This window comes from Urocampus carinirostris, chromosome 9 (assembly GCF_059441175.1).
Source record: "Urocampus carinirostris isolate Australia breed hairy pipefish chromosome 9, RoL_Ucar_1.0, whole genome shotgun sequence".
In the NCBI taxonomy this organism is placed as follows: Eukaryota; Metazoa; Chordata; class Actinopteri; order Syngnathiformes; family Syngnathidae; genus Urocampus; species Urocampus carinirostris.
Window position 1 is genome coordinate 20669106 of NC_142357.1, and position 72089 is coordinate 20741194.

The window sequence follows — 72089 nt, forward strand, 5'->3', positions numbered from 1 at the left end:
ACCGAATTTTCACATTATAATGTAAATATAATTTATACAATTAGTATGTAACGGAACACTCTGCTGAGCGTTGACATATGCAGAATTAGGTACGTAATTTTCTTGCCTCATGGCAGGGGGCAATAGTGAGATCAAAGATTCTAATTTGGCGCGCAAATTGGCTCCAAACAAAAAATTGTGTGATAGTTTTAGCAAGCTAACAGTAAAACAGGTCATCCAGTATTTGTTTTTTTTCCTTTGTTGCATGGACGTTTTTCATAAGTGAAAATTAACTATCTTTGATGCTTTTATTCCAAAGGGGCCGCCACTTGACTTAAACATAGTGTGTGTCATTTGAGGTGTCCTTAAAAAGATGAAAGTAGAATATTTTCTGTATCCATTCTTCTCATCCAACAAGATGTAGTTATATATGTTTGTAAATCTGATTTTGCCTCACTAGACTTGAACCTCACTGCACGTCGCTTTTTGGATTACTGTGCTAGCAAGTAGCAAATTAAGCTTAATAGGACTCTTAACCAAACATGTATTAGTTGATGTTCTTTGACAAACGGCAAAGAATAAGAAAAATAGCAATATTACATTTTGTGCTTGCATTGATTAATTATAAGACTGTATTTATTTTGGTTAATCGCCACTGTCATTTGAAAAAAAAAGTATATATTTTTTGACAAATCATAATATGAAATAAATACAGAAAATGAAACGAATACATGTTAAAATTAGATTACTCCACAATAAACATAAAACGAGATACAACTAGTGATAAAAAAAAAGAATAAAGGAAATAATACAAATTTTCACTCACCTTTTAACTGTTCACAAAGCCGGAAGGGGACACGAAGAGCATGCCCGGTTGTTTTAAAAGAGTTGGAATTCCCATCTCTACAATGGACAAATCTAGTTAGTTTTGATTTATTGAACTTACCTTATATTGTTTACACCTGCTTGTTTTTACATGATATTGTTTACTGTTATTTTTGTTGCACTGTGCCTGAGTAACTATATCAAATTACTTTTTCAAGGTAACACTGCTTATTATCTGAATCTAGGGCTCAAACATGGTGACCACAAGCATCAAGTAGCCCCCCACATCCCACCTGAGTAGCTGGTGGAATGGTCCTGAATATATATCAAGAATCATTGTTATTTTTCAGGAAATTTGATTTCTAACTGGCATAATGTTAGATTGTTGACTAGGCCTTGTTTAATGTCTATCAATTGCAACATGGTAATAACATAGAAATAACATAGTAACAATATAGTGGTTACATACTATTTTAGAAATGCATATTTAACTAAAAAGTAGCTCTCAGCCCCAAATAGGTTGGAGATGCCTGATCTAAATGATAAAATGATTTATTGAATAATGAATGGGTGTTTTCTTTCAAAATCAGTAAAATGTATATATTGTTGATTTAACTTAAAACAAATATTTCCACAAAATTATTTTTGCCGGGGGAACAAAATTGTTAACTTTGGATATACGTTTTTATCACATGACAGCGACATTATTTGTATAATGCCATGATTCACATTAGTAACTTATAAGTTTGGGGCATTGTTCAAAGTGTTCTTAAAATTTGGAAGGTTTGGTATTTTATCTGTAAAGTGCCCAACTGAGTTTAATGAGCCTATTAAACCAACCATGCCTATCCGCTCTTATCTTACTTTTAGCAGCCCTGTTCTGGAACGGGCTACACATTGGTTAGAAAGAAAAGGGGTGACGGGTAGGAGGTTGGGGAGTGACTTTATGCTTGTCATCAGCGTTTTCTATAGTGTAGCATTAAAATGGTAAAAATAGGAAAAGGCCTGTTTCAAACACAGTCCAAACCTCAATCTAAAACTCCAAAAAGATTACAAAAGAAAAGTTTATTCGAGCGTGTCTAAGAAATCCATGTACTATGAATAATCTGACTGAGGCTGTGATCAGGACTTTAAACCAGGAGATGGCGGAAGAGAGTAACAACGTTTCAAATTCCGGACAGCACCTTTAAAGTTTACTGGCTGAAGTTTCAAGTGAAAATGAAGACTTCATTCATGTGAAACCTAGTTTTTTTTTCTAAGGGTAATAATCTACAGAGCTGCCGGGTTTCATCTGTTTCCCTGCAGCTTATCGTCACGGGAATGGGACCTTTTGGAGGTGGGTTGTCACAAGAGAGACACTCTTCTCACTCACGGATTCTTGAGGCGCAACCGGCAGTGTCATGATTGCCAAAAAGCGAGTGCCCGGCGGCGCTTGGTGGTGCGGTTCCATGATTACCAATTACGCTTTGCCTCCTTTGGAGTGTAGCACCACACCTTATCAGCCGCCATCCTTATTGTTTATTATTACTCCATTATCATAGTGGCTGTTGGAATATTGATTTTTTTTTTCTTCTTTTTTTTTTTTTTTCGCTGTCATCCAGCAGAAGTCATTCTAAAATGTGACATGGACTCCTCTGGGATGCTTGTTTTCTCCCTAACTAAAAAAACTGTACATATTATGCACAATTTACGCACACACGATCTTAGACTTATTCTCATTCTTTGACTTGTTGTCCTTGATCTTCCCTCTTCCACTTTGTTGGTAAGGGGAAGGCAAAGGTTTCTCTAGACTTCAGGAATATACTCTCCTCTTATCACATAATCACCTAAAGATTTTTTATAAAATGTTTATGTTTGCATTTTCGTCTATCAAAATCATACCTGTCAACTTCAGCCATTTTTTTTCCCTTATTCATGTTTGCAGTTTCCCGTACTAATGTAAAATAAACCTTACAAACACAACGAGGAATCTATTTGTGCACGCCAAAACAGACTTTGTAAAAAAAAAAAAAGAATTTGGCAAAAAAATACGCGCAAAAAAATAAATGCTTGATCGACGATAACATTTCCTAGTGTAGTGCAACAATGCTGTATTGGCAATGAAGGGGGAGGAGGGTTGTGTACCTTACGCCAACCCTGACAGCAGGGGAACGTTTTTTCGAGAGCCAGACCATATATCTAAAAACAAAAGTCAACAAAACCACCAAACCCACTCTCCAGACAAAAGCTTATTATTCAGTACGTTTTATTTCATTGTGTGACATCTGATAATTTGATAAAATCTATGAAATATAAATATGTTTTCGAAGCCTGTATCAGCATATGTTCCACGTAAAATTTGTTTTTTTCAACAGTTATTCAAGCTTGAGGTTAGTTTGGCATTAATAATAATTTCAAAACAAGGTGCAAGCATTCTTATTTTGTTAAAATGTCAAAAAATATTCCAACTGAGAAAGATACGGGTGTATTTAGGGCAGTCCTCTATGTGTGCTGAGATCCACCCACCACTATCGCTCACCAGATAAAATTGCTCAGGGTGTTTGGCTGGCCTTTGTGTTTACAGATTATTCTGTGGGTTTTTATCATAAGGTGTCCCAACAGTGAATATAGTTTGGTTATGAGAGTCCTAATAAAGGATTCCTAAAAGATGTACAGTCAAAACAGGATCCGTTGGTGTAACAACACGGGTAAAAACTGTAGTTTAAATGTTGCCCTATATATTCTGGACTAAACAAGCAGCATAGTATGTCGCTTTGGCCTCCTAAACACTAAAATTGGAAGTCCCACAAAATTTTGCAATGTCCCTTATTTCACAGTATATCCAAACCAGATAACCTCATAAAAAGAACCATATCTGACTCGCGAGCCATACATTTCCAACTACTGCACCACAACATGTGGAGGAATGGGACAGTCTTTGCCTCCTTTTGTACACACATTGGGAGCAAAAAGCAGGAGAATGGGGACTAATGGGATTGCACCTAGTCAGCAAAATAGTCATTTATGAGTTGAGTCCATCAATAGAAACTCGATTTAAAACCTTTATTGAAAAACTGCTAAACAGTGGAAGACTGCTACCCATAAACAGTGAACAAAACGGCACTATAATTGTCTCATTAAATGTTAGGGCTTTGATATACTTTCCCTGAGTGGCATCTGTAGATTTTGCACAAGAACAAACATTGCAGCCATCACGAGAAAGACAAATTAGCAGCGATTATGTGGATTGCGCAAATTGTATACGCACACGGTGCACAGTGTGAAAACGTCAGAATAAGCAGCAATCTGCGTCCCTGCTCTGCTCCCGCAGGGAGGAATGCGCTCGTAAGTCGGCCCGTGCTGACAGACAAGCGGCGGGGCAGTACACAGAGAACCCACGATGTGCTGAGTATGCTACCAATAGGCAAGAGAATATGTGCTAAAATGTAACCCCCGACGGCTGGATAGTGCGAGAATGTATTTACATGAGCCCCGCCCGCAGGAGGGCACATGAAAAATAAAGTCAGTTAAAGTTTTTTTGAGTACAGGATATTACTGTAGTGCTCCTTTCTGCCGCTACCAGCGTGTAGCGTTGAGAGAGGTCATCCAGCACTCACTCAAAAGAAGAAATCTGGCTTTTACTTCCTAGTACGTGTGTGAAGATACAGTCCTACATGTACTGTGTTCCTAGCACGCTAAGAACGTTTTTATTGTTTAATATCTCGTGCATCCATTCAAAACGGTTGGTTTGAAGTGTTAAGAAGAGGCGAGACGTTTCTTTTGAAACGAAAGTGGAATAAGAAAGCTTGATGCGGTTGAGAAAATGGTCGGAACGCTTTTTTTCTGCCACTTTTTACCAGGGAGGAGGATCTCTTGAAGCCCATCTTCCAAAAGTAAGTTAAATTCAACCTTATTTATCTTTAAATAGCATTTTAATTGATCAAATGTTTATTTTTTAGTACAAAATAATACAGCTTACTTATACAAGCCTCAAACTTACTTATTTTAACCTTAAACATACAAAATATAGCACTGAAGCAACTTACGAACAAATTCAACTTACGAACGATCGTCCGTAAGTTGAGCAGTTTGTGTTATAACCAGTAATACGGAACACATGACTCAAGTATTGTAAAACAAGCATTTGAAAAAATAAAAACATTATTGCTGAGGTCACCAACGTGGTGTCTGCGTACACCAGGTAGCTCTAAAGGGACAGCTGACTTGCCCACAGACCGGTTCTGAAAATAGCTAACCAGTAATAAGACATTGGGATTTTCCAGGAAATGTGATTTTTAACTGCGACAGGAACATTGACACGATCAGTGTCTTTAACGAGACACTACGTTTTCACTAGATGTTTCCGTATTGTCATGCAACCAACAAACAAACAAGCGCCAAAAAGAACAAGGAAGACTGCAAACTACTGGCACTTATATATCTTTGCTCATAATTTAAGTCAACATTGTTTTTTGGGGGTGGCACTAAATAATACACACCGTCCCTTTTAATAATAATCAATTTTTTAAAATTTGCATACACTTTATATGTTCATTATACAATGCAAATGTTTTAGTGGTCAAATAATACACGCTATCAATTTGAAACAGTGGTCCCCAACTTACCGCCCGTGGGGTGTATAAGGCCTGCCCCTACATTTGGTCAGGCCCCCTGAACAACACCAGAGAGCATTGTGCTGTTTTTATTCATGTATAACGTGCATTTTTCTTTTTTTTTACCTAAAAATAAACTCAAACTCTGGGTGCGCATTTTTGGTGGTAAAGCGTTACTCAACTCAAAATACTTAAAACCAAATAGAAGAATAGAATAGAAATTATTGTCATTCAGACATGTAAAAAAGAAAACAAAATTAACATTTGTCTCTGGTACCGTGGATTGAAATAGTGTGATAACAAGTTGAAATCTACTGCCTGTTTGCAAGTCCTGTATCGCACTCGTGGTCCAGTACTATGACAACTAAGCTAAACCTAGACCTGTTTAGACTGTGTACGGCACAACAGAAAATGTATGTTCCATGGACCTCTTTTCTGTGAAGAACACACAGAGTGTTATTTGTTTATCATTTATATCATGAATAGAGTTATAATTTATTTTCTGACTTTTTTTGTGTGAATTTTCCCAGAGGGCTAATCGATGGTGGCTTCCTAGAAAACAATACATCTTTTACATTTGGGCATTCCTGGAACCGTAACATTTTTTTGTTACAAACTGACCTCGAGTCTTCGTCAAAGAAGGGAAGGGTCTTGTGGTCCTCAAAGGAAATGATTTGGGACCCCTGCTTTACACAACAACTTAAATAAGGTGACATTAACGGACTGTGCATTAAATATATGTTTTTTGGGTAAAATATATGTCTGCATGTACTTATCGTAGCAATGTTCTTTGCTAATTTGGATAGCATACTATTTATATGGGGTCTCCAGCGAGGGCGATTTTAGGTTCAGAGCTTTGGTCAGCACTGCTCAGGAGTTTCACTTCCCATCTGTGGACAATAAATTACACTGCGCTGACAACCATATGCCATTAAATTAGGGTGTGTGTGTGTCTGTTTGTCTATTTAATCATAGTTATTGTGGATAGTAGACTCACACTTGAATATCGTGTTTTTATTAAAGAAAAAAATGCAAATGTCAATTTTGGTGCTGGGAGGATGACCACACTAGCATAGTCGAGTCAAGTCAAGTCATGGTTATTTGTATAGCCCTTATTCACAAGGAGTCTCACAGGGCTGCACAGGCTTCAGATTACTATAACACAATACCCTGATCTAAAACCTACATGAGGGCAAGGACATACTCAAAAACCTCAGCATGAGGTTACATAGCTTACACAAACGCAACAATTAAGCTAGGCTGATCGTTGTTGCATTAAATTCAATGCAGCAAAAATGGGAATAATATCTGTTGATCAAAACAAAGTATTGGGTGGTAAAATAGTTTTTCAACATAATCAATACACGGGAGACTCTACAGACTTTGCCGCTATGCCGCAAGCACCACTGGCCGAGCGGGTAGAGCAGGGTTGGCGAACACGTGGCTCTAGAGCCGCTTGGCCAATAAGAATGCGGCTCTTTGCCTCATCATATTTTCTATATACTGTGGCTCTTTGCCTTGTTACATGTTTAGTTTTTTTTTGTTTGTATTGAGGGTGAACACTTTCCTTGGAATCAAAACAAGAACAATACTTGTTGTATTGTAAGGAGAGGAGTGTGTTATGGGAAATAATGTTTTTAATTGTGTGTGTTTGTGTGTGTCAGTGCGTGGTGTGGTTCTTTGACTCTCACAGTTAAAAAATTTTGCCTCTTTGTGTCAAACTTGTTCGCCACCCCTGGGATAGAGGGACAGGAGCGGTGCAAGAAATTAAATGGACAGAACCATTTTAGGGCAGTGAAGTATTTCCAACACTATTTTGTTCACATTTTTGTTTTGTTTTTGGGTAGCATTTTTCATTATATTTAAACCTATAGTGTCCTTTTTTAAGGAAAATTACGTTTTTAAAATGCTATAATTTTAGGGGGTGCTTGTGTTGAATTTGTTTAAGCACCCCTAAAAATGGGCTGGTTATGCTGATGGCATACATGTCCACCTGTACGTTTTTGCCGTACAAAGTACGTTTATTATGCATTTTAAGACGTGTACGACATACAAGAAAAATCTGTATGGAAAAACGCAAATTTGTCAATTATGGGTACCATCTGGTATACACCGACTACTGTATCACGAAACGGCAAATCAATCAAGTCAAACGAATTCGCCTCTATCTCAGTATCGTTTTTTTTTCTGTTGCAAACGAAGCAAGCGGTTTGATGCTACTGTGCGCATGCGTCTGCCACCTCGGATTTCATGTGGAGTTTGTGTAGTGAAAGGAAGTCCGTCTCTTTTTACAGAACTGGCTTTTTTGGCTCAACTCATTAAAGAGATCCGGCTCTCAAACGGCTCACATTTTAAGAATTATTAAGTTGTATAAAGTTAAGAAAAAAAGGAAGTATAAAAGGATAAAATTAAAAAAGGTTTGTGGTCATCCCTTTAATCAGTATATTACCAACAATAATGTTATGCAGAAAATGAATTAATAATTTGTATAAGAAAATATATTATTCTACTTTATTATATTTGCATGTACTTTTTCCTTCTACAGTGAACGTCCAAGCTACTTCATTTTTGAACTTTTTTTATAATATACCTCATTCATGTCAAGCAACTCGGGATCTCACAACAAAATATTAATTGACAATATATATGATATAACTAAACACATGTACAATATAACATGTTAAACTACATAAATAAACACGTTTGAAAAAAAATATGGTGTAAGATTATTTTGTATTTTGTAAGGGAAAATACAACATTTTGTAAGGGCATGGAGCCGTGGAGGTTGACAGGTATGTGATGGACACCAATTAATATAATGGCTAATAATCACTCATTGAAGCTTAAACTCTTTAACATTTTCACATTGAACATTGAACTATCTTTATTTGTATTTTATTGTCTTTTTGGGGTTTCTCTTACTCAATTCTAATCAGGGACACACACAAAAAATAGCTATCAGCTTCAAAACGCGAAGTGACCCATACCCTTCAACCTTTACGTTTTTGCCGTACAAAGTACGTTTATTACGCATTTTAAGACGTTTACGACGTACGAGAATATTTGTATGGAAAAACACAATGTGTTAATGATCGGTACCATCCGGTATACACAGACTATCACGAAACGGCAAATCAATAAAGTCAAACGAGTTAGCTGCGGTAGCCTCTATCTCGGTATCGTTTATTTCGTTACAAACGAAGCGAGCATTTGATGCTACTGGGCGCATGCGTCTGCCGCTGGAGTGCCTAATTTTGACTCCCTTGCAAAATCCTCCCCCCCTCGCGTGAACGCGTATTCTGCTGCTCTTCCAACATTAGCAATCGTATTCTATATAATAAGCTTATTAAAACAATAAAACATTATTTTGTTGTTGAGTTATTGTTTTTGTTCTGTTTTTATTTTAATGTTCAAAATAAAGTATTCATTCATTCATTCAAATTTAAAATACAAGCATCAATGGTTGATAATGTGGTTTGGTTTACAAAATAGAAATGCCTACTAATTTTTTCCTCCAAAAAACATCTTTATTTACAAATTGAAATTTAAAGTGTATTAAAGAATATTTTAGTTACGCTGATAACAATTGTTCCCGATTTTTATATTTAATTGTTAAGAATATGTACAGAATGATATAACGAAACACATGTACAATATAACATGTTAAACTACATAAATAAACACGTTTGGAAAAAAATATGGTGTAAGATTTATTTTGTATTTTGTAAGGGAAACTACGACAGTTTGTAAGGGCATGGAGCCGTGGAGGTTGACAGGTATGGTGACCCCTGCGGTTACTGCAGTAAAGACTTCATCTCCCAGCATGCCCGGTGTTCATTCAACGTGCGGCGGACTGCAAAGCGTTCAAGTGTGTTTGGTAGGTTGAGAGTCGCGCAGTGGGCTCGGCTGGCGGAGCGAAGCTTCTCGCTTGTGAGTGTGTCGACCGGGCAGCAGGAGGAGCCCGCACCGACCAGAGACTTATCGAGGAAGGACAACACGACGACCAGAAGAAAAGAGACCAAGGGAAAAGAAAAAAAAAGAACCCACTGAAAGAAAAACGCTAAGGCTGCGCGGATGAAGAAGCCGGAGGAGCGGCGACGGTGGAAAGGCTCGCTACAAGTTTGCCGCTTGGGATACGCACAAACGCGGTGTTGACTAGGGACAAAAACACGGCGGAGAGACCGAAATAGAGAGACTGACGCCGAGAGGTGAGCCACCGTTTCTGGGTTGAAAGAGCAGCCGGGTGGACGTAGGCGTAAAGCTCACATCTGGCTTTGTTGAAGTTTGCACGACGGCTATAGTATCGAACATCTGCACACAATGTTTCTGTTTTTTTCGTTTTTCGGTGACTTGCAAATGGTAGCTCGTTGCTCTGAAAAATAGCTGCAAATAACGCACGAATGGCTATTTTGTTAAATTTTATCTGACGCCCTCTTGATAAATCTTACCATTTGATCTTCAATGCATTCGTCTTTAAAATGATTGGGAACCTAAAGCTCGTGGGCTGTATATAGTCGAGAAGGGCTACTGTCGATCAAAATGCATCCACCCGTGTCCATAAAATAGAATTCATCAATTTACCATCAAATAAAGTGACCCTCAAGGGGCAGTGCATTGTTGGTCCATTAAGTGTCGCTGTATGGTGTACTGTAGGGGTCGTCCACCTTTTTTGAACCTAGGTCCTACTTTATTGTTACTGATTAGTGCCAAGGGTTTGAGATGTACAGTATTTCCAAAGTAGTAATTCATGTTATTACTATGTTGTTACAATCGTATTATGTTATTGGGTAGGTGGGTGTATCCCTTAACCATTAGGGTCGTATGGGGCACAATTACCTGTGGTGGTTCTTGGGCAAGTACAGCCTGGTGGCGCCAATGTCTCTCCAGGCCAAAAAAATGTTTCCAGCCTGTTTTGAACTAGAGACCATTCGCGTGTTAGGCACATGTGCTAACCACAGCATGACAGAAACACTCTGGGTTGTAAAAATTGAAAATAGAGTTGAAATAAGAACAGTCGACCACTAAAATTGTTTTTTAAATACACTGATCATGTCAATAATTTATTATGCCAGTTAGAAATACAATTTTCAAAATAATCACTATGATTCATCACTGTTGAACTATTTTCAGAACCGGTCCGCGGCTATTTAAGTGCTCTAAGTGGGCTACCTGGTGCCCTTTGGCACCATGTTGGAGACCCCTCAAACAAATGTTTGAAAGCACAGGGAAGAATACAAACTACTGAGACTCAAAGGGACCAAAACAAACAATTTTACTTCTCATCTATTTGCACAGCCTTTGGGGTTTTTTGGGTTCCCTACAAGCAGCAAGATGTCATCTTCCTTTTAGAGGAGGCTCATGTTATGTAAAATGAATGCAAGTTTCTTGACCTGAGGGTATTTTTAAAATGCATGGCTTTTTGATAGCTTGTGAATATTTTGCTTTTTATTTAAATCAATATTGTGTTTCTTCAACAAATTACGTGTTTTTACCACTAAGAAGCACTGAATAATGCACACTGTCCTTTTAACATAACTTAATGTGTAATTTTTTTATTTTCGAGAAATGTTGTACAAGGGACTGTGTGCTTTATTTAGCACCGCCTCGTGGGAAAAAAACAATGTTGATTTCAATAGGCAGAAAAATTCTTAAACCAAACATAAATCATATTAAGCTGCATTTTTAAATACTTGGAAGCCGAGAAATTTGCATTCATTTTACGTAATATGAGCCTCACCCATCTTTCTGCTAAAAGTAACCCCCCAAAGAAAAGGCTTTGCAAAAAATAGGAAGTAATTTGGTCCCCTTGAGTCCCGTAGTTTGTATCCTTTCCTGTGCTTTTTAATACTTGTTTTTGGTTGTACCACACAATACAGTCAAATTCTATGCGGTGTCCCTTTAAAGAAATAATAATCTCATGTGGGTGAACTGTCAGCTTGTTCAAATCATTTCAGGATATTAAACTGCCTGTTAAGAACATTTAAAAATATTTTGTTTAACTTTTCATAGCCCACGAGTCTCTTTAGAAATGTTAGGTATTTTGGCAGGTCAAATTCCCTGAATAAAAGTTCGATTAACATCAAGCAGTTTTATGTTTACAAAGTGCACTTTCACATTGGAAAATGATAGATGTCATAGCTGGTGGAAGAACTATATTTGAAATATATGTACATGGGTTTTTCCAGATGTACGAGGTGTCAGTAGTTTCAACATCTGAATTTAAATGCAGGAAATAATGACATAAAATAAAATTTGCTAATACAGTATTTACAATAAAATCCATCTTTTCTGTTGAAGATTAACATATTTGTCGCTAGCAATTAAGCATGTTATCACAACAGTATTTAGAATTATCCAAACCATGCCTGATCATATCAAAGGAAAAAGCAGGTAGCTGAAACTAAAAGATACATTAAGGCATTAGAAATAAAAGTGACTTTAAAATTAGCTTTTAGCAGATGCTTGAAGTTTCAACTTGCTGGAATTGCAACTTTCTGGTGAGGAGGTTCAATCAAGATAATTTCATACCTAACAAGAACATGTGTGTAGGTGTAAGTACCCTAACAGATTTTCCCCATCTTGGACTCTGCAGCTGAATGCGGATGTGAGCTGTTTGGGATTTAAAGACGCATAGGAAGGAAGAAAAAGGGGGGTGGCGGGGGATCACAGTGGACGTGGACGAGAAAAACTGCAAAAGGTGCTTGCCAAGAATTGAGTTTGTTGTGAGCCAAGCATGGATGTTTGCAGTAGAACCGGGTGGAGGTTGGGTGGGGGCAGTAAAAGACACTCACAGCAAGCTTCACACTCAGTCATGTTTAAACTGCTGTGTTGTCTTGTGGCCATATAATACACTAGGATCAATGCCCCATGTCATTTTTATCTTGGAGTGGACTGGTACTACCAAGGTTCGCTTTTCACAATGGCTGTTTCGCTCAAGACGCGGTAGGAGTCATGTCCAAAGCCCTTAACAGCCGGGATTAAGTGTGACTTTGGTTATTCTGTAACAGGTTTTGTCTATTTGCCTGTGTTTGTTTGTGCAGCTATGCAAGAAGCACAGCAGAGTCGATGACTGAACTTGTCTGACATAGGTAAAACCAGCATTTTGTGACAGGAAGATTCATTTGGATATTTCTTGGAAGATTTAAATTAATTTGTGGTGTTTTACATGAAGTAGAGATTTCCTGATCTAGCCACAAATAAGTTTTACTGTGAACTCGTAGTAAAATCTTTTTTCTTTACTTTTTAAAAAAGTTTTTGTGTAGGAGCCAACAATAGACTTATTTTGCCAGGAGTTGTGCTGTGCAGATGAACGAGTAGGTGTGATGGATTTATAAATTAGAAGTTGCATTTTGATGGGTTTGTACTTTATTCCTGTTTGTTTGATCACACGCTTTCATACAAACAAAAACATTTGTTTGGATCTTCTCTGACAGCTGTTGTGCTTTTCTGAATTTTCAGTGGGACAAAAAAAGCTGTTAGCTTTACTTGCTAGCCAGGGGAATTAACTGTGTTTTAGCTGGTCAATTTATACGTTTTGGTAAGCCAGGGAAGTAAATACAGACTTTTGTGTAAGCTTGCTGTCTAGCTATTTAGTAATTTGGCTTAATACGATCTCTATTTAACCTGGTGTAGCGGAGCTGCTGTTTAAAAAGCAGCACTGAGTATGACAGTAAAAGTGAGTTGAGGTGTTTTTACTGGCTGTAAGATGAGAGCTGCTGGCACTATGTTTGTCTGCAGTTTGTTCAGTGATTCGATTGCTGTTATTGGAAGAAGGCACTGATTTGGATCACGTGTGACACAATGTTGCACGATCCAATGACAGTATTGACTGCTGCTTCTCATACTTCTTCAACTATTTGCCCCCACGGACTGATTAACAGCCACGTGCTCCATGTAACATGTGCGCCTATTAAAAAAAAATGTTTTAAGACACTCACAAATCTTATTCTTTGTTTTTTTTTCCAGGCACTGTGTAAGAAATGCGCCGGCAGACTGTTCCATGTTCGTAAAATAATGGAAACACTACGTTTGACGACCATTGTCACGCATTTGTGGAAATACACAAGTGGCTCGCACAGCTAATCGTGTCGAGCCTGTCAATCGATACGCACAGGAGCGCCATGCTCAAGCGGCCCCAGAATAACAACCAGGAGCGCTGTGCTCACGCAAAGGGAAAACGCTGGAAAAAGTTGGTGGAAAATCTTACTTTTTTGCCTCATTTTTGAGTCCCTGCTTTTCTTCCCTGATTATTATTTTGACCTAGATACTTTCTGTGAGGCACTTACATTTTTGGACATTCACGTCTAAATCCAAACAACTTTTTTTTGTGAATAATGATGGATGGAACTCACTGCCCTGCATAGTGAGGATGTAAGTGGCTGAAGGATGGGAGCCAGATGAAGAGAAGGAGGAAGAGCTGGAACCAGCAAAGCACAATGGCCCACTCAAGTTTGCTGCAGGGGAAGCGCTTTTACTGCCGGGAATGGGTCTTCCACAAGATCCAGCACTGCCTTCAGGAAAAAAGCAGCAACCTGAGCGGCACAACCGGCACCCCCAGTAAGCAGCCTGCAGGGGAGGGCTCAGCCAACACAAGCAGCTTGACTTCAGGCCCAGTAAAAAGTGGTACCTCCTGGGGGGTTTTGCTAGTTGGCGGCCCAGGGAGTGGGAAAACGGCGCTTTGTACGGAACTGCTGTGGCCTACCTCGACACAGGGCAGCCAGCGGGGCCTGCATCAGCAAAGCTTGGCCTTCCACTTCTGCCGGGCGGATGACTCGGACACGATGTGTGTCGCCGGCTTCATTCGTGGATTGGTGGCGCAGATCTGCCGCAGTGGGCTCGTCCCAGGATATGAGGAGAAGGTCCGCGACCCGACCTTGCAAAGCGCTCTGCAGCCTGGCGAATGCGAGAGGAACCCCACTGAAGCGTTCAAAAGGTAACAACACACATTATTCACATGGTTGTATTTCACTGTTTTTGGATTTAAAACATTCACTATAATAAAGGCAGTTTAACATTATTTATGAATGAATACAAAAGTTTATTTTACAGAGAATATAAAACTTAAATTTTGATAACTGCACCTCAGGGGGTTCAAGCTTAATGTATTTGGGGCCCACCGGAGCTAAGGTCTGGTTGAGGTTGGGCCAAATGGGGTTTTCCACTTAAAAAGCTCTGAAAAAAACAGTGCAATGTTTTCAAATCACTTGTATAATATAAAAGATTCTACACAAAATAAGAGCATTATACAACAAAACATTAAGATTGAATGTGAAAATAAATCAAACAATCAGTAAAAAAAGAATCAATAGTTTGCGTGGGCTTACATTAGAAGCACAGTGTGGATTAATTGACCACTAATTATAGCTATACTGTATAGTGAAACCAAAACAATCACAAAGAAAAATACAACAGAGACTCAAAGTGACCAAAGCGCACTATTGTTTTTAAATTATTTTTGTCGAGCGTTTCAAGATCTATTTGTTCTTTAGGGTACCTTTTAAGATGGCGGTCATTTATTTTCAGCTGCCTCTAGGTGAGGCTCGTGAATGTTAAATAAATACAAATTTCTTGATCTACGAGAATTTGGAATTATTTCGTTTTTATCATAGTTCAGGTATTTGTGCTTATTTTAAAATATATATTGTTTTTCGTTATTTTTTTCTTACAAGGAGGTGCTAAATTATTCACACTGAAAGGTGGGGGCCTCAAACTATCATCCTGCAGTTCCAGTTTACAAACCGCACATATGTTTTCAAAAGTACATTTAGGTTTAAGTAAATCATAAACCTGATTAGGTTGTACCTCTTCCAGGCACTACATTTCTTCAAAGCTGAGTGATGTCTGTTCTTTCATTCATTCCAAAGTGGTACTGCGGTATAATTAATTACATTTTTGTAGAAATACGGGCACAATAAATTGCTTTGTCCTCCCTGTGAGCCTTTTCTGGTGCTTTTTCTTGACGTTTGGAATTCCCTTTTGCCTAAAGATGTTGCAAGTGCAATTGAAACCCCTTACTCCTGCAGGCTACTGACCCCTCCCCCATTATTATTGTTTTTACTGCCGGTCACACCTATCTCATGGCCCCACCTCAGCCGCATTGCATTTCATAGTTAAGGTTTCCCCCTGGTAGGCATTCTGGATGGGACATGTCCATATTTCGGTAACTTTTGTGTGAGCCTCTGCTAACAGACTGACCCTGGTGACAACTTGATCATAACGACTGCAGGTTAGGACAAGTCTCACACGAGATTGCTACATGAGTTTGTGGACAGCTTTGTCATACTGTAGGTCAGGCAGTGTGTATGCACGCGGTGAGCACTCACATTTCTCGTCTAGCCATCTGCTGACGCTTGTTGCACTCTCGGAACATCTCTCACACACCCGCACAATGCACACAGTGGAAAAGTAGGTCACGGCAAGGTAAACCATTATTTAAACGCTCACCAGAATCAACATACATACTCTCCCCCTATTCCTACCTGACACGCTTGTTCCCAGGGAAGCAATTGCCATCTGGTCATAATAACGAGGCCTCATTTTACCTAGGACTGTGACTGTCGTTTGACCCTTGCACTACAGTAAAAGCATGTTGCCTGAGGGGCTAAAATAGTTTGAACCCGAGCAGGGCACACAACTTAGCGCATGCCAACTGACAAAAAGCCTTATTAAGCCAGCATTCTTTCACATAAATGTACAAAGACTAGGGAGCTGTTTTAACTGAGAAAAGACTTTTACTTAAGTAGTGCATTTTGTCAAACATGATTACATCCATTTCTAAGTGCTGTTTAGGCATATGAGACAAGTAATAAAACATTTAGCCATTTGAAAATAATTTACACAAGTAGCAACAGTGTTTTGGTTGCATACTAGTCTATTTTCAAAACTTTATATCAAACAATATATATATTTTTGAGCCAATCAAGTATCTTATTGATTCATGTCAAGTTGAAAGACATTAGGAATGATATACTTGGCTTCATCAGAGCTCGACAGCCTGACAACAGTAGCTGAGAGACGGGCACTGAAAAAGCTGCGGTCAATCATGGACAATTCATCACATCCACTACACAGCATTATATCCAGACAGAAGAGCAGCTTCAGTGACAGACTGCTGTCACTGTCTTGTACCACGGACAGATTGAAGAGATCTTTTCTTCCCCGTGCCATGAGGCTCTTTAACTCCACCCGGCGGAGTAAAGGCCCACATTAAACCACACCCCCTACATTGCATATTACTGTACTTTTATTGCAGTGTGTATTTTATGTAGCACTATTTGAATACTCTATACAACACGCTACAGTGGGTATTAGCACGTCACATTGGGTATTTGTATATTGTATTCCTCTTGCCTTATTATTGAATTGTTCTCAGCGAAGGGATGCTGCTGGAAATGTGAATTTCCCTGCGGGGATGAATAAAGTATCTCTCTCTCTTTCTCTCTCTTTCTCTCTCTTTCTCTCTCTTTCTCTCTTTTTCTCTCTCTTTCTCTCTCTCTCATATACATTTATTCATTTTAAGGTCCTGGTTTGAGGGTGTTCATATCAGTGCTTTGACTTCATCATAGTTCTGAGTTCATCTACAAAAGTTAAGAATAATTCCTATGATTGCATATCTACAGCGTCCTGCGTTACTTGCCGTCCGTCCGCCTTTTCAAAAACGATGACATTCAACTAAGTCATATAAAATGCAACTTTTTAAGAACTTGTCTGTATTTCGTTTGACATTTTTTAACTTTTTGGAATCTCAGGTGGTAATATCCATAACTCATTTTTTTTAATTATCAGAGAAAATTATTAAAGAAAGCCATTTATTACATCGCAGTATCTTGGTGTTAATGTCGTTTAAAAATAAATGAAACATATCTATGTGTTTTCCGTTTTAAGATTATGTGTTTGTGGACATTACGTGTTATTGATAAAATCAGCATTTTGTCAAAATAAAAGTGCACTATCGCTGTAATTGTGATTTCACTACTCACAATCGCATGTTTCATAACACAAACTGTACTTACATCACCACCAAAAGAACATTATGAGGCTCTCCCACAAGCACGTGGCGTATTTATTCGTGTATAACTCGCATTCGTGTATAGAATTCTGTACAAAATTCAGTTTTACTTTTTCTTAGCTTAATATAAGCATCTTAAGTGACAAGCGTTGTAGAATACATAGATATGTGATTAAAATTCAAGCCATTAACACAATACCAACATACAATTTACAATATATTTATGTAATGTCATTCAGTATGAGTACGATTTTTCATCACATACACCAAAGTTGTTTTCATTGTTGTTCTTTTTAATTAATACATATTTATATATTCAGGACTACTTTTTCTCCATACCGTAACACTCATCTCTGGTAACGTTAATAAAGAAGTGTGCTAATGAGATAAAAATGAATGCATTTTTGTCTTCTATATCACGTGGAGGTGTAGTGGTTAGGATTAGGCGCTTTCACCACCGTGACCCAGGTTTGATTCATGTTGCATCCAATGTATTGCGATTGTGGTCAGCAATGTTTTCAACTAATCAATCATTGCACATACACGAAAATATACTACCGTAAATGTAAATTATCATGTGTAATGTGCACCTAAAATTGAATTATTTTTTAGGTTAAAAAAAAACAGCATTATACATGGATAAATTCATCCATCCATCCATTATCTGCAACGCTTATCCTCAGTAGGGTCGTGGAGGTGAGGGAGCCCATCCCAGCTATCGTCAGGCAGTGGGCAGGGGACACCCTAAAATTGGTTGCGGATAAATACAGAAATTGAATATTATCCAACGTAAACGAACTCAGGATCTTCATGCATAAACTATCTGATGGTTCTCCCTGCTGTCATATACCTGTAAACTCATTTTTCAGGGTGCCAGTGTTGTTGGTTCTATTTGATAAATGTATGGAACAAAAAATAAAATAAATTAGAGTGAAAATGAATCGTTACTCCAAGCACGACAAGCCTTGGGATAAAAATTCACAAGGGGGTGTGCTTGTTTTGACTAGTTTCAAGGCCACTCCATAAAATGCTATACAGGTTGCATTAAGTTAAGGGTGTTGTTAAACTTTTTTTTCGTTTGAGGACCATTTAGCCTCCACTGACCCCCGTCCAGCTGTGATTTTCAGTGCATGCAAGAGGCCCCCGCCAAATTCTTGGGCCTAGTCAAAGGCAAACAAGTCGGTTTGTTGATAATAATCGCCAGTTGTATGTTAATGCAGCGAAACCGGTTCAGACACGGTTTGACGTCCGTGCCGTACAAGCCAATTGCTGCTTTTCCCACCATGTGCGCCCGTTGGCAAGCGAGACTTGAGGCATTTTGAGTGCACATTTGAACGGTTTGTTTGTCCATTCTGTACTCATTTGCAAAGTACCTGCACATTTCTCTTGTAAATGTCGTATTCTAGCTATGTGTTTTTCGCTTGAACACTCGTTCCAAAGACGCTGGCGGTTAGCTGCTTCTGGTAACAGTTGGGGACTTACTGACTCGCATGCAATCAAACATTAGAAAAACTAGATTCATAAGTAGTCTCAATCTTGTTATTTTTAAGTAATAAATAACGAATGACAGATAAGAATGGAAACAATGTGGTAACCCTGACAAGGTAATTGCTGTTTCAAAGCCTATTTACCCCCATTTTGCATTCAAAGAATGACATGTGTAAAAATGGCATGCTACAGAACTAAACAAAGTCAGTCAATCATTGAGGGTAACAGGGATTCTTCAAAAATCTTTACTTTTACTTTGCGAAAGGTTGTAATTAGTTGTAAACTTTACTTAAAGTGAATCTGTGTAATATTTGACCACTAGGTGTCGCTGTATTCTGTAGTGCAACGACAACAAGTGCTATCAATCAGTGGTCGGCAACCTGTACCGGTTTAATGTTCAATCAACAACATTAGTAATAATAACAACTATAACAATGAGCTGTAGTCCACTGCATAAACGCCTGGGCACTAAGGATGTAGATGACCTAGGAAAAGGCATTAGATTTTATTTCCTCATCAAACTATTTTTACTCAAAATACGATGTTGCTTTGGCTGAACTCCTTCCCGTAATACTCCATTACAATGTTGTACAACGTGACACCGCTAGGAAAAATATTGTGATGCTCAGATAAAATCTGATGCATTTTCCTTTGTCAACCACAATTCAAGGGGGCCTGCGGCTAGAATTTGGTGCTCTCAGCATAGCAGTTTAGGTTCGATTCCCGCTGCATCCAATTCTAAGCAAATGAGGTAATCAATATTTGTCAACGGATTAATCATTGCCTAATAACAGTGATATACTACTGTAAAACCTCAGTTTAACACACACTCAAACTTTGAGTTTATTTTTGGCTGAATAAAATGCATGTATACACAAATGAATACAGTCTAAGCAAAAACTAAGGCCTTTTTTTTCTTGTTTTACTTTCAGTACCAAACAACCCGCGGTCCAGTACAGGTCCGCAACCCGGTGATTGCCCACCACTACTATAAATAAAAAGGAAAATACAAACAACAGAGACTCAAAATTATCAAACCGTAATAGTTTTATTTTATTTTTTTGCCGAGCCTTTCACAAGGTTTTGGGTTTTGGTGGTACCCATGACCGCAAGATGGTGGCCAATGCTATGTAAAATAATACAAATGTATTTACCTACGAGGATTTGCACATTTATATAATAGTTCATTTATTTTTGTGTATTAATCAAATCAGTATTGTTTTTTTTTATGAAAAATGGTTTTACCAGTAGGAGGCGTATAACAATACAATAATTACTAATTAAGTTGAATTTATTGCTTTGAACATGATTAAGAGCCTTTGTCCGTAGAACAGTGCCATAAATTGTCTCAATGTGGCTTCTTTAAATGTACTCCTTTCTCTTGTGGAGTTTTTTTTTTCAAACAAACTAAAACTGCCTGACAGGGCAGTGATGTACAGATGTTTATTCAGCTGTGGTAGAGCAGTGTTGAGTAATCACAAGACCTCTTCAATTGAAGTAGCTTACAAACTGATCACTTGCAGAAGTGATGAGTGGCTTGTCAGGAAAAGATAAAGTGCCTTCCAAGTAATTGATGTAGACAGGAGCTTTTACTGAAAAGAAAGTTGTGTGACAACCGTTTTGAAGCCTGAAAATAACTCTTGATACCTTTTAAGTTGTTTGATTTTATGAGTATGTCACAACTTTAATGACAAACAACATCAGGTCACAGCAACACGAGGAAACTTTGGGCAGTGGTGTTGCAGTACATAAACAACAAGCACAGCAGGCCCCTAGTTAAGCTTGTTGAACTAGTTTTGTTCAGTCACAATCTCGATTCCAACCTACCGTCCTTTCAACATGGCTTTACCTTCAGGACAAAAGAACTGGTTTCGGACTGGGGGTCGCTTGCGGGAATTAACACAGTCATGTGGGCCTAACAAATTCCAGCACTTTTGTTTTTGCTGATGGCACAGTAGGGGTCCGTTTAGTAGGTGTGACTTTATCTGGCTGTGCGGTTTTGGTCGACTTCAGTTTCTGCTGCGGTCATATGTGCAAGAGGTTTCAAAAGTGAGCAAATTGTTTTTTTTTTATTTTCTCTATTTGATATGTCTTAACAATGTCCAACTGAGTTCAAAGAGCCATTATGTTTTTTTTTCACTGCACCTATACGCTTTACTTTTATCATAGCTGTTCGGAGCAGGACACATTATGTAGGAGGAATTGGGGGTAAGGTGAGTGCTGGAAACTTATGTCATGCTCGTCCCCGTGTTTTTTTTCTGTAATTTTTAGTGTAGCATGTAAATGGTGATAGTTAGAAAACATCCATTTCTAGGGCAGTCCAAATGCCAACCCGACCCCCAAGAAAGATGAAAAAGGAGGACTTCTTTTCAGCACGTCTTGGACGTACACACACTTGCACGCGCATCATCAATGAGCTGAGTAAGGCTGCAATGATGACACAGGCTAGGAGTTGGCAAGCAAAAACGATCCAAATTACGCACAGCTCCTTTTAAATCAAACAGACTTTGTTGTATATCTAGTTTCTACATCAAACGCTAACATTTGTCTTTGTACTAAATAAACTGTGGTGGGGTTTTTTGTTCATTTTCATTTGCCTAATAGTCTCTAAATATGATTAACAGAACAAGGAAAGTTTTATCCAATTGGAGAAATTCGGGTGGCAAAAATCCAAACAGGAGGAAACAATATCTAGTGTTTCCACTTGGGTAATCGTGGGGAAATTGGCAATGTCACATGTTTTATTGCAGATCCTTAACAGAATTCAAAGCTGAGCACGTTTCAATTTTCAACACTTGAATAAACCAAGGTAAGATTTAATGGTCATGCGTGGGCGGTTTGTGTATATCATTTCCATTGGTGTGTTGAATCCTTGGCTGGGCGGTAGTTCTTTTTTGAGGTTTAGGGAAGGCTACTCTTGCCTCGCCTTTTATGTGGTGCACGGCAGCAGAAAATTCACTGGAAATTGGGGCCACATTTTAGCAGGCGACGACAACAACAAAAAAAGGCTTCCACTTTCATCCACCCTCTTCTCTTGTGACGCATCACCTCCAATGGAGCAGAAGAGGAGAAACAGCAGCAGCAACAGAGCAATGATGATTCAGCACTCTGTGGTTAGCCTCTGTTTCAACAATATGGGTGATATTATTTGATTGTGAAACACAATGAAATAAATCTCATAAACATAGTGTACTGCAGAGTACATTCTTCCTCATATTGCATGGATGGAAATGGCAAACCTTGAAAGGAAGTTGAATTTGCACACATTGGTTTTAGTTAGTTTTATTGCAGAACCTATGCTGTTAGGCAGAGGGAAGACAATGTACTGGATTAGTTCTAGGTTTAATCAGTGGTAAAATTAAAAAGGGAAATACCAGAGTCAAAATTAATTCAAACAAGAGTTTTAGGACCAGAACAGAGACAGGACCCACTTGCGTGCATTTCTCTTAGTTTTATTGGGAAGAAGGGAAAGGATAGCACACACGATCCGTAGATCGCTGGTTGCGGGGAGCAGGTTGCTCAGACGTGGCGATTGATGGCGGTGTCGCGAGCAGAAAAAGCAGATCAGTAGCCAGGACGGGGGAGAAAAATCGTAGTCAAGATCACAAAAGGGGTCGGAACCAGGAAACAGACGGGAATCGGAACAGGAGAGGGTCAGGGTCGAAAAGCTTGCCTAGCATAAGCTGAGGTTCGCAGATGGACTGACAACCGGTGACAGGAAGACGGGGGGTATAAAAAGTGACAGGTAGATGATCAGCGTCCGAGGCAGTTTGCGCCAAAGGAGCAGGCTCATGATTACTGATGCGAGGCGCATCAGTAATCATGACAAAAAGCCATCAATTTAATGAACAATGGACAACACAATAGACAACATACTCCCATTAATTTAAGGTGTTGAATGTGAAGTTCTTAGTTTGGTTAAACTTTGTTGAATAACCCTGTTTTTTTTTCGATTTCAACACAATTAATAACCTTTTTTTTTGGGTCACTAACTGTATTGTTCTGCGCAAAGATAGGATTTTAGAATCAACCTAAATGTGTTTTCATGTCAGAGTTTGAAGTCACACAAAAATACACTTCAGATTTCAATGACAGTCAAAATGAATAACACAAACGTTCATCAAATAAGTCAAGTCAAGGAATCCCAAATCCATGGGTATGTACTTTGAGCACTCAATGATTATCAAAGTTCATCAGTTCAGTCAAGATCAAAGGAATAATCCAATTCCTACCGCGGCCTTGATGCAGAGCTTTAAGATGAATCAGATCCTTGCTGGTCTGGGGATGCCAAATTGTCCGAGGAATTTTTTTCGGAGAGGGAAAAACTCGTCTAAATCTTATGCATACAAATTAAGACAGCTGACAATTCCCACTGAATATTTGCTGTAATTCTTAAAGAAGCTGACCTGAGTAACGCTTTTGGTAATCCAGACTTGGCAGGAAACTTCAACGTCCACTCCAAAGAGTGCGAAGGGTGTGTGCAGATTTCCCACACGCCATGAGAGTGTTGACAGCAAAAGGGGCTGAGGTAGGGGATGAGTTAAACGGGATAAAATTCCAGATTGCATTGGCAGCGTCAGATAGCTCATCTGGAATGTGGACTCCACTTGCACTCGCAAGATTTGATAGGATTTGCTCTAGCTATCTGAGGTATGCACACTGGTTAAAAAAGGGAGCATGCATATATGAGCCGTCATTATTCCTGTATTTATTTGTGTATAATTCACTTTTCCTTAAAAATAACTCAGTTTGTGTGCATGTTATACCCAAGGTGTTTTGCGCAATGATTAATGATTCTAAAAACTTTGCCGACCACAATACTAAATATTGGATGCAATGGGAATAGAAACAGGGTTGCTTTGGTGACAAGGCCAAATCCCAACCACTAGACCCCCAAGGATATAGACAACATACAAAAATGCATTTGATTTTATCACAGGATTACAATATTTTTACTCACTGTATCAGAGACGAATGTTAGATAATGAAGAAAAACTGAAAATCGCCCTGAAAGACATAAATAAACACAAAAAGCCAGACAAAGGAAACAACTCTTTCATGTATCGGTTGATGTACCGGACTTTGAAGGACATTCAATAAATGAATTGTAAATTGTATGTTAGTATTGTGTCAGAAAATTTTAACATTGCCGCATGTATTCAAGTCAAGTCATGTTTATTTGTAAAGCCATTTATCACAAGGAGTCTCAAAGGGCTACACAGACCACAGATCATTGCAGTTTTTTTGGTCCAATCCGAACGTTATGATTGACATTTCAGGCCCATAGGCCCGAAAATCTGATCTGTTTTGGTTTGGGTTCCGACGTTTGTCACTTGCAATGCATAATTTTTGACATAAACGTATGTCGGATAAATAACTTTTATGACAACAAACTTGCCATAACTAAAGCGGTTTGCATACGATCATAGTTTTGAGTTACTTAACCTTTTTTGTTTTGAAGTGTCAGTGGTAATCTTATTTTGGATCTCTGGACACTATTCCAAGTGAAGCCCTTAGTTTTGTCTCCTCGGAAAAAAAACCCAATGTGGTCTGGTTTAGGTGATGGGTCCCATGACTGAACAATCAATCCCATTTTTAGACGTTATCTCAGAAGATATCTGGACATTTACGAGAAAAGCAAAATGTGACTTTTTTTTTTTTTTAAAGCTCAATCATCTCATCTCATCAGCACCGCTTATCCTCAGTAGGGTCGCGGGGGTGCTGGAGCCCATCCCAGCAATCATCGGGCAGTGGGCAGGGGACACCCTGAACTGGTTGCCAGCCAATCGCAGGGCACACAGGGACAGACAACTCACTCGATCAGTCACACCTAGGGACAATTTGGACCAGCCAATCCACCTGAAATGCATGTCTTTGGAATGTGGGTGGAAACCGGAGTGCCCGGAGGAAACCCACGCAAGCACGGGGAGAACATACAATCTCCGCACAGTAAGGCCGGGAGCTGGATTTGAACCCACGCAGGAGGTTCCCACAACCTCAGAACTGTGCCACACACGCGCTAACCACTGCGCCGCCATGCTGCCCAAGCTCAATCATGATCAACCAAACATTCATGATACATTTTAATAGGCAAAGTCGATAATTATAGCAAGTGTGTAGACCATTAAAAAAAACTAAATAAAAGGTTTACAATGTCTCTTGATAGTTGTAAATCTGACACTACAAAAAAATGATCAGTGTGCTCCTCCTCATGGTCATCTTAATTTGATTAGAGCCACCCCCTTCCTTCCTTCCTAACCTTGCTAGAACTACATCAGTTGTCCCACAGCGGTGTGCAAGCTCAACATGACAGATGGCGAGTGCATTAAAAGTCTTTCACACCATGTTTTCTGCACAAGACTTGGCAAGAACTCAGACATATGTTGAGGACTCGAGCAAGAGGCCCGCTCTGCGTCGTGCTCGGCAAAGTGGCTTTGTTGCGCTTATTTTGCCATAATAACCCACAGAGTTGTCTTTTTGTCTGCCGCTCTTGTCTTTTGACTATTCGACAGCCTAAAAGTAGCTGAATTGCACGAGAACAATACCCCTTTGTCAGACCCACTTGCTGTCACTGTGGATTTGATTGTCTCGGTAGGCAGCAGAGACACGGCTATTCACGCCCAGTCATCCCCGTGCGTGGACATTCCTTTTGGCAAGGCTCCCAGATGGCATGGCAGGTTCTCCACGAGCTGCAGCCATCAGGAGAGATTAGCCAAAGAAGCCCGAGTAAAACCGCAACCAAGCGGGGAAAATCTTCTTAAGGGTGTTAGATTTGCAGCAACAAAAAAACACCAAGGGGGTAGATGTCTCATTTAGCCTTGTTAGGACTTGTTAGATCAGTTCTCCGGAACTGTATTTTTTTCTTCAGCCAATTCACACATTTCACATTACATAAATCTCACAACACACCAACAAATAAAATACAGTTTGCATGAAGAGCACAAGGGGGCTCCTCCTTCCGTCAAAATAACCTTTTTTTTGGTTTGTCTCTTGAAATTAATTAATGTTCCCCCTCTGAATAACACCAGTATCGACCAGGTATGCATAAAAGAGGGTCTTAAGTAGCAACAAATTACTTCTTGAATAACTGATTACTGAATTTTACGTACTTATAAGGTGCACCCCCAAAATAGTAATTTGTGATATATTTCTCATACGTAAGACACACTTGACTATAAGATGCATGGAATTAAAACTGTACCAAGAGCTAGAGTAGCATACAAAAAAGAAAAAAGTTTAAATTAAAAAAACATATTTCATGGCACATTAATTAACATGTCTAACCACTAAAATTAAGCAATTTATTCATAAGGGATTGCTGTATGCAGTATCATTCAATTGTAACTATGCATTTCCAATTATATCCATTGTGTTTTCCGGACTATAGGGGCACACCAGATGATCAGGCGCACATTCAAATTCCAGGAAATTCTGGGTTCTTAGGTGTACCTTGTAGTGCAGAAAATATGGTAATTGTTGACTTATTTTGAGTCAAGTATGAAGTGGATAAATTTAGTTAGCATTTCAAATCCTTTTTTTGGTTTTGTTTTAAAATTACATTTTAAAGCAAATCAATGATCAATTATTTACTTTTTAGGCCCATTCCAAGTCACAAAGTGGACGCACATTGTATTTTCTAAAGCAAAACCAATTGTTGGTGCCAGGTCAAAAAAGGAAAACTGCTACCCTTCCTCCCCCCCAAAAAATCACTATTATTGACACCTCAAAATGGTCACTGATATGTATTATTTCATTAAAACAATGGCCCCATTTGTGGTCTATCACATTGCATATATATATATATATATATATATATATATATATATATATATATATATATATATATATATATAAAATGTATGTGTGTTTAATTTATCCAAATGTTGATCGTCAGTAAAATGTTTTATTGTTTTTGTCACGGTTGCCAATGGCGCCCAATTGGCCCTGCCCGTTTGGTGCCAGCTGCGGCTTGTTGACTGATTGGCTTCCCTCCTATATAAGCTCTGTGCTCTAACTCACCCTTTGTCAGTCCGTCAACGAAACTCTGCACCCGCAAGATGTGGGTTTTGACTCTGTCCGGTTTCCTGCTTGTGTTTCCTGTCCGTTATTGTTCCAGTCTAGTTTGTCATGTTTAATATCGATCTCCAGTTTTGTTCCCGGCTATTTTGTTCTGTTTGTTATCAATCTTCAGTGTCTGGTCGCGTTCCTGTCCAGTTAGTCCTGTTTAATTCGATCTCCAGTGTCTGGTAGCGTTCCCGTCTATCTCGTCCTGCTTGTTCTCGGACTCCAGTCTCCAGTGCCTGATATCAATCCTGTCTGTCCCGTCCTGTCCGGTATCGACTCCATCTGTCCGATATCTGCTTGTGCAATTGGTATTGATCTCGTCGCCCTCTGGTTTCCTTTCATTCCTCGCCAGACTACTGCCTAACATCTTCCCCCAACAATTGCAGAATCACTGACGTTTTGGGTTAACGTGCATGACTGCCCAATTTCCCGTAAATAAAGCTTGTGTGAGAAAAGTTACTCATCTAGGTTTTCCTCCTGTTTCGGTTCATGACAGTTTTGATACAAAGCTGGACTTTTATAATGAGATACAATATAAAGAAGGTGGGGAATTGCTAATCTAAAACTTGTGCAAATGAATAATTGGAAATATACATGTTGTAGTATTTATTAATCTCTTAGCTGTCAATTGATTTTTTTTTACTTGATTTTGCCGTTTTTAAGATCAGTTTGGGGCATGGATTGTGAAAGAGAAGTCCCCACATTGAAAGCCAGACAAGTATAGGCAACTTAGATCAGAACACTTATGTATACTGAATCAACATAACGTGCATGGTTGTATGTAGAAGTGATTATGAAAACATGACTTGCAAAAAAAAACATTTTCGCCTTGCAGTGATTCAGCGTTGCCACGAAACATTTGTCAATCATGAAGATTTTGATATTAGTCGTCTCTTAGTCGAGTGTGTTTTTTAATTTTTAAATTTTTTTATGTACTGTAGTTGGCTAAGTCACAAAAGCATTAAAACATTTTTTTTCTTCACTTTGTTTGTTTAAAACTGATGTTTTGGGTAAAACTTAAACCATCTTGTTTGGAAGATGCATTTGCAACAATTATATTTATCCTTAATCAGGGATCTCCAACATGGTGCATGCGGGCTCCAGAGTGTCCCCTAATGACAGCTGAGGTGCCCTCAGACTTGTTCTGAAAATAGCTCACCAGTGCTGGGTTGTTGTGATTTTCTAGAAAAATTACTTTCTTAGTGATTGAGTCTATTTAACGTTACTCCCAATCATTGACCTGGTAATAACATAGTAGGAATATAGTAACAACATAGTAATAACATAATAAGTTGTTATTTTAGAAATACATTTCAAACAGGGTGACCATTGCGCTAATTAGTATCAAAAAGTAGCTCTCAGCTTGAAAAATCTTGGCGACCCCTGTCCTAGAGGATGGTAGTATCACCTTTAAATATGCCAAATCTTTGCAGTGGATATGCTATAAGGAATGAAAATGCAACAACAGCTGTATAACTGTCCTCATGCTTATATGTGTATTGATTAATTGATTTTTTTCACCCTTTTTAAATGGCTAATTAACATGGGCCCAGTTTAAAATGTCACCAGCTTCAACTCCTTAGATCCTTTATCTCTGGCGCTCAGGCTAGAAGTAATTGAATGAAGTCGTAGTCTCTGGAAAATGACATTTTGTCAGTCTGACGCCCGCGGCGCTCACACAGGAACAGAGGAGCGCAAAGAAGGCTGCAGAGCTTAAATATGCTTGTTGACCGCTGCGGTTCACTTAGCATTCATGTGCGACATTAGCAGTGGAGCTTACAGATTCCTTGTCTGGCTAGCAGCTTGCAGTTGCTGGAATGGTTAATGTAGCGTTCAAACAGCCAACTTGTAATGTGACGAGCGTCCTACGTAAAGTTTGTTTCATTGCATGTTGCCATGCGGCCGGGTTGTTTCGTGTTTCAAGTCGCATGCAGAGTTGCTGCCTCAGCAAGAATTTAATATTACATATTAATAAAACTATCTGAAGACATTAGCTTAAAAGGCGGTACAAAAAGGCCCAATGAATTATAAATGCTTCTACTGTGGGCCATAATAATTTTTAGAGGACTGAATGGATGCAACTTTTAACTGACTCAAAGTTATTCTCTTTAAATCAAATATGATCAAAGAGGCAGAGCTTAAAAAGTTGTAAACTCTGCCATAAACATGTCCTTCCATCTTTTATGCCTTCACAGATGCGTACTCTTGCCCCTCCTGAGCGTCAAACCGCCACCACAGGCCCTCTTCCTGCTGGTGGATTCTGTCGACGAGGGCGGGCAGCTGGGGGAGGCAGAACAAAAATCGTCGCCAGGCTCCCCCAGAACCATCGCTGAGCTCCTTGCCAACCACCACGAGTTCCTGCCGCCTTGGCTTCTGCTCATTTGCTCGGCACGGAGACAGAACAAGGCCATTACTAAACTTTTCACAGGTAAAAATATATATTTACAGTGGTACTTCTTTACAAGGCGTATCTAAACACAATCATCTCAATTCACAAGTTTTATCTGGAACAATAATTTTGCTTTTTGTACACTGGAAAATCCAGGTCCCTAGCATTCCTCGACCCTACAACTAATAGACCACTTGAGTCCGCACACCATCAGCATCAGTTCGTACCAGTTTGCGCACACAAACTACTACAGGGAAAAAATAAATACAAAATTGTGCTGTCTAAACCTTTTGTGTGTATGTTCATATAAAGTAATTTTAGGTGTACAGTAGGGGCTTGAGTATCATCAAGTCTCTCGACCTCATACCTGCCAACTTCAGCCAATTGTTCCCCGTATTAATGGTTGTAATTCCTTTTATGAAGTGGTAATAAACCTTACAAACAAAAAGCAGAACCTGTTTACCCACAGCAAGACAGACATACAGAATACTGCAACAAAATTAACCATCTACGATGACGTTGTCTGCTACCAGTGACAGAGACGATCCGGGTTAGAGCCGAAATGGAAAGACCAATAGAGGTACCACTATATTTAAAAAATAGACTTGCCTGATGTCCTGTGACACCAGCTGCTATTACCATGTCAGATCAGCAGCCGCCACCCTATTAATCAACACGGAATCTCTGCCTTTGCCAGTGCCCAGGTTTTTTGTGGATAATGCAACTGAGTCATAAGCCATAACTCAGAAACCTTTTTGTATATTTTATTTCAGTTTCTAGTGAGATGGATATTGCACGAATATGCATGGAAAAATACAAGTTTTAAATTTGCAATGTCAATTGAAGTCAATCATTATGTCAGTTGAGGAAGCAGCTTTAAAGGAAGCGGAAGAGAGAGGTTGTCTTTCATTTGCTACTTAGTCGTTCCATTGGGACGTTTCTTTGGCGTTTCCCCCTTTTAAAGTCATAATATGCTGATACAGGGATTTTTGTATTATGTTGATTTTATTTTTCTGCTGGCAGTACTTAAATATATTGACAAAATAAATTATGTCAGTCTGTGAAAGTCCGGCCTGTTCAGCTCAACACAAAAAAATACTCTACTCGAGTAACAACTAAATAATTTATAGTAAATTCCAGACTACAAGCTGCTACTTTTTTGCTACTTTTAAACACTGTGCCTTTATATATGGTACAGCTTTTTTTTCCGTTGCGGCACCGAGAAAAATGCATGTGCTTTAAATACAAAACATCGCTGTGACAACTGGAAAAATATTTCATGTTTTTTGGTAGAAATAAGTTCACGTTTTGCCAACATTATTCATAAATTACTGGAGTAAAAGGAGAGGTTCTACAGTACTTTATTCAATGTTTACACAGTACTTTTTCACCCACAAATTAAGACTTCAATTTATACATCCGAATTGAACAGCAGTGGAAGTTATCCATCAAAAACTCTACATTTCTAAGTCGCTGAGGTTCCCTTTAATCCTAGAGGAACAATAACTACTGAATTCAAATTGGTTCCATTACGAAGGCAACCGCCAAATAACAATAACACAAAGAGACACATCCGTGTTGCACTCTAGCGCTATTCTTCACAGTATGCTTGCCCTGGCGCTTTCGTCTAGAACTATAGGGCTCCGATTTTACGCAACGAAGCCCTCTTTTGAGTTTGGCTTCGGCTCTGTTGTAAATATGCACTTGTCTTTGTAATCATTATTTTTAATGGTCAGATAATCCGAAAATATTTCAGGTAAACAACTCTGAGAAGAACTGTAAACGACGTAGCTAAAAATTGCATCAGGTGTGCAGGGGCATGGCGCCGTTGAAGGTTCGCTGCAAAAAATGTCAGCGTCAAATGTGGTTTTCACCTGATGTGGGCTGGGCATAAGATATAAAGAATGTATTTAGAAATAATTTCATTTTTTATTGCTGTTTAACCCTGCGCTTTAAAATTTTGTGCGATTCGTACAAATACAAAATTGAGTTTTGTTCCTAAATTTGAGTATGCCGGTTTTAATCTGGTGCTCTCTGTAGTCCTTAATTTACAGTATTTGATATTTCGTAGAGCATTTAATTGTCATGCGATTTCTTAATCAAAAGTGACCATAATAGACTAAAATTTGGCTGTTATTCTACTTATAAATAAACATGTACGGTATGTTTTCAGTGGCTATTTATTGGCGGCTTGGTCTTTCTCAAGGTTTGCCTAACAAACAGTTGTAAACATTGCAACAGGCTGCTTTTGAACACTCGTCACATCTTTTCACTCTTTTGTAAGAACAAAGGTCACATATGTTTTAATGTTTTTCTTTGCACGTGTTCATATTTGAACGTTTGCTCTTGAGGTCTTAGTTGTGACTTATCTTCTTATTGTGTTTGTGCCCTGGCACATTTCCCCAAAACGTACAATAGCCTTGGCTTTTATCCTTTGCAAATGCTTTTAGCAGCACAGCACTTTCTTGTTTTGTCTGGATTCAGTCTTCCGCTTTGGGTTGACCACGATAATGACTTTGCTTCTTGCAGACATGCACACAAACAAAATAACGTAGCCTATTTTGTGCGGCCTGACTCCATTCATTTGTATTCGGAGTGGATTTTCATCATTCAGCACTGCACTTTGAGTATTGGGCATACCAGCAGTTGTGTTCCCACCACATAAACATAACCTGATTTTGTGCAAAACAAACATCTTATTGCTGAAAAATAGTTGGCTTGAAATGAAAGGTATGATAATAAAAAACAGTACAATACATCTTTGATTCCTATGGGTGCCTTGAAAGGTTGAAAACTCAGTTCTGCTTGTTGAAGACCTTTTGGGTCGTAACTATTGTAAATCAGGACCACCTATAGAGGTTGCACCCCCGAAGGTCAACTTCAATACATTCAGTAGCCCAGCCACCATTTGATTTACCGGTATTTATTTATGGCTATTATGCCCAAAAATCCTCATACCACTGGTCCACATTTGGAGAGCGTCAATACATTGCATCTTTGACAGGGTTCCCACAGATCCTTGAAAAGTCTTACAAGGCATTGAAATCATTATTCTAAAAATAAGGCCTTAATTGGCATTAAACAGTCTTAAATCCAACTTTTGAAAGTCTTTGAAATGTGAACACATTGATAAGATTGATATTTAACATTTATCTATTGTTTCTTTTTGATAATTAACCAATTCACTTTTGTGGCTACATGGCGTGACCACAATAACGGAACTATCAGAACGGGGGTGTGGTTTCAATCGGGCCTTTCAGAGCAGACACATGTCTTAAGTCTACCCAAAATACACATAGCAACTTCTGACAGAGACGTTTGGATCACGAAAAAGTGTAAATTTTATAAGAAGTGACTGCCCAACGAATGTTTTTCGCCATGGCTAAATGCTGTGCCAGGCAATAAGTACGAAGCAAGTCGGGTCAAGTCTTGTTTATTTGTATAGCTCTTAACCACAAGGAGTCTCAAAGGGCTGCACAGATCACAGACTATTGCAAACTACAGAATAGTATTACACCACCCACTGATCTAAAACCTACATGAAGGCAAGGAAAAACTCAAAGACCTCAACAGGAGGAAAATGAAGAAATCTTGAGAAGGGACCGCACATGATGTAATCCTCTTCCAGGATGACGAGGCTGCAACAAATGTTGCAATAACAAACAATACACATATACTCTCAACATTAAATATAGGTCATTCATAAGCTATAGAATATAAGTGTGTTTTAAGCCTAGATTTAAACACTTCCAATGAGGTTGCAGATCAGAGGGCAGAGCATTCCACAGCACCGGGGCCCCAATGGAGAACGCTCTCGAACCTGCAAATCACAATGTATTGTGTGCAAGAAATGTTTGTGTTTTTCGTTTTGTTTGTCAACATAAATTTAAATTTAAGTTTTCAAAGGGAATGAAAAGAGTCTTTAAAAGGATTAAACTTGCCTTAAGCTATAGGAACCTTTTTTGAATATTCCCTTCGGAATTTTTTTTCCAGAGACCGACTTATTTTGGGTTAGTAACAGTTTGCATTTTTGTGGATACGATTTGTGTGCAAAAAAGATTCCTTGTGAGGAAAAGAAGAGCAGTTGTCTGTGGGAGTCTGGCAAACACTATCAAATACTACTTGGATATGACTATTTTTGACAGAGATGACGCTTTAGTTCTTCCTCCGGATTCGTCTTTCCCAACTTTCTCAACAGCTTTTTTTTTCTCGTGTCCATTTCACACTTTGGAATGTGCTCTGGGAACTTTTCAACACCTCAGAGACCAAAGCAGGAAGAAGGAAGCTTTTCTGAGTCCTGCAGTATGATGCCTCACTTGCATCTGCTCGGCCTGCACAACAAAGACGCTGCTGTTTGGCATACTTAGGGTGCAAATTTTGGTCTCTTCGCGACTCGCATGTTATGATCAGTCCTTTAAGATAATGCAACGGATTTCCCCACATGTCATGCATGGAATTGCAGACCAATTAAGGAAAAATCGATCTAAAAATGTATGGAGAATGTGCAGCTTTTCCAGCGCCTCCCCCTACATTGTGAGTGCAGAGGCACTGTGCAGCCTTGATAGGGGCAGCGGAGTGGAAACACTTAGGTGGCAATTTTGGTCAGAAGCTGAGTAGAGCGCACGGCAATTTCACGGGGCCTCGAGGGCAGAAGGCAGAGCAAAGGAGTAGGCGGGGACATGCGCTCCAGCCTCGCAAATGAGATGTTTTTTACATCCTTCAAACCAAGTGGGTGAAAGATTCAAAAAAGTGGCGGTGAACCCAGTCCAATTATACACGCTCCTACCAACTGTAGAGGTTTTCTTTAAGTCTGCGAGACTTACAAAGTCCTCAGTTGAAAATAGAGAATAGCTTTCCCCAACCATTTTTCCTAACAATATTCTATGTTTGACTAGAAAAGAAAGGCCCATGTGGATAGTTCTTCCAAAATATGTCTGATTTTCAGAATTTGTTAAAAAGAACAATTCATCTTTGATGAAATTACAATCTGTTCGTAGAGATGGCTATGACACATGAATGGATTTTGTCTCTACTAAAACTTTTGTGAGCAATCTGTTTATTTGGAGGTTGGATTTCTGCAACATCTCGCCCTGAAGGGCTCTTTAAACCTTGGATAATTTTTGAAGGATAAATCCTATTTTGTTTTAAAGACTGACGTCAAATAAATTTAGTTCTTAAATTGGAAGTTTTGGCTTATTGTTTCTGCCATAACAAAAATACATTTAAAATTATAAAGAATTGTGCATCTGTTTTTACTCGTTGTTGATAAGTGAGCTCCATTTTTATCTGTTTGTCCAGTAAGGTAATACTCCGTCCATCCATTATCTGCACTGTTCTCTTCAGTACGTGCTGGAGTCCATCACAGCTGTCCTCGGGCAGTGGGCATGGGACACCCTGAACTGCTTGCCAGCCAGTCGCAGGGCACACAGAGACAGACAACTCATTCGCTCATTCACACCTAGGGACAATTTGGACTGGCCAATTAACCTGTTTTTGGAATGTGGGAGGAAACCAGAGCTCCCAGAGGAAATCTACGCAAGCACGGGGAGAACATGCAAACTCCTTACAGGAAGGCTAGTAATTGAATATGATCCTATCACCTCAGAACTCTGCTGCAGACACGCTAAACACTCACCACCGTGCCGCCCCAAGGCAATAGTAAACACAGGAATTTAACTTATCATGAGCAAATTGCTCATTAGGACCTACAATGTCAAAAACTGGTAAATTGATGAATAGCTGCAGTTTAGTGCAACCAGAACTCAACTTGGTAAGTTAAACCTGTGAAAACAACTACAGTAAATTACGGACTTCAAGCCGCTACCTTTTTGCTACATTTAAAACACTGCGGCTTTAAATACAGCACCGAGGATAACGGCGAGATGATCTTTTCCACAACGCATGTGCTCTATACACAAAACACAGCGGTGATGTCTGGAAACATTTATGATACCTTTCAAGAGAAATTAATGTTTATGTCAACATTATTCATAGAATACATAACACAAGCAAAATAAAAGGTTTGACAGTATGGCCTTCAATATTTTCAACATACGATATTTTGAAATTTTCACCTCCAAATCAAGTCCTCAATTCATACATACAAATTGAACAGCAGTGGAAGTTATCTGTCCAAAACGCTTCACTTATATTCCTGTATCATAGGCGTCAATGTCAGGTCACTGAAGTTTCCTTTAATCCTCTAATAACGATAACAAGCGAATGCATTTTAGTCCATTACCAAGGCAACCACAAATGACAACAACACAAAATGTCTGTGTTGCACTCTGGAACTATTCTCCACAGTATGGTTGCTCCAGCACTGTTGTCTAGAAATATGGATTATACATTTCATGCGACACAGCCCTCATTGCGGGGGGTTTTCGGCGCAGTGGTAAATATGTGCTTGTTTATGTAATTGCCATCATGAATAGTCACTGGATCCAAAAAACACATGATGTAAACAACTCTGAGCAGTACAGGGGCACGGCACAATGTAAATGAGTTTATTGTATGTCTGTTTAAGACTGCATCTTTAAATATGTTGCCCCTTGTAAATAGGCAAAATTGAGTTTCGTTCTTAAATTTGAACATGTGGCTTTTAGTCAGGTGCACTCTGTACCCTGGAAATTACAACTATTTACACTTTTCTTGTTTTAGCTTCAACAGAAAACTAAATTTAAAACGATCATGTGTTTCATATCAGAAGAAAAATGAATTGGTTGGCTGCTGTAAAAAAAATGAATTGCAACCAGGGTTATGAATTAGAATAAATGCCAACCCAAGCATCTTTATATGAGGACACTCCAGACTTGCACTGATACACCGAGTTCAATGAGGTTAATTTCCCCAATACGAACATCCATCATTCTCTTTGTCATGGCAATTTGATCCTTGCACAAACTTTGTACAAGCTCAACATTCATATTCACATTAACCTCACACAGCCCTTTAGTAATTAATCACAGCTGTAATTAACTCAGTGATGCTCAGGAAGGAGAATGCAACTCTAAGCGTGTGGCCGCTACTCATCTTGTAAGGCATGTGAGTGGGGAATTGAGAGGGGGGGAAGAGGGGGAAGGGGTTATTGCCTTATGACCCAAAACTAATCAGGTGGTCTTCCAACACATGTCATGTTTTATAGCTCTTTAGTCATCTCTGGAAGAAGCCTTTATGAATTCCCATCTATTGCACGCTAAAGAAAAAAATATGTAACTCGGAGGTGGGTCTCCTCTCTGAAGTGGCTAACTTGGCCCACCCTGGTAACAGAATACATCACTGCCTTCACCTCGCAAAGCCCATCGCCATGAATAGTATGCTCTTACTGCAGACAATCACAAAACAGAGGAGTCTGTTTAAAGCGCCACTGTATTTCAAAGATGCTCTTTGTCAACTAGGCCAGCAGCAGAATATTTAAGCAGTGCTGCCTCAAAAAGGTCAACGTCATTTTAAAATTCCCTTGTATATACATTCTTATTTGCGATTTAATTTTTGCGTGGGGGTGGGGAAGAAGCTTCATTTGGAGGTCTCCGGATGAGCTACTGGCAGGCTGACAACATAAATAGCCATAAAGCAACTTGCTTGTTATACTTTTTACAACTGCTGGAATGTTCACTCAAGAGAGACAAAGATGCCTGTCAATGTTCTGTAGTTCACTTGTGCTTGACTGATTGACACAAACAACATGCTGCAACAAAATCGATTGAGCACTTTATCATGGATTACGCAGACTTGGCGAGTAGAAAGAGTGGGTTATACTGGGAAATTTGTTATCAATACGATCCTAGGAAATACAGGGTAGTATCGAGCGATACTGATCCAAGGCCGATACGTTTTGCTTGGAAATGTCACAAGTTCACAATAATTGAAAGTTAAACCTTCTCCACTTCAGTTAGCTCTGCTGTTCTCAAATACTGGGGTATGTTTGACATTGGGAACTTCTTTTTTTTTGCTTTCCCGGAATCAAGTGCATTTGCTCCTCCACTACACTGGGGGAGCAGAGGCGCTCTCTTTGCAGAGTGTTTAGTTCATATTTAGCCTGCGTTTAGGATATAGCACAAAACTAGGGGATTGGGTATGGGGTTTTGACACAAAGTGGACCCTCAAGTGACCCCATTAAACAATATTTAACACGGACAAGGAGACGGGCGGAGAGTTTGGCTAAGTACACCTAAGCTTTCCTGCGACCATAGAGGGCAACAAGCAAAGACCGGTGTGCTTGCTATGTTAAAAATGTTGGCCGCAGACAGCATGAAGCCAAAAAAATTAAGCTGTCACTTCAAGACATTACACCCTATTCACGCTTTATTTCTTTTCTGCAAAACGTGCCGAAAAGCGAGATTTGCCATGGATGGAGGTAACATGTTCCCACCATTATCAAACAATCATTTTTTTGTCGCTTAACAAATCACACAACTAATTTTAATCTCCACTCAGCAACATGTTAATGCATTGTGTGTGTCGAGTCTTAATATGTCTGACAGTGTTAACAAAACAGACAAAAGAAAATGGTCAGCTTCAAAACTTGAACACGATATGAGCCTCACCTAGAGGAAGTTTGCATCATTTTCAGCCATCTTGCTACTAGGGGTACCCAAAATCACAAAAAGGCTGGGCAATTTTTTTTAAATAAAAAAAACATAGTGAATTTTTGTCACTTAGAGTGTTTGTTTTTGGTATTCCTTTTACTTTTTAGTCAAGTTAAGTCATGTTTATTTGTATAGCCCTTAATCACAAGGAGTCTCAAAGGGCTGCACAGACCAGATTATTGCAAACCACAGACCATTATGACACTATCCCCTGATCTAAAACCTACATGAGGGCAAATAATACACACATATTATCAATATAAAATATAGGTTATTCATATGCTATAGAATAGAAGTTATATGAATGTTTTTCTGTTGCACAACACACAGACATATATTGGTCAAATGATACACACTGTCCCTTTAACTATACAAAAGATAAATCTAAATACTAAATAGTCAGGGACAATATTGTATTCCTTTACACAATATTTTGAAAACAAAGTTAGCAGTGCAAATAAAGTCTAAACACAATTAATCCAATTTGAAAGTAACAATGTATGTATAATCTTACAAATCACTGAACATCATTATTTTTGTGCTAATTCAAATGATAAGACATGGTTGCATGTCATCGATCCAATGTAAATACTTAATCAGTGTCAATAATATCCAGATTTGGATAGTTCCACCCACCCTTTTCAAATAGGGCATGAAAAAAGTCATCTAAAATATAAATCCAATCGGCCACCAAAATAATGATCTAACAATGTTATGTTTGCACACAACCCAGCCTACAAAATGGCATGCGAGTGATAAGCCATATCCGCCGAGTACTTCTCCATCCGACATTCGTGATTACGTCTACCCGGCTGCAAGTTGAAGACCACATGACTGAGACGAGCTGAAGACCCTAATCCTGGCTGAATACAGTAATTTTGTCAGCATGCCGTCTGACGGCTGGTTAAATTAGAGGTCTGTCTTCCATACCAACGCCACTGCACTGACACGGAAGACGAAGTTGTGTGATGCCCTTTGGTATGTGGCACATCTCTGCCAAGTACTTAGGCTGAGCGTTTTTATGTTTCCAGGGCTCTGAAGCAGTTAGGGGTAGACTTGTTGGAGTATGATTTAATTAAAGTGTTAAAGTAAGGTTTAAATTAGACCTTAGTATGAATAAATACAGTGGGATTTTGTGACACATGCTGCCCGTTGATGAGTTTTTTGTTGTTGGATGGATTCCCTATGAAACATCAAAATGCTTCCAGCTTTTCCTGGAGTTGGTTTGTCTGACTAGAATGAAAAAAATGTGAAGTGCGTATTTCAGATTCAGATTCAGATTCAGATCTACTTTATTGTCATTCTAGTACACGTGTATACAGAACGAAATGTCGATGCATCTGACCCCCACAGTTTCCTTGAATGTACAGATATAAATAAAGTCGTATTGTAATTGGCTACGTATAGTATTTTACCATAGTGCCGATAGTGCAAGAAGAGTAGCTAACCAGATGTGCAAAATGGGCAGTCAGGTTAACAAGTCAGGTACACAGTAACATTAACACTGTAACAATAACGCTGTAATTACCATAGTGCAGAGAGCAATGTGCAATGAGTGGCAAGCTATAAAAAACTGCCAGTAGTGCAAAAAGTCAGATTAGCAGCCGCTTAGATTTAAGTTAACTATATGTTAGATTGACCATTTAACAGTCTAATGGCCAGTGGGACTAGACTATTGCGGAGCCTGGTGGTCCTGCACCGCACACTGCAGAACCTCTTCCCAGCGGCTAGCAGTGTGAACAGTCCATGATGGGGGTGAGAGGGGTCCCCGGTAATGTTCTTAGCATGGGATAGGCAGCGCTTCTGGCCAATGTCCTGAATGGAGGGAAGTGTAGTCCCAATTATTTTCTCTGCTGTCCTCGTTACCCTCCTCACACTACCCCAGTCGGTAGCGCTGCAGCCTCCACACCACACAGAGATACAGCTGGTCAGGATACTCTCTATGGTGCCCCTGTAGAATGTGATGAGGGAGGGTGGGGGCAGGTGGGCTCTCCTCATCCTCCGCAGGAAGTACAGGCGCTGCTGTGCCCTCTTAACCAGTGATGCAGTGTTCACGGACCAGGTGAGTTTGTTTGTAATGTGCACCCCTAGGAACTTGATACTGCTGACAACCTCCACAGCCTTGTTGTTGATGCAAAGTGGGGCATGGTTGGGCTGGTTTTTCCTAAAGTCGACAATGATCTCTTTAGTTTTGTCAACATTCAGGACCAGGCTGTTGTCCCTGCACCAGCCCACCAACTGCTCCACCTCCTCTCTGTAGGCTAGGTCGTTGTCATCCCTGATGAGGCCCACCACTGTTGTGTCGTCAGCATACTTCACGATGTGGTTTGTGGCGGACCTAGGGACGCAGTCGTGTGTCATCAAGGTGAACAGCAAGGGGCTTAGGACGCAGCCTTGGGGGGAGCCCGTGCTGAGGCAGATGACATCTGAACTGTTCTGACCTATCCGCACTGATTGGGGTCTGTCACAGAGGAAGTCCAGCAGCCAGTTCCGCAGGGGGGTGTTGAAACCCAGGAGTCTCATTTTGTCTACCAGATGTTGTGGGATGATGGTGTTGAATGCTGAACTGAAGTCCAGGAACAGCATCCGCACATGGGTGTTCTTCTCCTCTAGATGTGTCAGGCTCAGGTGAAGCGCAGAGGAGATGGCATCCCTGGTGGAGCGGTTTGTCCTGTAGGCAAACTGAAAGGGGTCGAATGATGAGGGGAGACTGGAGGTGATGTGCTCTTTAACCAGTCTCTCAAAGCACTTCATTATGATAGGAGTCAGTGCAACGGGCCGGTAATCGTTGAATGATAAGATCTGGGGTTTCTTTGGCACTGGGATGATGTTGGCAAATTTAAAGCATGATGGTACTTTGGCTTGGTCGAGCGAGGTGTTGAAAATGTCTGTTAGTACACAAGCCAGCTGATCGGCGCACTCCCTAAGTACCCGCCCCGGAATGTTGTCCGGGCCTGGAGCCTTCCTTGTGTTGACCCTTCTCAGGGTCTTCCTCACGTCAGATGAGTCCAGGTGGAGTGCTCTTTCGTCCTGATTTGGAACCGCTTTCGCTGCAGTGGTGCCGTTTTGTGCCTCGAACCTTCCAAAGAATTTGTTGAGGTCATTCAGAAAGTCCATGCTAGTGTCCTGCACTGGGGCGGTGGTTGGCTTGTATTTGGTAATGGCCTGAATGCCTTTCCACATATCCCTGGTGTTGGTTTTGTTGAGGAAACGTTCCTGGATTTTTTGACTGTACGTTCGCTTTGCTAGTCTGATAGCACGGTTCAGGTTAGCCCTCGCTGATCTCAGCGCCTCCATGTCACCAGATTTAAAGACAAGGTTCCGTACTTTTAGTTGTTTGCGTATCTCAGCAGTCATCCAGGGCTTCTGATTGGCACGGGTGCATATAGTTTTGGTATTGCTGACGTCTTCTGCGCATTTACTGATATAGGCTGACACAGAAATGGCGTACTCATCTATATTTATTTTGTTGTTGTAAGTGGCAGCCGATTTAAACATGTCCCAATCAGTGCAATCAAAGCAGTCCTGTAGTGCCTCCATTGCCCCCTCAGACCACACCCTCACCTGCTTCACTGTAGGTTTTTCTCTGGTCAGCAGGGGCTTGTATGCTGGAATTAGCATAACAGAAAGGTGATCTGATGAGCCAAGGTGGGGGCGGGGGGCTGCTTTATATGCACCTTTGATGTTTGTGTAGGCCAGGTCTAATGTGTTCCTACCTCTTGTAGCAAAATTTACATGCTGATGGAAATGCGGGAGAACTGTTTTCATATTGGCCTGGTTAAAGTCCCCCGCCGCAATAAAAATGCACTCGGTGTAAGCATGCTGCAGTTCACTCACAGTTCGGTAGAGAACGTCCATTGCCTCCTTCGTATTAGCGCTGGGGGGCACGTACACGGCAGTAATGATGGTCGCGCTAAACTCCCTCGGTAGGTAGAACGGTCTGCAGATCACCGTCAAAAGTTCAATGTCTCGTGAGCAGTGATTCGAGATTATCTTCGCATTTCTACACCAGCTGTTGTTTGTATAAATGCATAGACCGCCACCCTTGCTTTTGCCGGTGAGCTTGCCGCTTCTATCGGCGCGGAAAGCAGTTAGCCCCACAATGCTAACAGCGTCATTCGGGACAGATGAGTTTAGCCATGTCTCCGTCAGAATTAAAGCACAACAGTTCGTCAACTCGCGGTTCGTTGAGAATTCCAATTGTAAATGGTCCAGTTTGTTGTCCAGGGAGCGGACGTTGGATAGGAAAATGGATGGTAGAGGCGTTTTGAAGGGTTTAGCCTTCATCCGAGCCGTTAGCCCGGCCCGACAACCTCGTTTCCTTCCCCGGTCACAGCGCTTCCGCTTGCCACTTTTACTCGCTGCTTTGTCGGCCGCAGCGTTCTGTTGACGTAGCACTCCGAGGCTAAGTAAACACTCCCGAGTGATCGTCGAAATTTGCGCTGGATTTCTGGATGTTCGCATATCCAGCAAAAAACTGCGATCGTATATTAATCTACAGTTAGAGTTGTCTTTGTTCGCCCTCATAAACTGAGTCGAAGGTTGGGGTTTTTGACTAGAATGTGAGAAACTGTCGGGAGCAGATCCAGCCGCAGCCATTGGGGGCGCCGCCATCACAGATATAAATAAAGTCGTACTTCAAACCAGGTCGGCTGGAAGTCAGTGACTGTATTGATGAACAAAAAGACGAGGACAAACTTTGAAAAAAATTATCCTGTGTAGGTGAGGTACACATGGATTTTTCAAACCCTTGTCAGATTTACGTTCCATATTTTCTCACTTTAAGGCGCACCTCCAAAAAAATTAGTCTTTTGTCATGCATATGGCACACCGGACTGCAAGGCACATGAAATTGAGACTACAGTAAGAATTTCCATATGTATGGGTACATATTCTGACTTGCACAGTGCATTCTAATAGGTGTACCTGTGTGTCAATAACCTCTCATTTTAATATATATGCGTACGTAAACGAGTGTTATAGTATTTTGTTTAAAGACTCTGTTTTCTCCATCCTTTAACATTCGTTGGTGAAGAAGTGGAGAGACTTTTTAACCTATCAGAATGCAGTATGTAAATCAGTGTTGTGGCACCATAAGTAGGCCCGGGTGATATGACAAAAATTGTTATGATAAAACATTTCAGTCAATATTGATTAGCATCACATTTTTTTTTCTTTCCCATTTTTTTGCCCCTAAGTGAAGGTTGACAAAACGCATGGTGACAAACTGCTATAGCATTTCACCAATAAGGAAATAAAAATTAACAAAATGAGCTTATCAAAATGCAGACCAATTCAACCATAAACACACAACTTAATTTTAATTTAACACACAGTAACATTTTAAAGCCTTTTGTGCATGACGTCTTAAGGTGTCTGACAATGATAACAAAATAGACAAAAAATGTTCTGTTTACAAAAAGTTACAAATAAACAAACAACAGTCATTACTTTAAAGGTTAGGGGCCACAAGAATCAGCCTGTCCACAGTATCAGGCTGTTCAGTTACAGCTCACGGCGTTCCCACCTGTACTGAATCCCCTCTCAGATGGGGAGGTAGAACCCTACTAGCCAGACATGGGGACTTGAGACTTAGTGACTTGGACTCGAGTCGACTCGAGTCGCTGTTTTTATGACTTGTGACTTGACTTGGACTTGGCAATCTAAGACTCGGGACTTGACTTGTGACTTGACTTGCCCAAGAAAAAAATACTTGGGACTTACTTGGGACTTGAAGGTGAAGACTTGAGACTTACTTGAGACTTGCACATGTGTGACTTGGTCCCATGTCTGCTACTAGCTAGCCGTTTTTTGCTTTCCGGTAGCGCAAAACTCACTGGCCTGGATTTTGCTGAACATCGCTAGCACCTGTTTGGGTCTGAATTGTTTTTTCCTTAACGTATTTTAGTGGACGACACTGTTTTGAATGGTGGAATCAGTTTGCCCTTTTTTGTTATTTTATATTTTTGATCAATCCTGTAAGTAGCCAAGATACCTTCGAACAACTAAAGATGGGGGGAGTCTCCTGTCTATGACTCTTTCAGCATGCTTTGAGTGGGTCTGCTGGTTGTCCTTTGTTTCTTTATCGCTCATTTGGAACCTCTAATAGTCCTTTCACCCTAACTCTGTGTGAGTCGCTATACTGCTATTCTTGCAAAATGAGGGGCTGGTCCTTGTCACCTTCTTTGTGTCCTGAATGTTGGCCGGGAACTTGCTTTTTCATTGAATTAGCGCCACCATTTTTTCCGGTGTTTGGGTAGAGTAATAAATGTTCCAATTATCCTTTTTTTCGAACACTATTATTTATGTTTGCAAATTCTTATGACAATAATTATCCTTATCGATGTAATACCCAGGACTAACACCGTGAGTAAAACTTGTGTGATACCAATAATTACTGTATGCATATCAAAACTTATTTGCAGTATTCTTTGGTATATATGGTGCACTTTCAAATTTCTGGCCAAATTGGGGTTTTACGGTGCGCCTTATAGTTTGGATAACATGGTATATGATGAGTATTAAGTTAGCTGGATGTAATTATACCTGCTAGGTTTAGGCAGGATATCGTTTCAACTAATATTTTGGACCGTTTGTGTTATTTTGGTACTTGTTTTATAAGTCAGTGCGATACGTTATTCGAGTTTTTTGACTGATTTTGTTGTGTTGGTGATTATGAAACCAGTTCAAAGTGAAGTCATTAAATAATACAAAATGAAAATGGTAGTTAAGTTTATAATGCAACAAAGTCAATTTACTTTGGAAGAATTCCAGTCTTGATGAAGGCCTTTCAACAGAAATTTGAAAAGTTGCGCTCTGTCCAACTTGTCAAAGCAATCTCATTGATCAGTTGTGGTTGATGAAAACATCATCTTTCAAGACTTGAGCAAGACTTATTGGCCTCACTAGTTATTTGAGTACTCATCAATTTGCTCAGCTGGGCTGTCGAAAGAAACCATGTGAGATAGTGTGATAATGCTCTGAAACGTTGGAGTGACCAGGTGCGCGCCTTATGGATCAGTGACCCATTGCATTGTAATAAGCGCTTGTCACTCAAAGTCATTGGTTCAGCCTCTGAACTGTACGTTTGGGTTCGTTTAAGACCCTCGCACTCCTAAAGCTGTTATGTTACATCACAACTGGTTTGACTCGAAACTATCTTGTAATTTAACACAGGGCATGTTTGAGCTTGAGTTTACTGCTAGCACAACGTAATTAATTAAACCGAACGGTTGTTAGGCAAAAAATAATTTTCTCCAACTCTCCGCAAAAACGGCCACTGACAGATAGACGTAACTTAGCAAAGGAACCCACATTTCATTGATAACATCACAACACTAGTCTCCAGTCCCCTTTTGGGCTTTGGTCCTCATACTTGTGTCAAAGAGTTTGGTGCTCCGGAGTTCACTAGAGCGGCAAGCGGTGCAGCTGTCGAGGCGTTGCTACGCTCAGCTTTGCCGGTGCATCTGAGGGCAGCCAGGCTTAGGTTTCTGTTTTTGTTGCTGATCTGCTGAACCAAGACATCATCCCTTGGTTGGAAGTCGAAGCCTACTTCTTCTTTAAACACTAACTTTTGAAACCATGCCGCCGGTATTGATGATGGGAACATGCCTTCAGCAATGTTTGTAAATATAGATATCTTCTGATCCATCCATCCATCCATTATCTGCACCGCTTATCCTCAGTAGGGACCCGGGGTGCTGGAGCCCATCCCAGCTATCTTCGGTCAGTGGGCAGTGGACACCCTGGACTGGTTGCCAGCCAGTCGCAGGGCACATAGGGACAAACAATTTGCTCGCTCATTCACACCTAGGGAAAATTTGAACTGGCCAATTAACCTGACATGCATATTTTGGGAATGTGGGAGGAAACCAGAGTGCCCGGAGGAAACCCACGCAAGGACGGGGAGAACATGCGAACTCATGCATGCAAAGGTTCGATCTCATGACCTCAGAACTGTGCCGCACACATGCTAACCACTGTGCCGTCGTGCTGCCCTCTTCTGATACAAACAATTGCTATTTTGTACGTGGAACTGTGTCCCCTGTAGCTGGAATCCAGTTCTGTAACAATTAGCAGCTGGCTGAAAGACCTTTTTACTCTGGCGCTGCATCTTTCACGCTGATGAATGTGGCATTTGTTGCTTGTTTCTCTGCCACTATTGTTCAGACATAAAAAACACACACAGCCACTACAGTTGAGGCTTTGTTGACTGAATAAGATGAAGTTTTAGAAAATCTGTTTTTTAACAAACTATGTGTTACATTCTTGGAAACTGTGATTGTGTCAAAAGATGGTCTTGACTAAAAATGAAATGATGCTTTCCTGCTAAAAATAAACCACAATTAGTCCAAGTCAAATGTTTTGAGATAATCCAATTTATCCTTGAACCCGCCAGGTTACAAATCATGTGCGATGACAGAACCCATGTATGTGACAATGGTTGTCTATAAATTGAGTTAAAGAGAAATGTTATATCAAATGTTTTTGTTTTTGCGATCAAGTTTTTGAAATATAAAACAATGATTTGACTTCCCACCCTTTCCTCACAATCAGTATCTACGGAATCTTTTGGCATCAGCAGGGAGGAAATTTAATTTTGTTTTGTCGAAAAGATGGCAGTTCACAAATTTGGGGATGTTGTGATCAGATAAGATCACCCATTGAAAAAACAAATTAAATTAAATGCTCTCCAATGCAAATTAACACTTTTCATCCAAGTTCATTGATGAAATCTTGACATCTTCTTCTTGGTTTTGCTTGTACATTTCACAGCTGGCCCAAATCCACAGTGTCTGTAGAAGGAAGCAAGTTGATGACATAAAGCGTCTAATGGTTAAGGCTAAGTTTATATGCGGAATCATTTTCAATCAGTTCATTAAATGTGACCTAACTAAAACTCAAAATCCTGAAACATTTTGATAAACAAAGAAAAAATGTTGATGATCCCAAGTAATTTTGAGGAAAACCTGGAGTACTAATGCAAAATGAACAAGCTGTGCGTTGACGCTCAAGTAATCACGTCAATGAAATATGCAACATTTTTTGTCTCGCGCGTCCTTCCGTATTACTCGCTATTTTGGTTTCATTGATTTTTCGAATTGGAACTGGAGCAAAAAGTCACGCCGCCTAAGACGAGAAAAGTAGCAGGCAGACAGAGGAAACTCCATGGAGCAGTGCAACAATGAGCTGAAACTAGGTTAGGGTCATAGGGTTTTTGTTGTCATGAACAAACACTGGTGAGCGTAGAGACATTGAGCAATGTAACAGTGAAAATTTGACCATCAATTTGTAACACACAAGAGCTCGAATTCACTTGTAAGTTTTTTTGTTTTTGTTTAAACCAGTAAAATGAGGTGTGTGCAGGGAAAACAGTATATCCTTAGTCTTATATTCCTTGTCTTTAAGTCAACTACAAGCTTGGGAACTGTTTCCATACTCTGTGCTTACTATCCATCCCACAGATATTGGTTCACTGCCCTTGTGAGAAGAAAATTCCTCTTAGACGCTGATATTAAAACAGTACTCTCAAGTTTGGCAGAAGTTTGATTTATGTTGCATCTTCCTTTGGCCTATCCTACAAGTTGCACCAATGTCATAGACAGATGATATTTTTAAAATGTTTCTTCCAGACCAGGTACTGTAGTCCTTGGTGTCAATGTTACCCAAAATTGTTTGGAAACATTGACTGTGTATTGCTTTTACTGTAATTTTTCTGATGAGAATTTGGTTTAGGATGATATCTAATATCTACCAAAACACAAAGAAAATGACACACAATGAAATGGAAACTGTTATTACACATTTTCTCAAAGTACCTTACGGATCAACATTTGAAACACTTTACAAATTATTATATTGATAAACTTCTTTAAGGAATTAAAAGGAAGTGCCTCTTTACCTAAATTACCCTATTTATGTAACCCTAACAAAATATATCATTCATTATTAAAACTGTCAAGAAGTATCCACAGATAGACTGATTTAATAATAAAATAAAAGGAAGTTACATTTATATCTATTAGAAAAATGCATGCTTAGAATTGGACATTAGTTCATGGGAAAAAAAGTCTTTACCACAAATACAAGTCAGAAACTCACTTCATCCGGTCCCAGTTGCCCCTGAAGACCGTGGGAATTCTAAACGAAAGCACACAGAAATACTCTATGGAGTAAACTGATAACAGATGGCTTCACCATGCATCTTTGAGAAAGCTATCATGGAGCTCTTAACATCTCCAGAAAGTAATTATTCCTAAATACGTTCATTAAGCCTCATCTCTCCTAGCAGAAAGTTTGTGATGGAAGAAATGCACCATGCACAATTAGAGCGGGCGGGATGTTGCTCTCGCCCCCTCACTCATGCGACAGCTCCTCATAACCACAGCTTTCCATGCCCTTAACCTTTGCACTGATTGTTTCGCCAAATACAAGGTTATTTAGTCAAATGTCTTTTCTTGCGGCGAGGGATATTTTTTCCTTCACCTCTATCTGGTGGTACTCCATATGACTGTATCTATTCTCATGGTTTTTGCTTTGGTCAGACAAATTTCTTATTCTTCTTGCACTGGACTTGACGCTTTAACTGTTACGTATGTGCAACGCTGTTAAAATACCCTCAGCACATCCCGCGAGTTTACCCGGCCTAGATTTGTTTTACCTTCTCTGCTGAGTTCCAAGCCAACTGCTGCTTGATGGTCTCTCCTGCCAACAGCCAGAAGGATGACACGCTCATTTCCTCCAAAAGGATGTGTTTAGTTGGTTATCCCATGCCTTAGGAAAGTGCATATTAGCTCAGCCTAATTACCCGAAAAGTACAAAACCAATGGCTAAGTACAGGGTATGATTTTAAAGTTAGTTTTAGGTTAAATTTAGTTTACTGATTAGTAAGCCACAAATACCTGTTGGGCCATTTATGCAGAAATTTATTTTACAGATAAGGGTGCTCAATCAAATTTTGGGGGCCCGTCTTCATAAAGACTGACTTGGCCATGTTGATTCATGTTGTTTGTTTTCTTTCTAGTCTATAAATAAACTATAACAATATATTTGTTTTCCTTTTCTTCAGGATTCCGGAAAATCAGCCTGGATGACCTGCGCAAAGCCTACATCGTCAAGGATGTTCAACAATACATCCTCCACCGCTTAGACCAAGAGGAGGCCCTGAGGCAGCATCTCACCAAGGAGACAGCAGAGATGCTCAACCAGCTCCACATCAAGAGTAGTGGCTGTTTCCTCTACCTGGAGCGGGTGCTCGATGGCGTAGTAGAAAACTTCATCATGCTGCGCGAGATCCGTGACATCCCCGGCACGCTGAATGGCCTCTACTTGTGGCTCTGCCAAAGGCTCTTTGTCAGGAAACAGTTTGCCAAAGTCCAGCCAATCCTCAATGTCATCCTGGCCGCATGCAGACCACTCACGGTCAAGGAACTATACCATGCCGTTTGGACCAAAAACACCACCTTGACAATGGACGAGTTTCAGAAAAAGATGGATATCCTCTCCAAGTTGTTGGTGGACGGCTTCTGGAGCACCAAAATCCTCTTCCACTACAGTTTTGCTGAGTGGTTGCTGGATGTGAAGCATTGCACGCAAAAATATCTTTGCAATGCGGCCGAGGGACACCGGATGTTGGGTATGAGTTACACCTGCCGGGCAAAGCAGCTCAAACCTCACGAAGTGCAGGAATTTGCTCTTCACCTTGTGAAATCCAATCTTCAAATTGAACCTTCTAATTTGGCTCTTTGGATGGTCTGGAATGGGACCCCCACTAAAGACTCTTTGACTACCTCCATACCAAAGGAACAGGAGGTTTTACAACTTCTAGTCAAAGCCGGAGCACATGTCAATAATGAGGATGACCACGCTTCATGTATTGTACAACAGGCCCTGGAGAGAGAGGACTCAATACGGACTTTATTGGACAATGGGGCCTCTGTGAACCAATGTGACTCAAGCGCTAGAACTCTTCTTTCCAACGCAGCCTACAGCGGTAACCTTGATGTAGTTACTTTGCTCATCTCCAGAGGGGCAAACATGGAGTTGGAGGACAACCACGGCCAAACGGCACTCACTCTTGCCGCCAGGCAAGGTCACACCAAGGTGGTCAACTGCCTCATTGGCTGCGAGGCCAACATCAATCACACAGATCACGACGGCTGGACAGCTCTGCGCTCAGCCGCTTGGGGTGGACACTCTGAGGTGGTGTCGGCTTTGTTGTATGCTGGTGCCAAAGTGGACTGCACTGACGCGGATGGCAGAACAGCTTTGAGAGCGGCCGCTTGGGGGGGACATGAAGACATTGTTCTTAACCTTCTTCAACACGGGGCTGAAGTCAACAAGGCCGATAATGAAGGAAGAACAGCCCTCATCGCCGCTGCCTATATGGGTCACAGGGAAATAGTTGAGCACCTCCTAGACCACGGAGCAGAAGTTAACCATGAGGACATGGACGGCCGCACTGCACTGTCAGTTGCTGCTCTCTGCATTCCAGCCAGTAAGGGCCATGCCTCCGTGGTGAGTCTTCTCATTGACAGGGGAGCAGAAGTTGACCACTGCGACAAAGACTGCATGACTCCACTTTTAGTGGCCGGTTACGAAGGACACGTTGACGTCGTAGATCTGCTTCTGGAAGGAGGTGCTGATGTGGACCACACAGACAACAACGGTCGCACCCCTCTCCTTGCTGCTGCATCTATGGGCCATGCATCAGTCGTCAATACTCTGCTGTTCTGGGGCGCGGCGGTAGACAGCATTGACAGCGAAGGTAGGACAGTACTGAGCATTGCATCTGCTCAAGGCAATGTGGAAGTGGTCCGGACTCTGCTGGACAGAGGCCTGGATGAGAACCACCGAGATGATGCGGGCTGGACGCCTCTGCACATGGCATCCTTTGAAGGCCATCGGCTCGTATGTGAAGCTTTGATAGAGCAGGGTGCTAGATGCACAGAGGTTGACAACGATGGCAGGATACAGCTGATACTTGCTGCACAAGAAGGACACTATGATTGTGTCCAAATCCTTCTAGACAACAAGTCATGTATCGACCAGCGAGGCTATGATGGAAGGAACGCTCTAAGGGTATCGGCGCTGGAAGGTCACCGGGACATCGTGGAGCTCCTGTTGGGCCATGGTGCTGATATTGACTACAAAGACGCTGACGGACGCCCAACGCTCTACATACTTGCACTGGAAAACCAGTTGGCCATGTCAGAATACTTCATGGAAAACGGTGCAAATGTAGAAGCGTGTGACTCAGAGGGCAGGACAGCCCTCCACGTATCTTGCTGGCAGGGCCACTTGGAAACAGTGCGATTGCTCATTAATTACCATGCTGATGTCAACGCTTGCGACAACGAGAAGCGTTCTGCACTGCAGTCTGCCGCCTGGCAAGGCCACACAAAAGTTGTGCGGTTCCTGATAGAACACGGTGCGCGGGTCGACCACACATGCAACCAGGGCGCAACCGCCTTGGGTATTGCCGCCCAGGAGGGTCATATCGACGTGGTCCAGATACTTCTTGAAAACGGTGCCGACCCAAACCACGCAGACCAGTTTGGACGTACAGCAATGAGGGTGGCAGCCAAAGGCGGCCATTCCGCCATTATAAAACTTTTGGAAAAGTATGGAGCCTCGACCTTAAACGGCAGTAACCCCTCACCTGTGCACACCATGGATGACAAGTTGACGGGCAAAATGCAATCGCTCACCATAAAATCCAGCAGCTCCGGCAGTACAGGTGCGGGAGATTTGCAGTCAATGGGACGAGGTGTAACCAACGGGCCTGTCCATGCATTCAGTTCACCATCAGAATCCCCTGACTCCACGGTGGACAGACAAAAATCTTCGCTATCCAATAATTCACTCAAGAGCTCCAAGAATTCGTCCCTCAGGACGACATCATCCACAGCCACAGCGCAGACAGTTCCTATTGACAGCTTTCAAGGCATGACCTTCACCGAACAAATCCAGCAACACTCCCTACCCCGCAGCCGCAGTAGACAGTCCATCGTCTCACCTTCTTCCACCACAAAATCAGTTGGTCAGCAACCACCACAATCACCATCAAATGATTTTGACTGGTCGCTGCTAAAACCTGGTCTAAAGTCAACAAAGGGAACCAAGATTGTAAACGGCACAGCAAATAGCAAAGGAAGGCCAGACAAGAAAAAATCCAAAAATACCAGCTCCACACAAGGCCAAGTACTTGAGTATGAGATGACACAGATGGACAAGCGCCTTGCTCTCAATAAATCAGTTCCCAAGGACCCACATTGCAAGTTGCTGATTGGCAGCGCAGCACAGCGAGACCAACTCTTCATCCACAAACAGAGCTGTGTTGAGAAGAAACGCAACGGTATCATGACCAACCCAAACTACCACCTGCAGGGACAACAGGTCTTCCTGGGCCGGGTCTCTGTTCCTTGCGCGCCCTCGAACCGAGGCCACCACCAGGACATTCTAGACAGTTACCCCGTCGGGGACACAGAGCTCAGCCTTAAACAAGCTCTCAGACTACAGATCGAAGGATCTGATCCTGGTTTCAACTACAAAAAGGAGACCCCTTTATAGTTGCTAGTATCAAAACAGACAGACTGATGGCACATTCGCAACGACTGACTGAAGTAGCTGCTGGATTGCATCAAATCAGACTTGCATGAAGAATGTTCTCCATCTGGACTGTTTCCTCCCTGGGAAACACTTAAACCCTTCCTGAATGCCAACGGTTACAAACGTGCCAAAGCAACTGTGTTGGGAAGGTCTGAAAAAGTGTAAACTTTACAATGGGGGATAAGGGGGGTTTATTGCGTGGTCGCTGCGTCAAGGCTTTCTGTGAACTGATACTTAATGTGCCTACATTCTGTTACAGCCTTCTCCGTGCAAAACTATCACTATTATTTAATAATATAATGCTATTTAATGAAAAAAGTGTATGCACTTTGGAAAGAATCAAATGACGGATGTGCTTTTGTATTATTTACTCTGTTAGCCCATCCTTATTTTATCCACAGTCTGTGACTATTTCTTTAATTGTTTTTCAAAAGTGCAGTATGAACACCTGGACATTGTAACAATAGGGCGCCCTTCTCCAAATTTTTCCTTATGTTCAATGTATAAAGTAGTGCTGAAACTTTGAAAGCATGCAGTATTTATTATTTTGGAAAAAAGGCCACTTTTTGTTGAGTTTTCCTTAACCATGGTGCTCTTGCCTTCCGACAAGTTGCCTGCAGCCAATATTTCAGTCACATTGTGTATGCGTTTCATGACAATAATAATAACAAAGGTGATTTTTCTTTGTCCCCGTGGGATTGCTTTTTTTTATGTGTTCATATAAAAAAAAACCATAAATATGTGTGTGTGTATATATATATATATATATATATATATATATATATATATATATATATATATAAAATATTGGCAGCACGGCAGCTGAGTGGTTATCGCGTCCGCGGCACAGTTCTAAGGTTATGAAATCGAACCTTCCTGTGTGGAGTTTGCATATTCTCTCCGTGCTTGCGTGGGTTTACTCCGAGCTCTCCGGTTTTCTCCCACATTCCCAAAAACATGCATCACAGGTTAATTGGCCGGTCCAAATTGTCCCTAGATGTGAATGAGTGAATGCCTGTCCCTGTCCCGCGACCCTACTGAGGATAAGCAGCGCAGATAATGGATGGATATATTTCTATGTGTGTGTATATATATATATAATTATATATATATATATATATATATATATATATATATATTATATATCCGGGGGGGTGCTAGAGCCCATCTCAGCTGTCTTCGGGAAGTGGGCAGGGGACACCTTGAACTGGTGGTACACATACATATATATATATATATATATATATATATATATATATATATATATATATATATATATACACACATAAACATATAGTTTTTTTTTTCATCGGGTGCACAAGAATATTTGAATATGTTCATCGTGTTATTGAACTGGTGCTAATGGTTAAACTAAACGCAGTTGTGTAGGGAATAAGGCTGTCGGATGGCCGTGTGGAAGAAGAGAAAAACTGAAAAAGTTTGGATTTTACTCAACTTGGAAAAAAAGAGTCAAAAAGGCAACCTAGACATCTGTTTTTCATAATGTCTGCAGTTACAGGCTGTGTCATATTTTTGCATCATGTTGTGCTATTTTCACCAAGGACTCCAATCATGCCGGCCTACCGCATGTGCAAAAATTTTGTCAAGGCCTGAAATCTTTCAGTCCACTAGAAAAAATGCTGTTTTATGAGTTAGCCATTATGGCGTGCCCAGGTCTGTATATATCTCATATTGTACATTTGATGTTCATTTACTTCTGTATCATATGAAGTGGATCCTCCCTGTATATTGAAAAAGCTCAAATAAACATTGCTTTATTGTTTGGAAAAAAAAACAAAATGCGTGTCTTATTCGTCTTACTAACGGGAATACCAAATACGATGCATATTTTAGTATTGTTTCTGTGATCCGATTGGTCGAAGTCCAAATAGTAAAACCTTGTACTGCATATCATTATAATGTGTAGAGTCTAAACACAGGAACTTCTTCCCCTGTGGAGCTAATGAGTCGCAGCATTTTCTCCCTTATGTCCCGCTTGCTGATTACAGGCCGAGGTGAATCAGCCCCCCGCCACGCTGTCTGTGTATGGAGGCACACACACACGGATGCATCATGCGGCACTTTTTGCTCCACCGAGGCCACACGCTAAGAGTGTCTCAAGATTCAACGCTGCAGATCTCTGCTGCAACATATGAAGCAGCAGAATTGTCACAACAGGAGTATAGATTCAAATGTATAGGTCCGATATGGGAAGTTTTTTTTCTAGGAAATCTCACTCATGCCTGTATTTAATTTTTGATCATTAGATTGACTGTGATGGAGGTATGATATATCAAAAACCTGAAGAACTGCAATTTGGTTACAGTCCGTCAGAACTAAGGTCTGTGTGAGGTTGGGCCAAATCATGTTGTCTATAAGAAAACCTCTGATAAAAACATTCCACAGCTCTCAAATATCTTTTTTTTTGTTTCTCCACCAAATAAGATCTAACAAAACCGTAAAGAATTAAGATACAAATAAAATCTATCTGAAATACATCAATCCATAATTTGTGTGGGCTGCACTAACATTAAAGGGATAGTGTGTGTTATTCGACCACTATACGTTGCTGTATTGTGTAGTGCAACCGGAAACAAGTGATTAAAAGAACAAGGAAGAATACAAACTATGGAGATTCAAAGTGACTGAATCGCAACAGTTTCCCCCTCTTTCTTTGCCCAGCCTTTCACAAGGTTTTTGGTTTTTGGGGATAACTGTTGTAGGAAGATGGCTGAGAAACACGTTTAGGTAATGTCACAAGCCAGAAACGGAGACAGGACCAGTTTTATTGATAAAGAGGGAGAGCAGTGCTTGTTTCCATCATATGATGATCGACGGACACGGGTAGCAGATGGCTGGAACGCGGAAGTGGCACTTCCGTGTCGTGTAAGGATAATCGTAGACAGAAGGGATACTGGTCACTAGCCTGGACGGGAGAGCAAGTGCGGTATCGAGTTCAGAAAAGAGGTCGGCAACAGGTATCAGGCAGGAAACGGGGCAAAACAGGTCGGAGGTCGGGATGGCAGATGAGGGCAGAAACGGGTCGGCATCAGGCAGGAAAAAACAGGGCGGGAAAATGCCGGAAGGTATGAGCTTGCCTAGCTGGGAGCATAGGTTCGCAAACGGTCTGACGCCTTCCTCTTGAAAGCGGGGGTTTAAAAGGAGTCTCTGAACCAATCAGCTCTCAGGGCTGTTGGCGCCAATTAGGCAGTCACAGGTGCCCTGAATCAGCAATCATGACAGGTAAGGCTCATTTTATATAAGATGATTGTAGATTTCTTGACCTTGCATGTTTATATCATAGTTAATGTATGTTTCGTTTGATTATGAATCAATGTTGTTTTTAATGAATTATTTTTACCATCAGAAGGCACTTAACCCATCCCAAGGGCCAGAATTGGCCCCTATGCCACAAGTTTAAGACCGTTGTTCCAGGACCAAACTAAAAAAATACTGGAACTTTACAGGAAATTAAGTAAAAATATCACGTAGTAAATAATTACACTCATTAAATAATCATGAAGTGCATTCATTATAACTCATTAAGTCAATGAGTTATTAATGACTGAATTAATAAAAAGATTATAAATGAAGAACTCCTGCACGTATAACCATATGTGCAGTGAAACATTTCCCTATTTAAACAATGTGTATTCATTTCGTACATTCTTCTATTTCCATTATCTGTTCTTCAATGCAAAAAGATCACCATCCAACGCTCCACTCCTAACAAATCTAAAGTAGACTTGTTTTTAACTTTACGGATTATTTCCCGCTTTTTAGTTAATTTCCAACAAGGCAATGCTGGTTGAGGTACGCACACATTGTTTACATACCGATTTACAACAGATTTGACTTTCGCCAACATCAGCTGCAAATGTCATGAAGCAGAATCTGAGAAATACTCTGGCCTGAACCCGACAACTGCAGAAAATAGAAGTCAAGTGTCATCTCGAAAGAATCCTCATTGAATGTCACGCAAAGGCTCGAGACGATCATTCTCGTCCGTCATCAGAGTAGATCTTTGTTTCGTCTTCTATTTCTTCTCTTTGTCACTGATCTCCATCCATCCCCGGGCACCGTCACGCCTAATACTTTGATTCAATGAACACACCGTGTGTGCGAGGAAGGGTTTTATCCAGTGTGTGTTTGCGTGCAAGTGCTGGATTTTATCCCGAAATGAACTCACCAGTGGAGCTGAGGTTTGCCTGAGAGAAAAGAAAAGAAGAGTCCACGTAAACAAAACAGAGATATGAGGAAAGCAGCAGGAATAAGACAGAAATACATTCCAAGGAGAATTCAGGGACAATGCAGAGGACGGAAGCCATGGACAGTTTTGGGAATAACTCGTAAAAAAATAATATTCTTCTATCCAAGCCGGATATACAACTATAAAATAAAAGACGGAAATCAGGGGATCAGCTTGTATGACAGTATTTGGTTGTGTGTCACCAGTTGTGAATGCTAGGTTGTGCATCGGGACTGGGCGTGGCCTAAAAAGTAACAACAAACAGACAGAAAATCGATGGGGCAAATGTGACCACAGAATGCATGGTAAAAATTGTGCTGAAATTCTGGTCTTTTTATTTGTAAAATTGTGTTTGCAAGACACTATACCTGGAAAAAAAAGAACACCTTGAACAGTCTCTAGAAATTGAATCGTGGCTCTTGGATTGGTTTAAAACCCAAAGACAAAATGGATATGGAGTGTCTCAGCTAATGGTTCCTTTGCAAGCTCTCGAGATTGCAGAAGCCAGATTCCAAAGGTTGGTGTACACATGTTCTTCTATTTTAAAGCATTCTTAGGGCGGGGGGGTTCTATGCCAGTACATAGGGTAATTTGTAACAAGTAAGTTGTAAATGTGGCCTTCAAGTATTTGGCTTGCCAACCTCTGCACTGTATATTTTGTCCTAAGAAGACGAAAAGGTCTGAAGGACCCGTGTTTCTAAATTAACAAAAACGAAGCAGTCATTTTGGAGAACTTCCTGGACTTTGAACTCCTACCATGGAATTCACCTAAATCGATTTTGCAGACTCGATGTCCCTTTAGCAGCCCTTGCTCGTGCTATTATTTTCAATTGAGAAGGACTCAAAGTTCCTTTTTTATAATTTTGTGTATTCGTATCCACAACAACAACCTCGGCAATAAGGGCATAATGGGTGGAGGACCGGCAGATGTGGCCACTGGCACAAAAAAAGACATGACATCATTTCCAGATGGTTTACTTGCTAATATACCACAATGCAAAAATAACAAGAGCTGAAAATTAACACCAAATGGTTTCTACAGTCACAAAAGCAGGAAAGCCTGACAATACTCTGTCATTTTTTAAGATTTATTGGGGGTATGCTGGTGAAAATTTGCCCCAAAACTCTCATACTTCAGTAAGAAAATCAACAAAAAAGCGTTACCTCGTGTGAAAGTGTTGCATGAATTAAACCATTGACGCATAGTGAGGTTCTTTCCTGGAGAACAACATTCAGATTTACAAAAAAACGGACCTAAATACCTTTCATAATTCAATTGTCAGATCAAGAAATCAATATATAAAAGGTTGCATTTTTCTTACCTTAATGTATCAATACAGTTTAAGGGCTGTTCCTTTTGGAAAAACGCATAAATGTAAGTAATCATCTATTGTGAAAAAAGTCCATGCAATGAGTTGCCTTGCTGTTAGCTTGCCAATACTATCACCAATTCCATTGTTTGGGGCTGAAGTATAGGCCAAATCAAAATCATCAGTCTCGCTGTCGCCCTCTGCCCTGAGGCAATAGAAGTGTGTGCCTTACTCTGCATCTGGAGATGCTCAGCACTGTAATTAGTTACATGCAAATTGTATTAATAATATTCATAATATAATGGGAAAATTCTGCAATTTTGGGACAAGAAATCCCCAAATTGTGAAGATACATGAGAAATAATTTTAGCACTGAACACATATAATTGTTTGATGTATTTTTATTCTATATTTCCACAATATGCTTTGAGACGGCATGTCTTGGGATTAAGTAGTGTTTTCAGTTGGGTAAAAGCGGTAAGTTTCTTCAATACTTGCCAGACCCCGTCTAGACAAAGGGCTATTGTGAAGTAGGGATCTTTCCACTACCTCTTAAGTTTTGTTTTCGTCAAGGCCCGCCTTCCCAGTATAAAAAGTCTAAAAGTAATTCCCAACCATTTTAACTGCACTTTTGTGAATCCTACAAGCCATTGTCTTGTAGCTCATTCGCGCCTGGAATATCTGGTTATTCGGTTTTACCTGTCTCAAAACCCAGGTGTAGATGGAGCAGAGGAAGAAAATGTTATTCCTCTTCATCATCAAACAAGAATGACTTTCAAGGTATACCTAGCAATCATTGAGGTTTTTTCTACAACTTGCACAACAGAAGAATACACAAATGTATACATTTCCGATTCATAAATCTATAAGATTCCAAGAGGACTATAGCAGATTTGAGGACTGTGACTACTAGAATTGAAGCTCTTCTACAAAATTGAACGCCCACAGGACGCAGTAAACAGGTTTTATAGCATCAACGTATAATTGCATGTTACACTCAAGAGAAAGCTTCTATTCTTACCAATTCACTTGTGTGTTTGTGTATTTATATTTAGGACAAAATGGGACATGTTAAATGCAGGGATCAACAAGTTATTTTTATCCACCCTGTGTCCATCAATCAATAGACCAATAGTTCAATGAGAAGATTTGGCATATTAAATTGTCTTGAAACACAAAACGTTATCCAAATGCTTGAAATGACTGCAAAACAACAATTTGCTACTGATCAAGTTATACTGCTGAAATAGCTGAAGTATATGAATTACACCAACAAGTTCATTCTTGTTGTTTGGTCGGATCACTTAAACCCTAGGGTGGTAGGGGCACCCCTTCCTGTGGTGTGTCCTGAGCAAGTACAGCCTGGTGGCATCCATTCCTCTCGAGGCCAACCAGTCTTGAACCAGGGACCTTTCACGTGTGAGCCAAATGTGGTAACCACTGCACAACGGAAACTTTGTAGTAATTAGTTTTAGTGAAATATTAATAGCTTAAAACTGTTGCACTGTACATTCAATCGTAAATAAGTACATATTTCTGGATATTTTAGCTTTTATGGACAGTGAATTATGACAAGAAAAAACAGAAGTGGAAGGAAGTGATGATAATGGCGTGGTAGTCTGTGCAGTGTAATGCTGCAAACAAGTCACACTTGTAGCTTAAAGGTGATATTTCCACGTTGGCTCAAAAATATATCACAACCCCTTATATGTAATGCAATTGAGATTTTGTAGGATGCCAATTCCCTACTTTAACATTTATGGCGCACTGGTGTTCATTGTTTTGATTATTACATTGTTGTCACTATCGGCCAATCATGTTGCTGTTCTTTGATATCCACGTCTTTTTGGGCAGATATGTTTTTTTGTAACCTTGAAGATTTGATGAAAAAAAGGGGTCTCAGGGGAGGGCTTTAGAGCAGGATTTAATCCACTTATCTGAAGGCGCCTCTCCTGGTCCTTCTTGCAAGTTCAAAATCCATTGATGTCTTCTCTCCCTATTTTGATTGTCTAATAAAGTTTGAAGTTAAAAAAGGCATGGCAGCCAATAGAATCCACTCTCCAGCAACATCACCGACTAGCCATCAATTTTAACCCATGATCGTGTTGCAGTGAAAGAAAATATAATTGTCTTCCAAGTATATTAAACATCGCACCAAAAACTGATGTCATTTAATATTCTGAGCGCTGGACGGCGAGTTTTTCCAGGAGCATCTGGAATGGAAAACTTGTCGTAATGGTTCGGTTTGGAAACATGAAAGACTAGGTTGGGTTTCATGATGGGACAATCATTGGGGTTCAACTTGAGGTTAGGTGTGTCTTCTGGTTGTGTGTCATTAAAAACCAGGACGAATTCACGGCCACAAGCACGTCCTTGCTCTGCGCTCTATGCCACAAAATCTTTGGGTGCATTTTAAGTCTGCTCTTCCATTTATTACAAGACTATAATATACTCTATGGCATAAAGTTTATGCGTTTGATGCCATGATTTTTCAATTGTCCTCATAAAAACATCTAAAAAATGTTTCTTTGTTGGACAAAAATGACAACTGGAGTCATAAGAGCACTTGTACTTCAACTCATTTACCTTGTCTATAATTCTGAAATGATTTTAGCCTGTTTTATTGCCTTTAGCGATCATATCCCGATAATAGTGTTCCATAGTTTCATAATACAGTAATCCCTTGTTGTATCGCAGTTTACTTATCCCGGTTTAGCTACTTTGTGGATTTTCATTGTGCGTTGTGTTCAGCAGATTATAATGAAAATGATGGATTGTCGATGATTGGGTGGTACTGTTGTTCGAGCTTTCAGAAAGTTACTCTGAATGGAGAAAGCGGATCTTTTAATGGAGATTTAATGAAACTGTTCTGGTCAGAAACAGAGAATGAGGATTTTTCATGTTATGGATTACCAGTGAAAAATGTGAGTGCCAAACTGTTTTTTACTCGCTCTTTTTTTTATCTGTGTGTTTTACTTTGAAATCAGCACTTAAATAACCCACAAAAAACTCAGTTATGTTTCCGTTCTATTCCTTTGGATCCCATTGACCATTGTGGGGTGCAGCATGTGTGTGTGTGTGTGTGTGTATAAATAAAGTACATGAATTTAATTTGTAAAACAAATCCTTTAGTGTATAAATTGGGTTTGTTCATTGGTTTCACTCTAATAGAATTTTTAATGAATAGATAAATAACCAAAAGTTTCTACTTGACGGGTTTTGACTCACCATTTTGGAACGCAACCCCCGCAAAAATCGAGGGACTACTGTATATGAAAGTTATCACTTCATCAAAATGATGAAGATACATTAGTTAGCTTTCCATTGGTAATCCGGTAAATTACAGACAAGGTACTGTTTTGCTCTTGTATAAGCAGTACATCTTTTACCAAGGTCTCTTATTTCGTCTTCATTTCTACTTTTAAGTCCATCCTGAAATTTATTGCGTCAGCCATTTTGTTTGATTTGCGGCATCCTCCACTATTGTGTCCCCCCGGTGTGAGCTCACTCGCCATTTGTGGCTTTTGGAGAATGTAGGTCAGGCACTACAAAGAAAGAGGTTACGGAACGCCTATATTCAGATGGCCTGGTGCAACCCCCCGCAGGTCAACGCACATTAACCTCCTTTGTGTGCACAAATTTGTCGAAAATCGTACATTAAATAAAAGTTAATAACTTGGACAGGACAAGGTCAGGTACCTAGACAATGGAATTGATGTTGAAAACGGTAAATTACAAAACAAAAAGAGGTGCCCCCATGCGTGTAATATAGGTTTATATATATGGGCTCCAGCACCCCCACGACCCTACTGAGGATAAGCGTTGCAGACAATGTGGATATATATATATATATATATATATATATATATATATATATATATATAAATTATACAGTGAAGAAAATAAGTATTTAAATCCCTAGTATTTTGCTATTTCTCCGCTTAGAAATCATGGAGGGGTCTTAAATTTTCATCGTGGGTGCATGTCCACTGTGAGAGAGATAAACTAAAAAGAAAAATCCAGAAATCACAATGCATGATGTTTTTACCAATTTATTTGCTGCAAATAAGTATTTGAACATCTGAGAAAATTAGTGTTAATATTTGGTAGGGTAGCCTTTGTTTGTTATCACTGAGGTCAAATGTTTCCTGTAGTTTTTCACCGGATTTGCACACACTCCAGGAGTGATCTTGGTCCACTCCTCCACACAGATCTTCTCAAGATCCGTCAGGTTTCTGGTTTGTCACTGAGAAATACAGATTTTGAGCTCCCTCCAAAGATTTTCGATTGGGTTCAGATCTGGAGACTGGCTGGGCCATGCTACAACCTAGATATGCTTCTTACGGAGAAACTCCTGGGTTTTCTTGGCTGTGTGACCTATCTTCAATGTTCTGACTGAGGGTAGGAGGTTGTTCACCCAAATCTCACAATACACGGCCCCATTCATCTTCTCGTTAATGCAGTGCACTCATCCTGTCCCATATATATATACCGGACTGTCTCAGAAAATTAGAATATTGTGATAAAGTTCTTTATTTTCCGTAATGCAATTAAAAAAACAAAAATGTCATACATTCTAGATTCATTACACATCAACTGAACTATTTCAAGCCTTTTATTATTTGAATATTGCTGATTTTGGCTTACAGCTGAAAAAAACTCAAAAATCCTATCTCAAAATATTAGAATACTTCCTCAGACTAAGTAAAAAAAATAATTTTATAACAGCAAAACTAAATCAAACATTTGAAAATGTCCATTGATGCACTCAGTACTTGGTTGGGAATCCTTTTGCACGGATTACTGCATCAACCCGGCGTGGCATGGAGGCAGTCAGCCTGTGGCATTTCTGAGGTGTTATTGATGCCCAGGATGCTTCGATAGCGGCCTTCAGCTCATTTGCATTTGTAGGTCTGGTGTCTTTCATCTTCTTCTTAACTATACCCCACAAATTCTCGATGGGGTTCAGGTCAGGGGAATTAGCAGGGCAATCAAGGACAGTGATGCCATGGTCAGTGCACCAGTTACTGGTGGTTTTGGCACTGTGGGCAGGTGCCAGATCATGCTGGAAAATGAAATACTCATCTCCATAGAGCTTTTCAGCAGATGGAAGCATGTAGTGCTCTAAAATCTCTTGGTACACAGTTGCATTTACTCTGGACTTGATGAAACACAGCAGCTGACATGGCTCCCCAAACCATTGCTGACTGTGGGAACTTCACACTGGATTTCAAGCAACTTGGATTTTGCTCTTCTCCAGCCTTTCTCCAGACTCTGGCGCCTTGACTTCCAAATGAAATGCAAAACTTGCTTTCGTCTGAAAAGAGGACTTTGGACCACTCTGCAACTGTCCAGTGCTTCTTCTCCATAGCCCAAGTCAGACGCTTCTTCCGTTGTCTTGAGTTCAGAAGTGGCTTGACCATGGGAATACGGCTATTGTAGCCCATTTCCCGGACACGTCTGTGAACTGTGGCTTTTGATACCTGGACTCCAGCTTCAGCCCACTGTCTTTGAAGCTCCCTCAAATTCTGGAAGCGGCTCTTCTTCACAATTTTGTTAAGGCTGCGGTCATCTCTCTTGGTTGTGCAGCGTTTCCGGCCACATTTTTCCCTTCCAACAGACTTTGTGTGGATATGCTTTGAAACTGCACTCTGTGAACAGCCTGCTCTTTGAGAAATTTCTTTTTGTGTCTTACCCTCCTGATGGAGGGTATCAATAATGGTCCTCTGGACAGCAGTCAGATCAGCAGTGATTTAGTTTACTGAACCAAGCTGAGTGTTTTTAAGGCTCAGGAAACCCTCGCAAGGTGTTTCGAGTTAATTAGATGATTCAGGTGATTAGTTGAATAGCCTACTTGTATACTTTTTCATGATATTCTAATATTTTGAGATAGGATTTTTGAGTTTTCTTAAGCTGTAAGCCAAATTCAGCAATATTAAAATAATAAAAGGCTTGAAATAGTTCAGTTGATGTTTAATGAATCCAGAATGTATGACATTTTTGTTTTTTTTAATTGCATTACAGAAAATAAAGAACTTTATCACAATATTCTAATTTTCTGAGACAGTCCAGTATATATATATATATATATATATATATATATATATATATATATATATATATATATATATATATATATATATATATATATATATTATAATGTGTGTGTGTCCTATAACTGTTTCAGAACAATTGTTAAAAAAAGACGCAGCAACGTGACAAAAAATACAGACATGAAGATTAAAATACTTTCCATGTCACAATCCTTTGAAAATAACCTCGAGGTGTGAATAGGGTAAAAATACGATGTACAAACCTTTAACAATCTAAAAAAAGAAATACTTTTCCTGCATCTATTGTTTCAGAACAAAGGTCAAGCGAGTCCAACCCAAAGAACAGCAATGTAACAATATACAAATACTGTATAACAATGTCAAATAGACAACTAAAATAAAGGACTTTCTGGACTATGAGGCGCACGGGGCACATTATAATCTAGTGCCCCGTTAAAGAGCCGGAAACATAATAGAAATACATTACTAAAACAACATGCTTCTACATTTATGAAATAATCGATTCAATTATGTTGTTGAACCAGATTCCCTGATACTTAAAATAATAGAATTCATTTTGTATCTTCTGTTTTAATGTCATGTGCCTTAAAGTTCGATTCGCCTTATACAAAACTCAATTCCAATGAAGTTGGGAAAGTGTGTTAATTGCAAATAAAAATTGATCCAAGTAAATTGCAAATTCTTTTCAACCCATATTTAAATGAATGCACAGCAAAGACAACATATTTATTGTCTTCACTCATAAACTTTATTGTTTTGGGAGAAAATCATCAACTCTGTAATTTGATGACAGCAACACGTGCCAAAATAGTTGGGACAGGTGTCAATAACTACTCAGAAAGTGGATGAATGGAAATCAACCAACTATTTGCAGGTGAACAGATGAATTAGCAACAGGTGAGAGTTGTTACTGGGTATAAAAAAGGGAGACCCGAACAAGCTAAGTCATTCACATGCAAGGATGGGGCGAGGTTCACCTCTTTGTGAACAACTGCGTGAGCAAATTGTTGAACAGTTTAAAAACAACATTCCTCAAAGTAGAATTGCAAGGAATTTAGGGATATCATCATCTACAGTCCATAATATTGTGAAAAGGTTCAGGGAATCTGGAGAAATCACTGTGCGTAAACGGCATGGCCGTAAACCATTATTGAATGCCCGTGACCTCCGAGCCCTCAAGCGGTACTGCATTAAGAACCGACATCAATGTGTAAAGGACATCACCACATGGGCTCAGGAACACTTTGGAAAACCACTGTCAGTCAATACAGTTCGACGCTATATCCGTAAGTGTGGGTTAAAACTTTATGTTGCAAAGCGTAAGCCATTCATCAACAACATCCAGAAACGCCGCAGGGTTCTCTGGGCCCGAGCCCATCTAAAATGGACTGATACAAAGTGGAAAAGTGTTCTGTGGTCTGATGAGTCAGTTTTCCAAATTGTGTTTGGAAATTGTGGACGTCGTGTCCTCCGGTCCAAAGAAGAACAGAACCACCCAGACTGTTATGCACGCAAAGTGCAAAAGCCAGCATCTGTGATGGTATGGGGGTGCATGAGTGGCCAAGGAATGGGTAACCTGCACATCTGTGAAGGCACCATTAATGCAGAAAAGTACATTCAGGTTTTGGAACAAAGTATGTTGCCATCCAAACAGAATCTTTACCATGGGCGCCCTTGCTTCTTCCAGCAGGATAATGCCAAGCCACACACTGCACGTCTCACGACAGCGTGGCTTCGTAGTAAGAGGGTGCGGGTGCTTGACTGGCCTGCCTGCAGTCCTGACCTGTCTCCCATTGAAAATGTGTGGCGCATTATAAAGCGCAGAATAAGACAAAGGAGACCCCGGACTGTTGAACAGCTGAAGCTGTACATAAAGCAAGAATGGGAAAGGATTCCACTATCAACGATTCAACAACTAGTCTCCTCACTTCCTAAACGTTTATTGAGTGTTATTAAAAGGAAAGGTGATGTAACACAATGGTGAAGAAGCCCCTTTCCCAACTACTTTGGCACTTGTTGCAATTATAAAATTCTAAGTTTATCATTATTTGCTTATGGAAATAAAGTTTATGAGTTTGAACATGGATAATCTTGTCTTTGTGGTGTATTCATTTAAATATGGGTTAGAAAAGGTTTGCAAGTCATTCTATTCTAATTTTACTGACATTTTAAACTTTTTCCCAACTTCAATGGAATTGACTTTTGTACATGAAAAACATTCAGTATTTTACAAAGGAGTTTTTTTCTAGGTGCGTCTCATATTCAGGTGCCGCTTATAGTCTTGAAAATACCTTTCGTTGCAGAGTATTTCGGAAATAAAATCAGTTGTGCAAAAAGGTGAAAACACGATTGGATTGAATTTGTAAGATGTAATATGCGTATAGTTTTACGACACACTAACAACAATATTATTGTGATAGTTATGATGGGAAGACAGTATTGATCTTTGGACAAGAGTATTGATCCGATCCAAGTACTTGCTCAGTATGGGTAAAATCGATCCGAATTTGGATCGATCCACCCACCCTTAATACTTTTTCATTTTTTTCAGCTGCCCCTTAATAAGTGCGATGCAACCTGGAGATGATTTGTTATCGCAGAGCCCAAATTGACAGCAATCAAACACAGCCGCAAGCACGCCAATGGACAATTTAGTCTTTAATCAACTTAAGGAACCTCATAACCGTGATGATCATCATGTTGCAGCGCTGTATTTATGATCAACAACTTTCCACATTTCTCACGAACCAATTGATTGCTCTGAAACCAATGAAGCATCTAGATGAAGTATACAACCTTTGGCAAGTAGCATATATCAAAAGATAACCACGCCAGGAATAAGGCAATTAAATTATTTTAAGAATTGATTTTACTGACTTGCAGCAGAGCGCAGGAGCATCCAGTTTAATCATTCCTCAAGCAATCAATAACTTCTTGGTAGCTGTCCAAATGTGTTTCCTCAGAAACCCCCCACTACAACTGAACACACAAAGACCCACTAGATTGGACAAAACGGGGGATAATTCATCCTTTGTGTCGCCTGCAGGGCCAACTGAGGACTTATCAAGCTCCCATTTGAGATGGGTAACAAAGAGGATCAGGACTTCCTCACGGCCATATTAATCAGAATGGTCTCAAAACACAAAGAGATCCAAAAGAGTAAGACAGAAGACGAGTCCAAGAGACTATCTCTGTCCTTGGTCAGTTCTGTGTTGTTGTTTTTTTATTGTTTAATCAAGGGAAGTGTGCACGCTTGTCTTGTTAATATATAGTTTTCAATTCACTTAAATGTAAGGTGGGACTCTTTTCCCCTCAGCATTTTGCAAAAAAAAAAAACTGACGGAAGACTGTTATATTATATTACACAATGATAATGAACAAGTGACAGAAGTCAGGGCAAGCAGTCACATTTTGATGAATACTTCATTGAACATGGATCGAATAGTGACACTGTATACTTGGCAAATACGTAAACAAAATTAATCAAATAAATATTAGTGTAAAAGCAGCAGTCACAGTCCTGTTTTTCCAACACAGGTCTATAATTACAAAGGATTTCCAGGTAAAAGTTTTGTACTTTAAGCGTAGGGGAAATGACATCAGACTTAAAAGCTACTGAAACAACACCTGAGGAGAACGATATGTTGATAATATTTAAAACTGAAGATCCAAGGATCCAAACATATCGTTGAGCAGTAAGCCCGGAAGTGGGTTGAACAGGCAGTTTGGCTGTACTCACCAGCTGTGTAGGACTACCAAGTGACAAATCACTATTAAAGAAAAAAATAATAATCTCCTTTAATTTCCAGATCTGTGACATGTGGCGTATTTACGTGGTCATTACAAATTTCTTCCCAGATGCGTTGAATCTTCTTTTCATAGAAAACCATAAAGTCATGAACTGATTGGTAAAACCTTCTGAAATAACTGTTTTCCTTGTGAGAGCTGCTACAGAGTGAAACTGGTTTCTGGTGTTATTTTATGTGCAGCAATGACCTTAGAGCAATACAGACGCTCCCCTACTTACGACCATTCGACTTACGATAAATGGTAGATACATTTTTTGGGGGATGTCGAAAAATGTCCGGACATTGCTCTAAGTTAGATTTTGTAGTGTCTGTACCTTTTTCTGACTACAGTACATTACTGTAGTACTTCTTTCTGCCACTACCGGCGTGTGGCGCTGTGAGAGGTCACCCAGCATCCACCCGGAAGTAAAGAAATCCGCTTCCCCTTCCTAGTTCGTGTGTAAACATTCTATACTGTCTATACTATCTCTATACTATCTCCAGCGCGCTAAGAACTGTGCCATTTTTATTGTTTAATATCTCGTGTATCCTTTCAACATGTTTGGTATAAATTGTAAAGAAGAGGAGAACCGTTTATTTTGAAATGAAAGTGGAATAAGAAAGCTTGATGCGGTTGAGAATATGGTTGGATCGCTTTTTTGCGGCCACTCTCTAACACGGAGGAGAACATCTTGAAGCTTATCTTCCAAAAGTAAGTTACACCTAACTTTATTTATCTATATAGAGCATATTTTTTAATGAAATGTTTATTCTTTTCGTTCAAAACAATAAAGGTTACTTACAAAAGCCTTAAATATACTCACATAAACCTTAAACATACAAAATATAGCACTGAAGCCACAATATATCCATGTATCTAGTTGTTTGGTACATCAATGATTGTCCTCTTTCTTGAAAGGACACTTGTGAAACCGTCATAGCCTTGTACTGTACTCTCAAGCCCAGAATATTCAGTTTTATTTATTTGTTTTAGTTTATTGTAATAAAGAGAACTCTAACTGTTCACACCAGCGCTCTTATTCACCCGTTTCGTGAGCCCGGATGTTGATTCAAACACGTAGAGGAAGTAAAGGTCTGTCCCCCTTCAATGCCAAGAAGGAAGGTTGTCACATCAACAACTACAAACAATAATTAATTCTACCTACCTATCTACATACTAACCAAACCCCTCCCCCCATACCTAAAGTTCAAACCACCCTCGATCCCAGTCTATCTCCCTGTAAGCCCACCCTATCTCCCTGTAAACCCACCCTGTTTACTGTGTCTGTCTGCCTGTATGTCTTCCTGCCTGCCTGCCTGCCTGCCTATCTTCCTAGTCATCTATCAGTTTTTTTTTAGCAGTTAAGCACTGTGGTATTATAATTTACTGCAGATTGTACTTCAATTCAAGATGGCATTTCTGGGTTTCTTTTTACCTCTAAGACAATAAATTGTATTTTTTTGTATGTTTTTGCAACTGCATAAGAATATTTGAATACATTTATGGTCTCATTGTCTTTTTTTCTCAATCAGAGCAGGATACCACCCCGGCTAAACAATGTGGATTTGTTTTTGCACCTTTGGACGGAATCATTTGAAGTGGCTGAGCTTCTGGGTGTGTCTCTTTCATTCTTCCTGCTCATTAAAAACAATGTTAGGGGGAAGGAGGTGTAACAGAATTGGGGGAAGGCCGAGGGGGCTCCCAGGTGCAGCCTACAGGGCTGGGCTCAGGCTAATGGCAGTTTCTGATCAATTACCGCTCAGCCGGGGCGCGGCGTCTATACATATTTCATGACGGGTGCCGGAACCTCTCACACCTTCATATGCCATTCACAAACCCCCACACTTACTCAAACCGCACCCAAGTCAACCAACCCTCCCATATCAACCCTGATGTGGACCCCTACCCCCTCTCGTCTACCTCGGAGGCATGGATGAAAGAAGGCTGGATTCATTAATGTGCCGAAGGTGAGGTTTACCCCGAGCTGCTTTTGTGTTGTTTCCGTCTGAGTGTGAAAAAAAAAATTAAATCATTCAACCATCTGTAAATATCTTCCAGCATCATGAAACACTCAAATGTCATCTTTTGTTTCAAAGATCACTGATGTTTTGCAAAAGGAATGAGTGTTCTCAAACTAAATCATCTTACTGAAAATCCATTAAAGCCGTGGGGATAGTTTCATTTAATGCAATGGATGTTTTGTCACAGTAATAATACTATTACTGAAGTTATTTTTTAGACTTTTGGGGAAAAATGTCTATTCTCAAAAAAAAACATGCTTAAGTCAAGTTAATGACTTGGGCAGAAAGGATATTTGTTTTGAAAGCTGATATAAGCAAATATCTCCATTTAGCCCCAATAAGTATGTTAGGCACTGAGTCAGATTATCAATTTGAGTATTGTGATAAAGACCTTTAACCTAACAGTACTAATGTTACGAGAGTGACGGTATGTTATAACTATACTTCATTCTATTTTTGTTGGACGGGCCAGATTAAAAAGATTCCCAGCCCCTAGTTGGCCTGCTAGTAAGTTGCTTCAGAGCTATATTTTAAATGTTTAAGGTTTATACAAGTATGTTTAAGGCTTGTTTAAGCAACCTGTAATGGCTTTTACTAAAAAAAATGAACATTTCATAAAATAATATGCTCTATAAAGATAAATGAATTTAAGTTTAACTTACTTTTGGAAGATGGGCTTCAAGAGTTAGGCTACTTCCTTCTCCATGGTAAAAAGTGGCAGGAAAAAAAACGATCCAACCATTTTCTCAACAGCATCAAGCTTTCATACTCCACTTTCATTTCAAATGACACGGCTCACCTATTTTTTATACTCTATACCAACCCTATTGAATGGATGCACCAGTTATTAAACAATAAAAATGTCAAAGTTCTTAGCGAGCTGGAGAAACAGTATAGAATGTTTACACACAAACTAGGAAGAAGAAGCGCATTTCTTCTTCGGGGTGGATGCTGGGTGACCTCTCACAGCGCCACTACACGCCGGTGGAAAGAAGCACTACAGTACTGTCCTGTACTCAGAAAAAGGTGCACACAGTATAAAATGTCCGGATATTTTTCGACATCCCGAAAAAAATGTTCATATCTACCGTTTTTCGTCGAATGGTCATAAGTAGGGGAGCGTCTGTATTAATATTTGGTATTGGTACTTGCCCATCCTTTTTTAAGGTTGACTCATTTGATCTCTGTAACCTTTACATTCGATATTTTTTTAGCAGGAATCTATAAATCCAAACTGAAATGACATAAAATAATGTATCCTCGAGGAAATTTTGAGTTGGAACAAATAGTAATCGAACAAAATTGACATTTGATTTCGCAACAGTAAAAATGGTTCAATGCAGACATGTATTTGCATATTTTACCAAGACCCGAGAGCACATCCACATGGGGTACTTCAGACTTTTTCAATTTTAGCAAACTCTTAATGTTTTACAACTGAGATAACTACTTTCGAACTAATCACATTTGCCCAGGTAACTTATGCCCACACCATTGCTGATCAGTATCAGACTAACTTTGAAGACATTTGCTGCTTTGCTTTGTGTGGGGCCATTTATAATTAAGGTTTCATTTCTTCCTTTGTAGGATTATAAACCGTTCTGTTCTCAAAGGGTCTTTCTTGATGTAGCACAATGACAAGATGTTGCCAATCTGTGTGATTACAAACGATCACATTGCGTGCTAAGCGGCCGATTGTCTTTTTAACAACAATCAGTGTTGACAGCGGCAACAAATAACACTTCATGTGCATGAAATACCAAATGTGAGCCTCTCATCATCGCAACGATAAACACCGAGTGGGGACTTGTGCAGACAAATGTCCAGCTGTTATTATGCGTTTGTGTGTGCGCGAGTGTATGTGAGCGTGTTTATAAATTTACCAGAGAAGGGATTGGTGGGAAAATCGTGTGTTTATCCCCCATCCAGACAAAAGTGTCAGCAGCTGTAATGCTCAGCATTCGCCACGGATTTTGCAAACCGATACACACAGCTGTACTCTGCAGCTGTGTGAGAAATCCAGGACAAACTAAGACCCCAGTACCATTATCAAACACATCTTGAGAATCTAATATCCCAAAAAAGGTGACAAACACTTCGTAAG

At 40.0% G+C, this 72089-nt stretch overlaps 1 protein-coding gene across 1 annotated transcript; it reads left to right on the top strand.

Annotated features, from left to right (window-relative positions):
- The first annotated feature begins 9282 nt into the window (after positions 1 to 9282).
- Positions 9283 to 53632, top strand: ankrd50 (ankyrin repeat domain 50). The gene is made up of 4 exons (XM_088344835.1): positions 9283 to 9604; positions 13362 to 14328; positions 29151 to 29383; positions 49001 to 53632. The coding sequence occupies exons 2-4, from the start codon at positions 13793 to 13795 to the stop codon at positions 52501 to 52503; spliced, it is 4272 nt and encodes a 1423-aa protein (XP_088200961.1). The 5' UTR covers positions 9283 to 9604; positions 13362 to 13792; the 3' UTR covers positions 52504 to 53632.
- The last annotated feature ends 18457 nt before the right edge of the window (positions 53633 to 72089 follow it).

What these genes read in the sequence shown, in the direction of transcription:
- ankrd50 (XM_088344835.1), top strand. Translation starts at nt 13,793, where the DNA reads ATGAAGAGAAGGAGGAAGAGCTGGAACCAGCAAAGCACAATGGCCCAC. An exon ending in CCCACTGAAGCGTTCAAAAG is followed by an intron (nt 14,329 to 29,150) that starts GTAACAACACAC and finishes ATGCCTTCACAG; the next exon opens with ATGCGTACTCTTGCCCCTCC. An exon ending in CATTACTAAACTTTTCACAG is followed by an intron (nt 29,384 to 49,000) that starts GTAAAAATATAT and finishes CCTTTTCTTCAG; the next exon opens with GATTCCGGAAAATCAGCCTG.